The 71,733-nt window shown below is 48.9% G+C and overlaps 1 protein-coding gene across 1 annotated transcript; it reads right to left on the bottom strand.

Annotated features, from left to right (window-relative positions):
* Window positions 1–24,052: 24,052 nt before the first annotated feature.
* Window positions 24,053–50,149, bottom strand: LOC128827324 (NACHT, LRR and PYD domains-containing protein 12-like). Its single transcript, XM_054011183.1, has 10 exons — window positions 50,044–50,149; window positions 46,864–46,923; window positions 43,561–43,727; window positions 40,692–40,869; window positions 37,623–37,688; window positions 34,671–36,399; window positions 32,928–33,014; window positions 30,092–30,262; window positions 27,592–27,759; window positions 24,053–25,726 (listed from the first exon to the last, which is right to left on the bottom strand). The coding sequence occupies exons 1-10, from the start codon at window positions 50,147–50,149 to the stop codon at window positions 25,645–25,647; spliced, it is 2,814 nt and encodes a 937-aa protein (XP_053867158.1). The 3' UTR covers window positions 24,053–25,644.
* Window positions 50,150–71,733: the final 21,584 nt, after the last annotated feature.

Below are 71,733 nucleotides of genomic sequence, written 5' to 3'. Positions count from 1 at the left end.
GAAATCTGCACAACACCTTGAAAAGATGAGCCTCTGAGCCTAAAGTGATAACCGTGCTGGACACTCAAAATCATGGCCTGAATAGAGACACTGGATTTATGACTTATTACAATAATGTACAACCCAGTAACGGTATCCTCCCCCAGCTTTTCCCCCCTCTGCTCTCCTCCCTATGACTGGAGAGCTGTTATCTGGCCAGTTCACTTTGAGAGGTTCCTTGAAATAGATGTTCACTGTTTATTCTAAACAATCTATTCCACCTTCCATTTAGCTGTGACACTCCGAGGACATTTCCCAAACTTGAAGAAGAGCTCTACGTAATCTCGAAAGCTTGTCTCTCTCCCCAGCAGAAGCTGATTCCATAAATGATATATTGCCTCACCCACCTTGTCTCTCTCATATGCTGGGACCAACACGGCTACAATAACATCTCTTCTTAGTGACCTATTTAGAAGCCAAAAATGTGAAGGGTCTAGGAAGGTTTAGGATCAATGGTAAATATGTACCATGTGTTCGCAAGACAACTGGGTTTTATTTGGGACTCTGCAATTTGCCCCCAGTCTGACCTTCACGTTAATGTGCCCTCTGGTTCACTGCATAAAAACCAAGAATCATATCACATGGAGAATGCTCTGCTTCCTCAGGGCTTCAGGTAACAAAGCACATCACAAACACTCATTAAGGTTTTTCATATCCAAAGCAGTGGATTGTTATTGTATTACTGGTTTGATACTGAAATAGGCCCTTCTACTGAGTAACAGACTCACTTTAAAAAAAAAGCATGTCAAGCGGACCATGTAATTCCCTTAATCAGATCACGATTTGTAGCTCAGAATTTGATTTCCATTTGCGTTTCTCTTTATTATATAAAATCCTTTTTCAAATTTAAGGGTAGCATAAGTCAGCACAGCTCTAGAGAATTCAAAGATGTTCAGTGCTTTTCAATCAATATCAGGTTCTTCCCCCTTGCCTGGTGAGGGGAAACATTCTACCTATAGGCTGTCTTGTGCACATCAGACCATATGAGGTTGCAAACAGATGGTAATAATCCTGAAAACAAATTATATGAATTGAAGGAGTGACTTGCACATCTTAATATGCTTTCTAACTAATTAAGACCTTCAGAAAAAGGGTGTCTCTTATTCCCCAGGCAGTCTAAGCAATTATATAAAAGCGCTCGCAACTCCGGGTTCCTTAACAACTTCTCTTGACTTATCCTCCTCAGCGACCGGGGTAAGCCCCATTTGTCTCATTCTCTCTAGAGCTATTGCAGTGTCATGTTATTGACGGTTTAATTTAGGACTGAATGTTGCACATGACTCTGTGATTATTGGCACGGTAAAGGGGTTTCCCCAATAACACAGTAGTTGTTAAGTTGCAGGCACTGATGCATTCATAGTTTAGAAGTAAATGCTTCAATTTTCAGAGGTGCCTAGTGATTTGGGACAGTAGTTCATGGTTACTTTCATTAGGAATTAGGTGTTCGAATCCCATCAGTAGCTTCCAATAATTTCATATTCAGCTTTTGAGTTAGGATAGTTAGGATGAAACTTCCCCAGTTTTTTTCATAATAGGTCACTGTGCTCTTCTTTATTCCATAGCAGCAGGTACTCGGCAAGATTTCAGACAGAATAATCAATTAGAAGGAGCTCTGGTCTGATCCAGTATGGAAATTGCTATTTTCCTACCTGCTCTACTAGCAATGTTAGATGCAAATCCACAGCTAGGTAAGTTAGCCTAGACCCTTGAACTCAGTTGAACAATGCTCTTATCTACCCGCTCAGGATCTGGCTCTGGGAAGAGGCGGGGATTTGGGGAGGGATCCAATGGGGGGAGAAAGGGGCGGAGTCGGGGGGGAGGGGCGCGAGACCCTCCGGGCTCCGCCTGTGCGCAGAAGCGAAGGGCAAAATTGCTTGTTTGTCCTGCGTCCCGACCGAACGTTGGTCTGGACGCGGGACAAACAAGCAAATATCAGGACAATCCTGATAAAATCGGGACGTCTGGTCACCCTAAGTTAGGCACCTAAGGAGCTCTGTGAACTTGGGCCACAGTGGTTGGTAAATAAGGGATGGAGCAGAACGGAAAAGCAGGAGGCTGGTATTATGATGCAGAATGACTTTAATGTGAGTAAGAAGAGGAGTACACAGCAAGAGACAGAAAGAACACAAAGTAGAGAGGATATATTTCAATGGTTTCAAAAACGTCTACAACGAATCATTGGCTCCAAGGTGATGCATTTCAGAGGAGAAGTTTCTCATTCTTTCAACTATGTTAAGGTACTTGTTTCATCCCAGACAGAATCAAACAAGACAAAGCACAACTTAAGCAAAGAAGTAATCTGCTTATCCACTGTACAACTTTTATAGCACTCTTGAAACCAGAAACAAATGGAACATATTTATGAAAGGATTAGAACACACAGGGTTTCATTCTCATTGACAGTAAGACCCTTTTGCACTGCTTTGTAAGGAGCCTTCAAGTGAGTGTAAATGTTTTTTCACCCAAACTTAAGGCATCCGCTTCATTTACTGGGTCAGAGTGACCTAAAGAGGCCTTCATGGAATTGAGATTCACGCCTAAACAGATTAGTCTAGAAGAAGCAGAGACTATAGAAGGCATTAGAGGAAACAGTCAATAAGTGTAACCTGGGAAATAGAGATATGGAGCAGATTTACTGAGGTGCTGAGCATTCACAGCTCCCGTGGGAGTTGAGGACGCTGTGCATTTCTGAAAGCCATTGCCCATAAACTCATCCATGAATCTTGCTTAACGGTTCCTGGTCTTTCCATGTTCCGGATCTATTCCTCCTGGGCGAAACATGGCCAACCCTTGCCATAGCCGTACCCCCAGCCCCAATGGCAAGGATAAGGGTACCAACAACCTTTGGGATAGCCCCAACAACACTTGTATGGCCTTTGGTAGCACCATGGCCTACACCAGCCGTAACCTCTACCACGCCAGCCTCCATAATGGTAGGGCTTATAATACAATTCATCACTAAAGTTTTCGTCGAAAGTCATCTTTCTGTGTTAGAGGTAAACCTGAAACACACAGAAGGGAAAAGAGTCAACATAATGCACTAGGGTAGTAGAGTAAAAGGTTCACTGCTCAGGGAAATGATGACCCAGACCCTCAGTTCCTGGATAAATGTTGCCTCTTATTTCCTCCTCCTAGCCTCCTTCTTCCACTCGCTCTTAACCTCCCTCTTAACCAGCCCCCTTGATTCCCTCTCAGTCCTTCCTCTGAAAAATACTGACAGCAAAATAAATATCTGCTATAGACTATTTCTATCACACACACATGGGATTTTTACTCCCTTTTACAAATGGTTTTTACAAAGGATGGCAGGGACCAGTTTGCTAATGTTAATTTCCTTGAGAGGATTTAACCTCAGCATGAAAACCCCCTTGTCTTCTGAATAACAGACTGACAGTTTGGCTTCTGAGCCAGCAATACTTGCTAATAAATGAATGGAAAACCATGCTCTTAAATGTCCCTAGTCTCTGTTTGCCACATGCTGGAAATGGGTGATGGGATGGATCACTTCATGATTACATGTTCTGTTCTTCCCTCTCAAGCACCTGGCATTGGATACTGTTGGAAAACAGGACACTGGGCTAGGTGGACCATTGATCTGACCCAGTGTGGCCGTTCTTATGTTCTAAAATACTTTTTTCAAAACAAAACGTTAAGAGCCAGATCCTGAGTGGGTAGATAAGGGCACTGTTCAACTGAGTTCAAGGGTCTAGGCTAACTTACCTAGCTTTGCATCTGAATCTAACATGTCTACTAGAGCAGGTAGGAAAATACCAATTTCCATACTGGATCAGACCAGAGCTCCTTCTAATTCATTATTCTGTCTGAAATCTTGCTGACTACCTGCTGCTACAGAATAAAGAATAACACAGAAGTGACCTATTATGAAAAAAACTGGGGAACTTTCATCGTAACTCTTCTAACTTAAAAGCTGAATATGAAATTGTTCAAAGCTACCTATGGGATTTGAACACCTAATTCTTAATGAAAGTAAACAGGAACTTCTGTCCCAAATCCCTAGGCACCTCTGAAAACTGAAGCCTTTACTTGTAAACCATGAATGCATCAGTACCCGCAACTTAACAACTACTGTGTTATTGGCAAAACCCCTTGACCGTGCCAATAACCACAAAGTCATGCACAAGATTCAGTGCTAAATTAAACCATCACTAACGTGACACTGCAATAGCTCTAGAGAGAATAAGACAAATGGGACTTACCCCGGTCGCTGAAGAGGATAAGTCAAGAGAAGTTGTTAAGGAAGCCGGAGTTGCGAGCGCTTTTATACAATTGCTTAGACTGCCTGGGGAATACGAGACACCCTTTTGCTGAAGGTCTTAATTAGTTGGAAAACATATTATGCTATGCAAGTCACTCCTTCAATTGATATAATTTGTTTTCAGGATTATTACCATGTGTTTTCAACCTCACATCATCTGACATGCACAAGACAGCCTATATGTTTCTTTCGTCTGAAAAGTTTTATGGGACACATTCATTCCTGGTATAATTCCAGTGACTTTGCAGGAGGTACAATGGGAATGAATGTAAAAGATTTTCAGAGCTGTAGCAGTTGCAAAATCTGCCATTAGATAGAGGACTCCCGTTTGGTCTTGGTAAGCCATGCTGGCAGGCGTTGGTGGCATTGCACAATTCTTCCTGAAATTCGTAGGAGGGAGGGAGCATTTTGCAGAGGCTGAACACCTACGTTTTTTGATCTAATGCCCAGTGAAGTTAATGGGAGTCATTACTCTGGGTGGGTTTTGTCTCAAGCCCTGTGACTTGAAATTTCGCCCCGGAAAAAGGACAGTATATGGCTTATGAGCCATTTAAGTCCCACTTAAGCTTTCAAAAGAGGTGTTAACAAGGACCTAGGAGCTGAATAGACCTTTGTGCTGGAGCTCTGTTGAGTGGTGAATTTCCTCTTACGGTGATTAGAAATTCAGTTCCTAATCCACCTCCTTTATGTCACCAATGCTGTGAGATCAAGGTGATCATCATGGCAGAAGTTCACTGTGCTGCCTCTGACGGGGTTGCTCTTTGGTTGAGGTGAGGCATGGTGATGGGTGAAAACAAGCCAGGCCATCATTTACAAAAGCTTTGAGATAAACCCTGGAACATAGGTGGCATCGCAAACGTGTCTCCATCCAACAACAGCCAAGAGTATTGTGGTTTTACAAGAATATAAAACTAATAAAACTCCAGATGAAATACAGGAAATAGAGAGATCTGGCTTTCTTGGCCAAAGCTATGGGATAAACTCAGATAAATTGAAAATCTGACCAAATTTAGGGCATGCTGCAAGACCATTAGCTTGCAGAAATCTTGTCCACCATGATGAGAAAGATGTTGAAAGTTTAACATCACTCCATTGAATGTTTCCTCTCACCAGGCAAAGGGGAAGAACCTGTTGTTGACTGAGAAGCACTGAACATCTTTGAATTCTCTAGAGCTGTGCTGACTTATGCTGGTTGATCTCCTGCCCTTAAACCTGAAAAAAGAATTTGTATAATAAAAAGAAACGCAAAGCTGTTTTTTAATGGAAAATTCTGAGCTACAAATCATGATCTGATTAAGGAAATTACACAGATCACCTTGACATGCATTTTTTTAATGTGAGTCTATTACTCAATAGAAGGGCGTCTTCCAGTATCAAACTATTAATATCATAATAATCTACTGCTTTGGATATGAAAAACCTTAATATGTGTTTGTGACACGCTTTGATACCTGAAGCCCTGAGGAAGTAGAGCATTCTCCATGTGTTATGATCCCTGTTTTTTATGCAGTGAGCCAGAGGGCACATTAACGTGAAGGTCAGACAGGGGGCAAATTACAGAGTCCCAAATAAAACCCAGTTGTCTTGAGAACACGTGCTACATTTTTACTATTGATCCTGAACCCTCTTGGACCTTCACATTCTTGGCTTCCAAATAGGTCACTAAGAAGAGATGTTATTGTAGCCATGTTGGTGCCAGGACATTAGAGAGATAAGGCGGGTGAGGCAATACATAGTTTATGGGACCAGGTTCTTCTGGGGATTGAGACACGGTTTTGAACTTACACAGAGCTCTTCTTCAAGTCTGGGAAATGTACTTGGAGTGTCACAGCTAAATAGAAGGTGGAACAGATTGTTCAGCATAAATAGTTAACATCTATTTCAAGGAACCATTCAAAGTGAAGTGGCCAGTTAACAGCTCACCAGTCAGAGGGAGGAGAGGAGAAGGGAAAAAAGCTGGGAGAAGGTGCCATTACTGGGTTATACATTGTTGTAATAAGTCATCAATCCACTGTCTCTAATCAGGCCATGATTAGACTCCTTGTGTGACCTTCAGCACAATGGACCTCTGTTTATTTGCATAGAAAATAAGGATAATAACACTCTTGTCGGATGTTAAGTGGTACCTTAGAACTCAGGATACCAAAGCACTTCATAAACAGCCAAGTTCTATATATGCAAATGTCATATAATTACAATAGTAATATCTTGTTCGTAGAAGATGTCTATGTTTTGAGTAATAGGGTCACTTTAAATATGTATTTCAATTTCTCTCATTTCTAGGCCATAATCAGGTCATGATTTCTAGTTTCAGAATTTGTCACTTTTTGATTTTTATTAAATAGCTGGTACGTGGTTCACTTTTGGATAAAATTCCACTGTATAGATCATGGGCCAGATCTTTAGCTGATATAAATTGTTCCAGCTTTGTTGACTACAAGGACATCTGAAAATCAAAGAAATGCTCTTCCCTTTTCATGGTTGGAGGAATCTTTGTTTGGAGTGGATGTAACACTTTTAGTATTGTAGCTAGAACACTTTCTGCAAGAGAAGGATCAGGAGACATGACCACTAGCTGGTGAGATTCTGCCTTAACCTAAAACTTATTCCACACATGTCTCATATTTGGTCAATGATGCTTTTCTTCATCTCTCCTGTGCTTGACTTGGGCTCTCTCAACCATACTTTCCCATACGCTCTCACTTCTCTTACCTGCTCATGGATGGAGATGTGGTTGCTAAGGCAGTATAGGTTCAAGATTGGAACTCCAAGACTTTATAAAACACTGTGCCACCGACCCTAACCACAAACAGTGAGCAGCCTTGCAATAAATAACGCTGCGTGCTTCTGCCATGATGATCATCCTACTCTTACATCATGAAGGACATAACTAGAGCTCTACTGAGAGCTGTATTTCTAATCCCTATAAATTGAACATCATCCCAGGGTAGAGGGCAAGTGCGAAGTCTCTGGAAAGTACTATTTTTGAAAGCTTAAATGGGTCTTAAGTGGTTTATAGGCCTTGTATTGCCTCTGTCAGGAATGAATGCCAAATGGTAGGGCCTTGTGAACATCTCACTGAAGTTGATTTACAAACTACCATTCACTTCAGTGTGTCTTGGATCAGATGCATTCTGGGTGGATGTGTAGAACATGCAGAATACAGGCCTCCTGAAATGTCAGTCGTTAATGCCAGAATATCCCAAACCAAGACCAGCATGGATTTGAAGGACTAGGCTGGATTCTTGTACAAGCTACTGGTGCTCAGATCCAACTCAATTCCAATGAAGTCAGGAGAATGTTACCAGGAATGTAGCCTGCCCATGAAAATTTTCATATGAAAGAAACCTGCAGGGTGTAGTTCACATGTGAGGTTGAGAATAGACTAATGAACATAAACATTGCGGAAACAATTACATCAGTTGGAAGAGTCACAACAAAGAGTCCAGCAAAATTTGTTTTGTAACTCATGGATAAATGGTGTCTCCGATCCTCCAGGCAGTTAGAGAAACTGTATAAAAGCTCCTGCCACTCAGGGCTCGTCTAACCACTTCTCTTCACTTACTCTCCTCGGTGACCTGGGTAAGTCTGATTTCAATCAATCTCTTGATAACTATTGAAGTGTCACATTAGTAATTTTTTCAGTTCAGGCCTGAATCTTGTATGTTCTATGATTCTCAGCAATTTTGAGGAGTTTTTTCATAACTTTGTGTTGTTGTTAAGTTGCAGGCATTATCGGATTCAAGCTTTAGAAGTTAAGGGTGGGATTTGCAGAGCCACATATGTGTTTCCAACACCGAGTTCCTATGACTCGTCACCGGAGATAGGAAATTGGAATCTCATAATGAATAATCTCATAGTGCAGCTTTCATTGAGCCATTTTGGGAAGAAACTGCCCCACTTTCTTCCATAAAGGGCCATTTCAGTGCTCTACTTCATTTGGAAGTGGCTAGTACTCAGACATAACAATGGATTCAATAGACCTGATCTAGTTTGACAGTTCCTATGTTCTTATGTGTGCAGGTAGCAATTTTAGATGCAGATCTTAGGCTGGGGTAAGTTATCGTAGCTCCATTGATGTCAGTGTAACTGAGCCGGTTTAATCCAGCTCACAATCTGGTCCTTAGTATTTTGTACAGAAAAAAGCATATTCATTTGCCATTCATTCATTCGCAAATATTGCTGTCTCACAAGTTTGACAAACGAAAACACCACTATCTGTTTAAGGAGAGAAGTGGTCAGACTGCTGAGGCAAAATCTGCACAAGAAAACTAACCTTATGAACTTTGTCCCTGACATACTTTGTATAAACATTTTGTAAAAGGGAATAAATATCTCATCATGCAAGGGAGAAATCGTCTGTACCATATGTTTAATCTCCAGACAGTATTCTTCAAAGAAAGGGATTGAGAGGGAATCAGAGGGGTTGATTGAGAGGGAGGTTAAGAGTAAGTGGAAGAAGGGGATTAGGAGGAGGATATGGGAGACAACACATAGCCAGCAACTGAGGGTCTACGTCATCGTTTCCCTGCTCTCTCTCTCTTTCTCCATGGCATCCATTACAATAGTAACTGAGCTTTGACCCATTTATTTCACCAGCCCCCAGGCATTACACAGTAGAACCTCAGAGTTACGGGAATGGAGGTTGTTCGTAATGCTGAAATGTTTGTAATTCTGAACAAGCCATTATGGGATGCTCCTCAGGGCAGACTGCTCGGAGTGGGGGCTCACAGCTCTGCAGTAGTGGCCTGGTGAGTGCGGGTGGAGCAGGCAGCTGGTTCTAGCCAACTAGCAAGGGTCATGAGTGAGGCACCCTGGGGCACCACAGAGTAGCATGCAGGCAGGAGCTTGGCTCTGACTCCAGCAGCTTTCACTCCAGGCCAAGTTTCAGTAGCACCTCGGAAAGTTTCTTTCCCGTGTTCTGAACTTGCAAGCTTGTTCCCCACCCAGCCAGGGGCAGGGAGAGAGGAAAACAGCGTTCATCACCTCCTACCTGTAAGTGGTTACCCCGCACTGTGGTGAGTATGGGGTGGGGTGGGATAGGCAGCCCAGATGTACCTAACTTCAAGATGCAATACAGACATAGTACAGTACAGTATTTGCTGGTTTGTTTGTTTGTTTGTTTGTTTGTTTTTGTCTCCGTTGCTGCCTGATAATTTACGTCCAGTTCCCCATGGTGTCCAGTTGTCCAGTTAGTCTGTAACTCTGGTGTTCGTATCTTTAAGGGTCTACTGTATTGACTCTTTTCTCTTCTGTGTGTTTCAGGTTTACCTCCAACACAGAAAGATGACTTTCGACGAAAACTTTAGTGATGAATTGTATTATAAGCCCTACCATTATGGGGGCTGGGGTGGTAGAGGTTACGGCTACTGTAAGCCATGGTGCTACCAAAGGCCATACAAGTGTTGTTGGGGCTATCCCAAAGGTTGTTGGTACCCTTATCCTTGCCATTGGGGCTGGGGGTACGGCTATGGAAAGGGTTGGCCATGTTTCGCCCAGGAGGAATAGACCTGGAATGTGGAAAGACCAGGAAATGGAATGCAGGATACAGTTTCCCAGCTGAGCTTATGGGCAATGGCTTTCAGAAATGCAGAGCGACGTCGACTCCCAAGGGAGCTGTGAGCGCTCAGCACCTCAGTAAATCTGTCCCGTATCTCTCTTTCCCAGGTTACACTTGATGACTGTTTCCTCTACTGTCTTCCATTCTCTCTGCTTCTTTTAGATTAATCTGTTTAGGCGTGAATCTCAATTCCCTTTAGGCCACTCTGACACAATAAATGAAGCAGGGGCCTAATTGGTGGGTCAAAACAATTAACACTAATTTTAATGTTCGTTAAAGAGACATGTAAAAGGGGTCTTTGTTTCAATGAGAATCAAGCCCTATGTGTTCGAGCCTTTTCATGAATATGTACCATTGGTTTCAACAGTGCTATAAATGTTGTATACTGGAGAAGCAGCTTCATTTTTGGCTTAACTTGTGTTTTGTCTCGTTTGAGTCTGACTGTGATGAAACAAATACCTTTAAATGGTTGCAAACAGGACTGGATTGTCAAACTCTACAGCTATGATGAAGATAGAAAAACATCTGGTGTGAAATGCATCATCTTTGAGCCATTGATTCATTGTAGACCTTCTTGAAACCCCTGAAATACATTATTTCTACTTCGCATTCTTTCTATCTCTTGCGGTGTACTCTTCTTTTTGACATTAAAGTCATTCTGCATCATAATACCAACCTTCTGGCTTCTTTTCTGGTCCATTCCTTATTTACCAACCTCTGTGGCCCAGATTCACAGAGCTCCTTAAGCACCTAACTCCTGTTCAAATCATTGTGAGCATGGCACCTAAATACTTCTGTGAATCTGAGCGTGTGTTTTAAACCTACACTTCTGCACAGGGAGCCAGTGCTAGCTCACACATCTTCAAGTGCCCAGATCATGGAAATACCATGAGACAGTCACACCTTGGCTTCATGAATAGCACTACAGAGCAAAGAGAGCCTGTGGGTACGTCTGCATTGGAGCTGGAGTTGTAATTTGCAGCTCGGACTAAGCTAGCGCACTAAAACTAGAAAATTGTGATTTTCAATCAAATTTCACAATTTTCAGAGCTTGACTCATGATTTTTGAATGATTGGGTTGACTATACTGCAAAGAGTTCAGGCTTTAACACAGTGCGCATTGATAACACTCCATTGACTTCAATACTGCTATGTAGAGCTGTGCAACATTTTTTAACAAAAATATTTATTTTCATCAAAACGTTTTGCAAAACACTTCAATGTTTGATTCCTTTAAACCTTTTAAATTATTTTTTATAATATAAATACAGAAAAAAGAAACATAATAAGCTCTACAGTTTGAAAACCTCTGTTAGATCCAGAAGCGATGCATGGGATGGTCACGTGCACCCCCAGAACCTTTAGATTGTGTCCCCCAACTCTCAACAGTTACATGTTGCCTCTGCTAGTGATCATTTCAGCTGCAACTGTGAAATATAATTAATTGGTTTAATTTTCATAGTGGATATGTTTGTTATTCATAAAACAACAGTCTACTCTGGCAGTTCATGAAGCAGAAAACATCTCAAATAAGACAGAGGAGAAAGAAAGAAGTGAAATTGAACCCCCTTCAAAAAAAAAAACTGAGGGTACTTGGTTTTATGTGCGTATGTATGTGTCGATGGAGAATCAAGACCCTAGTGTATAATTTGTGGAGAAGATCTTTCTAAAGAAGCACTTGAGCTGGCAAAACTTACAAGACATCTGAGGTCTTTGCATGTGGAAAGCATTGACAAGCCAGTGGAATATTTTGAAAGAAAGGGAAATTTCTTACTAAAACAAAAAAAGGACTGTAAACACTGTGTCAACTGTACAAGAGAAGGCTCTCAAAGCATCCTACAATGTTGCAATTAGACTTGCTAAAAACAGAAAGTCACATGCAATTGCTAAAACTTTACTGATGTCAGCTGTAATTGATAAGTGCTATGAAATGTTAGGGGATGAAGCTGCTAATAAATTGAAGAATGCGCTAGTATCAAACGACACCATTAAAAGGCGAATTACAAATGTGGCAGCTGATGTGAAATACCAGTTGTTACACAGGATTCAAGTAAGTGGGAAATAAAGCTTACAGCTGGACGAATCTTGGGATGTATCTGGTGAGGTTCAGCTCTTGGTTTATGTGCAATACATCTGTAATGGGAAAAACAGAAGATCTGATGTTTTGCAGATCACTACCAACAAAAATGACAAGTGATGAGGTTTTTAAGTATCCAGTGTGACGGGGCAAGGCCAGATGGCTATAGGAAAGTAGTGGGAGATAGATATATTAGCCTCAGGCTTAACAAATCCCTGTTACCAGGGTAAGCAAATGGCAGTTGCTCCAGGTCAATTAAGACATCTGGGGCCAGATCCTTCCAGAAAGCAGGGAAGACAGCTAGATTGATTGGGACACCTGAAGCCAATCAGGAGCTGGCTGAAACTAGTTAAAAACCTCCCAGTTAGTCAGTGGGGGGTGTGTGTCAGGAGCTGTAGGAGGAAGCCGAGCTGCTGGAGAAACTGAGCAGTACAACTCCTATCAGGCACAAGGAAGGAAACCCTGAGGTAAGGGTGAAGTAGATATTGAGGAAGTGGGGGGCTGCTGTGGGGAAGTGGCCCAGGGAATCGTACTCGTCCTGTTTCCACACAGTCAGCTACCAATAGCTGCCACTATTAGGGTCCCTGGGCTGGATTCTCAGCCCTCCCCAGAATTAAAAACAAACACCATTCAAGAATGAATGCTGACAATGACCTTCGCACTTTTGCCTAACTGAAATTACTCCTCAACTGGACAAGCTGTGTGCTGCCAAACAAGCCCATGTAAGCTGTCAATCAGGTAAGCTGTCAATATTTTAATTTGCTGTGTTTTTTGTTGATCTATTCAAATAATAATAATTTCTCTACAGGAATATTCATCATAACTATTAAAATAACAGCAAAGAAACAAATTATGAGCAACATAATAATGAGGGTGGAATTGGGGGTTTGCAGGTTTGTCTATTTAAGTTTAGGGGATCCTGGGTAAAAAAAAGTTGAGAACCGCTGAGTAAGACAGCACGATGTGCAAACTTTGTCAAAACCCTGGAGACCAGGGTGAGAATTTGTATACACTTATTTTAACAAAACTGTTCTGTTTGTGTGGCTTTTAATTTTAATAATTTAAATTGTAGCTTTCTCCATCCATTATTGGACAGCTATTATGAATATAAAAAAGCATTTTCTTTTTGGCTGTAAAGTCAAGCATAACTAAGCCCTGGTCTACACTATGAGTTTAGGTCGAATTTAGCAGCGTTAGATCGATTTAACCCTGCACCCGTCCACACAACGAAGCCATTTTTGTCGACTTCAAGGGCTCTTAAAATTGATTTCTGTACTCCTCCCCGATGAGGGGATTAGTGCTGAAATCGACCCTGCTGGGTCGAATTTGGGGTAGTGTGGACGCAATTTAGGGTGACCAGATGTCCCGATTTTATAGGGACAGTCCCGATATTTGGAGCTTTTTCTTATATAGGCACCTATTACCCCCCACCCCCTGTCCCGATTTTTCACACTTGCTATCTTGTCACCCTAACGCAATTTGACGGTATTGGCCTCCGGGAGCTATCTCAGAGTGCTCCATTGTGACTGCTCTGGACAGCACTCTCAACTCAGATGCACTAGCCAGGTAGACAGGAAAAGCCCTGCGAACTTTTGAATTTCATTTCCTGTTTGGCCTTCATGGCGAGCTGTTCAGCACAGGTAACCATGCAGAGCTCATCAGCACAGGTGATCATGGAGTCCCGGAATCGCAAAAGAGCTCCAGCATGGACCAAATGGGAGGTACTGCATCTGATCGTTGTATGGGGAGATGAATCTGTGCTATCCAAACTCCGTTCCAAAAGATGTAATGCCGGAATATTTGAAAAAGGGTATGAAGGACAGAGGTTATAACAGGAACCCACAGCAGTGTGAAGCCTACCAAAGAACCAGAGAGGCAAACAGCATCTCCAGGTCAGAGCCCCAGACATGTCACTTCTATGATGAGTTGCATGCCATTCTAGGGGGTGCCCCTACAACTACCCCACCCCTGTGTTTCCCTCCTCCCCCACCCCTCCCGGGCTACCTTGGCAGTTAGCCCCCCATTTGTGTGACGAATTAATAAAGAATGCATGAATTTGAAACAACAATGACTTTATTGCCTCTGCAAGTGGAGATCAAAGGGGAGGGGAGGGTGGTTGACTTACAGGGAAGTAGAGTGAACCAAGGGGGCGGGTTTTCATCAAGGAGAAACAAACAGAACTGTAACACCATAGCCTGGCCAGTCATGAAACTGGTTTTCAAACCTTCTCTGATGCACAGTGCACTCTGCTGTGCTCTTCTAACCGCCCTGGTATCTGGCTGTGCATAATCAACAGCCAGGCGATTTGCCTCCCACCCCGCCATAAATGTCTCCCCCTTTCTCTCACAGATATTGTGGAGCACACAGCAAGCAGTAATAATGATGGGAATATTGGTTTCGCTGAGGTCTAACCGAGTCAGTAAACTGCGCCAGCAAGCTTTTAAATGTCCAAAGGTACATTCTACCACCATTATGCACTTGCTCAGCCTATAGTTGAACTGCTCCGTACTACTGCCCAGGCTTCATGAGCCATGGGAGCAAGAGGTAGACTGGGGTAGGTGCGACCACATGGTGCTGCTGACTGGGAGAGCAGCCTGAGGCAGAAGCCTCCAGCTGGCATGATATTCCAAGCAGGACTGAATCTCCATTAGACAAAACTTAAAGAAGAGAATGACCTGGAGTCATTCCCATTTTTGTACAGGTGCCCCTGACCGACCTTACCGAGGTCGGCCAGGAGCACCCACAGGACGACGACGATGGCTAGCAGTCATATTGTACCATCTGCCATAGGCAAGGCAAGGGGATGCTGCTGTGTAATACTGCAGTACCGCATCTGCCATCAGCACCCAGGAGACATACAGTGACAGTGAGCTGAGCGGGCTCCATGCTTGCCATGGTATGTCGTCAGCACAGGTAACCCAGGAAAAAAGGCGAGAAATTATTTTTTGCCGTTGCTTTCACAGAGGGAGGGGGCCTGACGACATGTACCCAGAACCATCTGCGACAGTATTTTTGCCCCATCAGGCATTGGGAGCTCAACCCAGAATTCCACTGGGCGGCGGAGACTGTGGGAACTGTGGGATAGCTACCACAGTGCAACGCTCCAAAAGTCAACGCTAGCCTCGGTACTGTGGATGCACACCACCGACTTAATGCGCTTAGTGGGGACACACACAATCGACTGTATCAAATCGATTTCTAAAAAATCAACTTTTATTAAATCGACCTAATTTCATAGTGTAGACATACCCTAAGAAAATTTATGTAAGAGTTATTTCAGGGGACACATTGTGATATACCGGGGTGCAATCCAGACCAGTGGGGGGCTGTGTCACCTCTGCCCTGCAACTTTGGGTGCCTTACAATGCTTTGCTGAAGTAGTTCCCACCTGGGCTGCTCCAGGCCCATTGATGGGGGGGGGCGGCAAAGGGGGCAATTGCCATGGGGCCTGGGAGATTTAAAAGGGCCGGGGCTCCCGGCCACCACCGCTGCTGTGGTAGCGGCGGTAGCAGCTGGGAGTCCCGGGCCCTCTGAAATTGCCCAGGCGAGCCACAGGGCTCATATGGGACCACACAACCACTCTGGGCCCTGTGCTTTGGGGGACCTTGTGCTTTGGGGGGCCCTGCAGGCCGGCATGGTCGGTCCTGGAAGTAACGGTGTCCCAGAAGTGACAAATCATCACTTCTGCCCTGGGCCACCCCCCGCAGGAACTGCCCTGGCCCTGGGGCCCGGAATTGCTGTCGGCGGGCCTGGGATACTCACAAACATCCTTCCAGCATTCAAGTCACACACTGAGTGTCTGTGTGTAACTGCAGCCTGCCAGCTGCACTTGAGTTCCACTCTGGCTCTCACCAGCCTTGGTTATACTGCAGGGTGACCCCAACACACCCCCAGTCTCAGATCTTCCCCCAGAAACGGACAGTTCAAATATATTAAGTCTTGTGACAAAGCTCTGTCCTTGTCTCCATGGATCCCACATTTCCTGGTGGATTTTGCTAGCTTCAGAGGCTCACTGTGATCCTCCATGTAGCCCTTCTCTCTCTAGAGGCAAGGGTCACAGCTCACTGAGCCATTTTCATCATAAGCCAGCAAGGGAGGTGAGGAGACGCAACCCTCCCTCGCACAGTCTCTGTTGTCTCCCAGTCTCAGTGATTAATCGGGGAGGGGGAGCTCCAGCCCAGTAGCAGCTATGGTAGCTGACTTTTTGGAAATAGGACGTGTACAATTCCCTGGGCCACTTCCCCATAGAAGCCCCCATTCAATATCTCCTTCACCATTACCTCAGGTTCATTGTACCCGATATGGATTTGTACTGCTTCGTTCCTCCAACAGTGCAGTTTCCTCCTATAGCTCCTGACACCCGCACCTCACTGACTAACTGGGAGGCTTTTAACTAGTTCCAGCCAGCCCTTGATTGGCTTCAAGTGTCCCAATCAACCTAGCTGTCTCCACTGCCTTCAGGAAGGATCTTAATTGGCCCCAGGTGTCTTGATTAACCTGGAGCAACTGCCACTTGGTTACCATGGTACCAGGGATTTGTTTAGCCTGGGGCTAACATACCTGTTCCTCACTACTTTACTGTAGCCATGTGGCCTTGCCCCGTCACAGTCTGATATTCCTTTAAGGGAATAATACACACCATCTTCTCACCTTAAATGGATTTACTCAGACACTTTTACTTAAACACACTGGATTAGATTTAAAAAACCTAAGTTTATTAACTATAAAGAGATGTATTTTAAGTGAGTACAAGTAATGAAGCATAAAAGTGAAAAAATGGCTACAAGAAAAATAAAGATAAAACCCAGTTTAGTGCCCTACTTAACAAACTATATCAGATTCAAAGCAAAGTTTCTCACCACATGCTTCCAACGGCATTACTGACCAAATTCTTTAGGTCAGGACCCCCCCCCCCCCCCCCCCCCCAGAGTCCAATGGCTGGTTCCTTTGTCTTCTCAGGTGCGGAGAATGAGATGGGCTAGGAGGTGGAGGATCTCTTGGGTTGTTTGCTCCTCCTTTTTATAGTTTCAGTCCTTTTTTGAAATGCATTTCCAGCTGAGACCCAAGAGACCAGGGTCTGGTGGAAGAAGGAGACCTCGTGCTGTTTCTTTGCTAAGATACAGATCTCTTTGTCCCTTCCCCCGTTTCTTGACAAAGAATGCCCACTTGATAGGTGATGGCCCATCACCTTTTTTGACACCTGGCTTGCCCTTTGTCTTTAAGAAAACATTCACCCTCTAACAGACATAAGGTAAATGTAGTAACTCGTCACCTGGCATAGAGGAACAATTCAGCTGTTTAAGGACACGGTAAACTAGCACTTTCACCAGATCAGCATGCCAGGTCTCAGAACTTACCATGCCTCAGCTCTGCTACGTTCATTATTCAAGGCACAAGAGCAAACTAACCCGCTGCATAGGAAAGACTGGAAGTATGGCAAGAGACCACTCTGGCATAACCAAGACCTTCAATGATCTAAAAATCAAAAAAGAGTCCTACAGAAAGTGGAAACTAGGTCAAATTATAAAGGATGACTGTAAACAAATAACACAAGTATGTAGGGACAAAATTAGAAACTCCAAGGCACAAAATGAAATCAAACTAGCTAGAGACATAAAGAGTAACAATAAAACATTCTACAAATACATTAGAAGCAAGAGGAAGACCAAGGACGGGGTAGGTCAATTACTCAGTGGTGGTTGGGGGGAAATAATAACAGAAAATGTGGAAATGGCAGAGGTGCTCAGTGACTTCTTTGTTTTAGTTTTCACCAAGAAGGTTGGTGGCAATTGGAGGTCTAACATAGTGAATGCCAGTGAAAATGAGGTAGGATCAGAGGCTAAAATAGGGAAAGAACAAGTTAAAAATTACTTAGACAAATTAGATGTCTTCAAGTCACCAGGGCCTGATGAAATACATCCTAGAATACTCAAGGAGCTGACTGAGGTGATATCAACATGGTGATAATGATACTTGCCTCCTTGCCTCCTTCATAAACGCTTTGAGATCTATGGAAGAAACATGCTAGATAAGAGCTAGGTGTTCTTCTTATTATCATCCAGCCCTGTCCACCTAGGTGTGCCTCTAAACAGCTCCTCCATTACAGCTCACCCAAAACTGCTCCTGCCAGGAGCTCATGCTAACCCAGGTCCCCTCCAGGTTCCCACCCCAAAACAGTCCCTTGGGTGTTGTGCCTAAACCTCTTCAGTTCAGATGCTCACCTTAAACCACCCGCCCCAATGTGCTGCTCTAAACTTCTTCCCCTCTGTCACTCACCCAAAGCCAATCTCACTTGGGTGCTCATCCTAAACCATTCTCCATGGTCCTCACCCTAAATAGCTCTTCCCAAGGTGTCATCCTAAACCACTCCTCCAGAAGCTCACCCTAAAGTACTGCCCACAGAGGTGTTGAAGGTTATTGTTTTAAATATCTCTTAGACCATTTTGTTTGGGCTTTCATCACAGGGCCTTCGTATGGTACTAATTAGTTAAAATCCAAAGCACGGATACTTGAGGTCTCTCTGATGAGTGTACACTCAACAGCGAACCTTCAGTTCTTTAAATTAAAGAACCGAAGGAAAAATACAATCTTTAAAATGAAATCTCACCACTTTCCTTAACCCAGTAACCCTGGCATTGGGGAGAGCACTTTCCACTCGGCTGGTCCCAGCATCAGTTGCATTTGTGGATTCTGCAACTTATCGGTGGGTTCAGTCAATTTTGCTTCATCCTGTGACCCTACCAGAGGGAGAGTTTTTCCTACACCGAGGGTCAGCAAAACTCTGAGGTCCCCATGTATCCACAGGTTATATCACCATTTCAGGGTCGGTTGGAAGTGGCAATCTCTTATTTCCATTGGCACTTGGACATCAGCTCTTAGTTTTCCTGCTGCTTCCATTGGTATCCAGTAGATGGCCTCAGTGAATGGCAAATTTCTTTGATGCTCCTGTTAGTCAGAAGGTTTAATTCATTCCATGGATTGTATTTCAGTATTAGCCTGAACTATGAACTGGGCTTCGCCCTTTTATAGGCTGCTATCTTTTAACATTCCTGTCTCTTTCTTGTGCTATACAATAGCTGTCACTTCTAAGCGCAGCAACCATTTAGAAAGGAAACAAACAACCTCTTATAGTCCTCTAAATCAATGGACACGGGCCAGACATTCTTTGATTGTATCTAATACCTTTCACTTCACGTCTTCCAGGGCTTTTCATAGGACATGAGACATTACAGTGGGGGAACAAGACAGATTATTCACACAGAGAGCTGTACATCTGATAAATCAGGGAAACAAAGGTACAGTTGGGGGTAAAGGCCAGGTGGTTTGGATTTTTGTGGGTATCAGGCAGTTTGCTCCATTTGACCTTCAGTTGGCTCTCGTTGGTCTAATCCTACAGCTTCCATCCTCCTCCCTGGCCCTTGGTTCACACATAGGAGACATAGGGCACTCTGCATGGGAAAAGGGACACTTATGCCTGTCAGTTGCCTGGCAGGGGTTCTCCTTAGCTAGACTGAGAGAGACGGGAGTCTTAGCCACAAGTGAATGATGGGAGTCTTTGGTTTCCTCCTGGCTCTTGTCCTGGGACATCCCCAGTCAGATGCTCTGTCGCTCCCGGGCTTAGAGGTGTGCCGTAGTGTATTGGAGGTGTAGTGGAGGTATGCTGTTCCACTACATGAGGGCCTGCTCCCTGTAGCCTTCTTGTCTGGAGCTACAGACACACATACACTCTGTCCTCTCCCTCTCTCCATCCTCCTCCCCCTGGAATAACCAGCACTTCCTTGGCCTCAGGATGAGCTTTTAAAAGGGCCGTGCTCTCTAAACCCCAAGGGAATATAGAAGGATCCATGTTTCATCAAGCTTGCACCTTTCCTCAGCAAAATAGACCCTTGGGTAGCGCCAAACCCTACTCCTTTTATTAATTCCATTGTTCGAGCATCATGTCTGTATTGAACCCAGGCACTTCCTCACCTGGAATTTCTTTTAGTCCTCCCTGTAGCTCCTGTAGCAGGAAACTGCCATACCATGAACAGGTTGATACATTAGGATGGTTCATGATTTTTCCTGTTTCATTTATTGCTTTTTTCACTTCCTTAAACAGTTGTCCTGTTATCCTAACATCCTGAACATCCTTTTAATCCTCCCCTGCATCCTCATTCTGTTGTTTATTTAACTTTATTAATAGGTTTTGTAAGTGAATTCTCGTTTTCTGATTTATCTCCCACAATACTGTGAAATCCATATGATTCCATGCTAGGGCTACCATATGTCCGGATTTCCCTGGACATGTCCGGCTTTTCGGTCTATAAATAGCCATCTGGGGGGGATTTTTAAAAATCTAAAAATGTCTGGGATTTCCCCCCGGTCGGCTATTTATGGACAGAAAAGCGGTGGCCAAGCACCGCTCGGCAGCCAAGCCCCTTCCTGGCTCCCCCATCCCCTGCAGCCCCTGCAGTCTTACCACGCTGTCCGGCCCTGCAGCTGTCTTCCCCATCCTCCCCTCCCCTCCCCTGAACGCTCCGCCCGCCTGCTCCTCTCCCTCCCCTGCTTCCCGCAAATCAGATCTTCGCGGAAAGTCTGAAAGTGGCACCGGCCGAGCACCCCCGGCCCCAGCAGCTCCGGCCTGGCTCGGGCCCCAGGGCGGTGGCCCCGGTTTCGGCCGAGCACGCCGGCCCCGGCCCCAGCGGCTCTGGCCCGGCTCGGGCCCCAAGGCAGCAGCCCCGGTTCCGCCCGAGTGCACCTGGCAATGTCCTTGTGGGGAAGCGGCAGTGGCTGTGCAGGGATCTGGTGCAGATGGGCCCCAATGAGAGACACTAACTGAGCCTGTCTTGGAAATCACAAGCTCCTATTTGCTTAAATAGAGACTGGACCCCAGGCACTAGAGCTGAAAAGCCCTGACCGTCAATAGGACTTCCCCAGGGAACCAAACAAGCAATGTTCTTACTCCTTTTGAATTCTAACTGTAGGCCTCTGTACCTAGAGTATTTGCAACCTTTCCCTTTCCTGCGAGCCCTAGTAAAATGCCCTTTCCCTTAGCCATGTGTCTGAGTGGTAACTGGGACCCACCTGTAGTGCTTGCCACTGAATTGTGGTGCACCTCTTTAATCTTACACTTATTCACCTGAGGCTGGAAAAAAGCAATTGACATTTGGAGGCATAAGGAGGCTGCAGGTTCCCCACAAGGACATTGTGATAAGGCCTTCAGTGGCTGGGCGGCCTAGTAGCTGGATCATTGGTCGGGGGGCTGGAGGGGGACCTGACCCTGCCTCTCCACCAGGTCCTGGCCTAGGAGTCCTGTGTCGCTCAACCCCCTAAACAGCGGAGATGGATCTTTCTCCTGGCCAGGGTGTGTGTTCTGGACCTGTTTTCCCAGGCTGCTTCCTATGAAAGCCACCTGCTGATATTGAATTGGGAAGCAGCCCTTAAAACATTATAGCTTTGGGAGATCCTGCTGAGCTTTGTGCTAGAACCACAAGACCCAGCAATGGGACTCTTTTCAGACAGTAAATGTGCTGGAGAAAGAACATTGTCAAAAATGTTCTATGAGTGAAAACAAGGATTTCTTGCTGTAGGTTGCAACCTTATTTACAGCATTTGGTGCTGCAAACATTACAAACGACATTAGAATTTATGGACAGATAACACAATAGGCAAGGCTTAAAACATACAAATTGCCTGCAAGGTACAGCATGTTCTATACCAGATCATTAACCATGTGATCAAAGCAAAAAATAGATCCAGGAATCTCACTGTTTTAAATCACAGAGGGTATGTCTATACTACCCGATGGAGCAGCGGGCAGCGATCGATCCAACGGGGGTCGATTTATCACGTCTAATCTAGACACGATAAATCGACCCCCCGAGCGCTTTCCCGTCGACTCCTGTACTCCACCAGCGCGAGAGGCACAGGCAGAGCCGATGGGGGAGCAGCAGCAATCGACTCACCACAGTGAAGACACCACAGTGAGTAGATCTAAGTATGTCGACTTCAGCTACGTTATTCACATAGCTGAATTGCGTCACTTAGATCGATTTTCTCCCCCTCTCCCCCAACCAATGTAGACCAGGCCTGAGAGATAACAAAGAAAGAGAGGAACGTGATGCCAGACAGCTGGTAGCCCAAATCCCTCCTGCACCAAGTCCAGGTAGCTGGGCCTGGTGCCGGGATTCCATGAGCACTGGGGCTTGGGGTACCCCACGCTGCAATGCTATTGGTAATTATTTTCATTATTAAACAGTTTATAAGCCACCAATTTCAATCTAAGTTATACAAACACAGACCAGGAATAGAATATAAACCACTTAACAGCTAAATTAGACACTTGTATGAACCAAACAGGAAATAAGCATGTCATGTTTCAACCCCTTGAAAGAAAACTGTTGGCAAATGTTGTTTCTTTAATGATTTACACTGCACTTGGCAATTCTGCTAACCAGGACCAACCCCGCAATCCCACCTGCCACGCATCTGTAGACGTGCCCAAACACAACTTGCTAAATAATTTCCCCAGTGTCACCCTGTGACGACGTGGGGGATTTTCATGCAGAGGGGGTGGGACTCAGTGTCCCTGGGTGTTACTGGTTTAACCAGGTGAGGGGAGAGGGGGTTTGTTGTTACAGAGGACCAGCGAGGGGACTTGGGACCCCAGCCGATGGCCTGGAGAATGGACACCCCAGCGACTGGTGACCTGACAACCCGGAGACGCAACTCAGGAGTCGCAGCTGGTTCTGGCCAGTGGGAGGACCATGGGCTGTAAAGAGATGACCCCAGTGACCTAACCAACCAGTTCCAGCCAGAGGGGACCAGAGGACAGAAGCGAGGAGAGGAGGCCCAGGCAACCCGGTTTACGACCCTGTTTTCCTGGAGAGAAGACAATGGACAGAGGCGGGGCTTGGGGCCGGTGATATCAGATGCCCAGCTGGGAAGCAGGGGGGCTCTGGGCTGGAGAGGGAGAGCAGGCAAAGCCCACCTGGATGCAGGGGAGACTTGGATGTGCTGGGCTGAGGGAGGCCAGGCCTGAGGCCCTGAGAGTTTCCTGTGCTGTGTTCACCTCTCAATAAACCCTCCTGTTTTATGCTGGCTGAGAGTCACTCCGGTCTAGAGAACAGGGTTGCAACCACCCCTTCGGGGGGTGGAGGCCCTGGGGATCCAGAGCAAGTAGACTCCCTGAGGGGGCCCATGGCGAGAGACAGACGTGCTAAAGCTCCGAGAGGTGTGGCTCCAGGAGGTGAGGGGGCCTAACCCCGAGAGAGAGTGGACCCCCGAGAAGGGCTGGTTCACTGAAAGGGGCACCCCCGCACGGGGCCAAGAGGGGGCACGATCTGTGAGTCCGTGACACACTCTTCTTTACAGACAGAGTGACAGAAACACATGAAAACTGCTGGCCTCTCATTGCTAGGAAACAGCATCTCAGTACAATGTCCTAGCCAGAGCCGTGTAGGAGCTGTGATGTCCTCTCTGTAAAACAGAGCCATCCCCTGTGCAGGCTTCTAAAGGGCAGAATGGCACTCAGTGTGACTAGGTGCCTGGGATGGACCACACTGAGAATGCTATAGTCAGGACAGACTGCAAGAAATAGGGCAGACAATCCCCAGAACTGGTGGTTTAGTCTATAATTAGAACAGGAGTACTTGTGGCACCTTAGAGACTAACAAATTTATTAGAGCATAAGCTTTCATGGACTACAGCCCACTTCTTCGGATATGCTCTAATAAATTTGTTAGTCTCTTAGGTGCCACAAGTACTCCTGTTCTTTTTGCAGATACAGACTAACACGGCTGCTACTCTGAAATCTATAATTAGATTCACCAAGCCAGTAGCAAAAGAGCCTCTGCAGTACCACACTGGTTAACCAGAAGCCAAACACAGTCCCCTTTAGGCACTCCAGACCTTGGCTCCCATCCAGACACAGAGGTCTAATATAGTGAGGGGTGATTGAAAACCCAATTCACCATATGTGAGGTTCTTACTAATCCCAAAGGATCAGACACTTACTCTTAGATCAACATGTATCTCAGATCTGACCCAAAGATCACACTGTCAGCCAATCCTTAGTAAACTAACTAAAGATTTATTAAGAAAAGAACAGAGTTAAAATAGTTAATAGATCATATACACCTCTACCTCGATATAACGCTGACTTCGGGAGGCAAAAAATCTTACCGCGTTATAGGTGAAACTGCGTTATATCGAATTTGCTTTGATCCACCAGAGTGCACAGCCCTGCCCCCTGGAGCGCTGCTTTACCACGTTATATCCGAATTTGTGTTATATCGGGCCGCGTTATATCGGGGTAGAGGTGTACATATAAATGATTCCAAAGTCCTTAGATCAGGTTTGTAGCAGTGATGTTACAGACAGCTGGCTTGCAAAAGTCTCTCCAGTAACTTCCAAAAGATTGGACAGTTCAAAATACTCCAAGGTCACATGAGCATATTACATGCCCCTACTACATGTTTTGCTGAATCACAGAGAGCAGCCATTATCTCCTTGCTGTCTGAGGCATCCACAGGAAAAACTATCTGGGTGGGATGAGTTTCTCCTATGGCCTGTCTAGAGATGATGTAAATCTATCTGGAGAGCGTCACCCAGAAATACAATACATGTTTAAGATACAAGTGCATAGCCAATATTCATAACTTCAGCTACAAATATTATACAAGCATATAAACAGGATAATCATACTTGGAAATTCATAACTTTTCTATTGATACCTTACATGACATACTTTGTACAAGATTTATGGAAATTGTATCACACTGGTAACAACAGCGATATAAATGGCCACCTTTCTTTATAAACAGCATCACACTCCATTTATGGCCATTCTTTTTGCTGTAGTTGCCATGTCACACAACAATACAGCACCTGAAGTTTCCATCACAGCAATGGGTTTGGAATGAATTCAAAAAGAAATAAACTATGTTGGGAATGACAGCATATTTAGACCTGATTGAAGCCTGCTGTAAATTTTAAGACTCTTTTCTGATAATATTTAACAATGTAAGCATAACTAGCACTGTGCATGTGTAAGAAATTGTAGTGTAATCATGTTTAGTTTGTGTACATGTCAGAAAATGAAGAGTACTCAGATTTGTGAGGAAAAGAAAAGAGAAAGTAACTAAAAAGCTAGAAAAGCCCGTCTTGAACTAACACTAACCCTGTACTGACAGAGGAGGAGAGTTAACATGGAAATGACACACTAATACGTATGCGTCAGACAAGCTAACCGAACATCATAAATAAGTCTGTGTAACAAAGGGAGGTTGAAGGTGTTTTGTCCAGTGCTGAAGGTGACTGCGATGAGATCATCCAGATGAGCTTCCCTCTTGTAAATAATTGATCACTGCTTGCTGAGTGTTTTCCCGTGATAAAGATTGGTTAGTTCCATCTGCCGAGTAAGTGAATCTCAATCCAGCAAACGACGGGTCGACTAATGGCAGTAAGAAATAAATTAGAAGAGCAGCCCATTGCGCCAGTGCTGGGGATGGATGGTTTGGCAGGGTTTCCAGGAAATTATTTCCAGGCGTTTTACATGTAACACAATGTTCCCCCAACTTTGTTACTCCCACAATGAATCATCCCAGTGGTTGTTAAACCAGGCAGTGCATTCAGACAGGTGCAATTCCCCGAGTCAAGTGCTGATTTCACAGGATGGACGAGCATAGCAGCACTGTCAGATTAAAGAGTTCTTTAAATATGAATCTTCAGACCTTCTCTCTGCAGGCTCCTCAGATGCCCTTCCATGTCTGGAGAGAAGTCGTTCAAACTCAATCTAGGAACAAAACAGAAAACACGCAGGGTTATTGTCTGGGAACCCACAACCCAAATGGGCATAACTCTAGTACTGTTACAAAGCAAACTTTGGCCAGTAGTCCTGTGATATTCCTATAGGAATTGGACGTGTTACCAGAGACGTGGAATATCTGTCTTCCGGATCAGTCTGTTTACAGGACTCTATGTTCTCTGTCTTTCTGAGAGGTCACAGTTAACTTCTATGTCATACCTTACAGTTGTTCTGCAAAAACAGCTCCATGACAGACACTAGTGTTTTACTGCAGGATTCATTCAATATTATCTTTATTTGTTAAGCACTGACAGGGTGCTTGGAGTTGTACAAGAGATTAAAGAGACCAAGTCCCTATCCCAATGACCTTTGCAATTTAAAGAAACAGCCAGCAATCAGACATAAAGAACTTTTAATATTTGTGATAGAAGGAGGCAGTGCTGGCTTGATATTGAGGTGGATTTATATCCGTGGGTTTTGCGGAAGCAGTGGGATTAAAATGAAAAGAAGATGAGTGTCTGGCACACTGGGAGAGATCATAGCAGATGGCATGGAAGGAGGCACAAACACAACAGTGGAAGAAAGTAACCGAAGAACAGTGGGGCTGCAACTGCTGGTGACGTGAAAGGGGTGAGGTGGGATCTGATAAGCTACAAGATCAGGGATGTCGGCCAGAGTACAGTCTTGAAGGTGAGGACCATAATCTGAAAGTGACTTGATACTGTAGGTCAGAGGAGTCAGTGGAGAGATCTGAATACAGGAGTGGTAGAGTCCAACTGGTTAGCAAGGAAGGTGACTTTGGCTGTTGCATTGTGGGTGGATTGGAGGGAAGTAAGGTAGGGAAGATGCTAAAAAGAAACCACGCCAGTGGGCATGGTATAAAAATCTAGATACATTTGCTGGGGGGAAAAGGAGCCCGGAAAGGAAGAGACTAGAGTAGTCAAGCGGTCAGATCTTGGCACTCTGATCAATCTTTGTGAATGCAGAAGAGGTCTCTTCAATGGGGTGCCCATGTGGCCCTATTATATAGTCAAACTCCAAGACAAATTCTTTACTATGTTTGGCCATTGACGTCACTGGTCTCCTGCACTGAGCCACCAAGATAGCCTAAAAACTTTCTCAATCCCAACCACCAGACTCCTATTTACCACTGCTCATCTCTCCCCTATAGCCACAGAGTTCCTGTATTGTCAATCAAATGAGAATGCACACAGGAATCCAATAGCAAGTCAGATGGGTTGGGCCAATCCTGAACATCTCCTTCCCAGACTGTTCTCTGATCAGGAAAGAATTCCACTGACAATCATTAGTCTTTTTCATAAATCCACTGGGGAGGGGTATGGAGGGAACAGGAGTTATGACAGTACAAGGTACTGGATTGATGGCCCTGAAGACTTCATCCTTTGATTAATCCCAGAACAGACACACCACAGGGAGCCCTCGCACACTCAGGCCCTGCCACCATGCCCTATCCTTTGCCTGCAGAGATCCCCGCACCTCCAGCAGTGAGTGGGGAGTCCAGGATCTATGGCCCATTTAGTCACTGGCTTTTCTGCTGATTTTACCAGCAAAGGGGACGAATTGATGCCAGTCTGGGTGTTAATTTTTATGGTGTGATATCTGTGCACCAGGGACTGAATCAAATCTGCCAATTTATCTCACCCAGGTCACCCACCGGCCTGGGATCAAGAGGTGATAGGTTTCATAACGCAGTTCTCATCTCAGGCATCCCCTCTTGCATAACCAGATAATTTAATCAACAGATTTGCATATACATGGGAGACATTAAAAAAAAAAGAGCAAAAGCCACTATGAGTCTGAACTGTGGGAGGAGCCGGAAGGTGCCATTTTACCTGATGTCGGTGAGGCTGGGGCTGGTCAGGATAAGGTGATGCATGTCTTCTGCACACCGATCAGTGTAAAGATTCGCACTCAGGTTCAGATGCCGGAGGGTGGAGTTTCTGGAGAGAGCAGAGCAGAGCCTCTCACAGGAGTCATCTGATAAACCATTTTCCTGGAGGCTGCGTCAGAGCATTGGACAAATCCATTAGAGAAAAGCCTCTGGGCTGCATTGACAGTTCTTATCTAATTGCCTATGCCCATCTGATATGATAGCAGATTTCAGGTATCTAAAAGGGTGTCATAAGGAGGTGGGAGAAAACTTGTTCATTTTAGCCTCTAAGGATAGAACAAGAAGCAATGGGCTTAAACTGCAGCAAGGGAGGTTTAGGTTGGACATTAGGGAAAAGTTCCTAACTGTCAGGGTGGTTAAACACTGGAATAAATTGCCTAGGGAGGTTGTGGAATCTCCATCTCTGGAGATATTTAAGAGTAGGTTAGATAAATGTCTATCAGGGATGGTCTAGACAGTATTTGGTCCTGCCATGAGGGCAGGGGACTGGACTCGATGACCTCTCGAGGTCCCTTCCAGTCCTTGAGTCTATGAATCAATGAATCTGAGCATCTCCCCACCATCATCCCTGTATTGTTATTGTTGTTGTTCATATTATGATAACACCTAGGAACGTCAATCAGGGATCAGGGGTTCATTGTGCTCGGCATACAGCCAGGGCGGGTCAAAACAGTTTTTCAGTAAAAAAATGGGTTTTATTAAAAAAATGAGAAAATTTTGCAAAAAAAGTGTACACTTTCCACAGAAATTTGTGGGGGGGATGGGGGCGGCATTTTAACCAAAAGCTGATGCTCTAGAACAGGGGTCGGCAACCTTTCAGAAGTGGTGTGCCGAGTCTTCATTTATTCACTTTAATTTAAGGTTTCACGTGCCGGTAATATGTTTTAATGTTTTTTAGAAGGTCTCTCTCTGTAAGTCTATATATTATATAACTAAACTATTGTTGTGTTGTAAAATAAACAAGGTTTTCAAAATGTTTAAGAAGCTTCATTTAAAATTAAATTAAAATGTTGATCTTAGGCCGCCGGCCTGCTCAGCCCGCTGCTGGTCTGGGGTTCCGTTCACCTAGGCCGGCAGCAGGCTGAGCGGGGCCTGCGGCCAGGACCCCAGCTGGCAAGGGGCTGGCAGCCAGAATCCAAGACTGGCAGCGGGCTGTGCGGGGCCGGCAGCCGGGACCCCAGAAAGGCAGTGGGCTGAGCGGCTCAGCCCGCTGCCACTCAGGGGTTCCATCCGCCGGCTCCTGCCAGCCGGGATCCAGGCTGCCGGATCCGCTCAGCCCACTGGCGGTCTGGAGTCCCGGCTCTTCCCACATACAGTGGGTACCTACCTTCTCCCTGGTTCTGGCCCATTCTCTTCCTCTCTCTCTGCACTGAACTGAGGATGGGAGTGCACTGAGCACAGGGCTCAGGGTGAAGGAGCAGGCTGGGGGTTGGGATGTAGGGTCTGGCCAGGAGCTAGAATGAGGGACGGGGCTCAGGGTTGAGGCAGGAGGTTGGGGTGTGGTGCACTTACCTGGGCAGCTCCCATTTGGTGCGAGGGGTGCAGATGGGAATGTGGAGGGGGTGCAGGAGCTCCCGTTTGGTGCTCCCGTTTGGTGGGGGTGAGTATGTGGGGGGTGCAAGAGTCAGGATGTGGGAGGTGTATGGGGTGTGGGAGAGTATGGGGGGGTGCAAGAGTAGGGGCAGAGGGCTGGGGGCATGTGAGGGGGTGCAGGTGTCAGGGCATGGGGTGTGGGGGGCCTGGGTATGTGTGGGGTGCCAGAGTCAGGGCTGGGTCGTGGGGGGGGGTGAAGGAGTCAAGCAGAGGGTTGGGTGTGTGTGAGGGGGGTACAGGGTTCAGGGCAGGGGCTTGGGAGGGTCTCGGGCTGCAGGGCTCAGGGCAGAGGGCTGGGTGTGTGGGGGGGGGTCAGCGCAGAGGGCTGGGGGTGTGGGCTGGGGTCATGGGTTGCTCGTGGCAGGAGGCTGGAGGGGATATGCCCAGATTCCACCCCCCACTTCCCCAAGGCTCTGCCCCTGCTTCTTCTCTGCCTCCGCTGGGAGCAGCAAGCACGCTGACTCCACTCCTCCCCGACCCCCTCCCTCCATCAGCTGATCGTCTGGCAGGGAGGGAGGGATGGAGAGGAGGAGGGGCAGGAACCCAGCACACTGCGGGAAGAGGCAGGAGAGCCGGCAGGACCAAGCTTCTGCCCCTTGCCCCTTGCCCCCTGCCCCCGCGCGAGGGGCGGGGGGGCGGACGGTGGAGAAGAGTGGGCCGGGCCAGGCCAGGCTGGGCAGGATTTTTAATGGCACGCTGCCGCCTGCTGGGACTCCATCAGGCAGCAGCATGCCATTAAAAATCGGCTCGCATGCCATCTTTGGCACGTGTGCCATAGGTTGCTGACCCCTGCTCTAGAAGACATTAGTGCCCTAAGGCAGAAGTGTCACTGTCAGGTTAATACTTACACTAACTTCTGAATCTTGCATTGTTGGGCCTCAAGCACCTCTAACAGGGCATAAAGGCCATTGTTCCGCACTTTGTTTTTGGTCAGATCAAGACTGAAAAGGGTCTGGTTCTCCTTGAGGGCGGAGGCCAGGTCTGTACAGCATGCTTCTGTGAACATGTTCTGCCCTAGGCTAGAGAGCAGAAAAGAAAAGAGAAAAATGTGAAAGGGAGAGGGAGGAAAAGATAAAGAGGAGATGAGGAAAAAGACAATGACAAGTCAGGAAAAGGAGTGAAAATAAAACAGTAGAAGAAACAGGAGGACAAAGCAAAAAGAGAAAGTACCCAGAATAATAGACAGTGGGGCAGGAGGGTGGGTGAAAGGAGTTGTGGACAATGAATGAAAGAAAGAATAGGAGAGAGGCCCAAGGAATCACCCAGATGTGAAGGAGCAAACAAATCAGAATGAATGAAAAACAAATGAGGATGGAATGCAAGAGCCACAATGCGGAGAAAGGATGGAAGCCGTAGGAGCAGAATGAGGCAGAAACAGGAAAAGGTTACGTTAGCTTTTCACTTACTACATGTTTGACGCTCCAGCACTACACAGTGTTTTTGAGAGTCAAGCTGGTTGCATGTTGGGATGTGATTGTGTCTTTGGGACTCTAGCAGAGGGATCAATACAGTGCAATAAAAGGCAGTCCCAGGAAGAGTAACGTTGAATTATGATCCAGTGTTAAACATGGGCATCTGGTCCATGCCCAGGATGCTAGAGTAGGATTGTTCCCAAACGTCTATTCTCCAGTGCCTTGGCCATACTGATTGCAAAGTCTTTCTCAGCTGTTCCTGCTTGCTAGGTTTCTCCTTCCGATTGGGTATATGTATTTTGAATGATTTATCCTTGGATGTGTTAGCTTTGTTTGTACAAGTAGAACCTGAACTTGTTCCTTCCTGCCCATGGTTTTAATCTTGCTAGGTCCCTTTTGGACAAACAGATTTGCACTGAAATAACTAAATTGATTTTAATTCACATCTTTTGTTATTTTGATACAAGTCTGTCTGAACACTGATATTTCCAAATAAAAGTATCCTATTTTGATTTAACTTAAGTTGTTTTTAAAAGTCTTTGCACACTTTTATTCTGAGATAAGAGTATCCACACATAGATTTGCTTTGAAATAATTTAATGTGAATTCATAGATTCATATATTGTAAGGCCAGAAGGGGCCACATTACCCCTTCTGCGTAACAATCTGTCCCAACTTGTATTTAGCTCAGACACTCTGCTTCCTTCCCCAGACCAGAAGAAGAGCTCTGTGAAGCTCTAAAACTTGTGCCTTCCACCAATAGAAGTTGATCTAATAAAAGATATTACCTCACCTACCGTGTTTTCTGTGTAGGTACTTATAGACGGTGATCAGTCATCCCTTAACCTTCTCTTTGTTAAACTAACAGATTGAGCTCCATCAATTTCTTTTCCAATCCTTTAAGCATTCTCCTGGCTCTTCTCTGCTCCATCAGCTATTCCAGTATTTTGCCCAGAAACAAAGTTAGGCTGACAAACCAAAAACTATCTGAGTCATCCCTCTTTTTAAAAATTGGCACAACATTGGCTTTCTTCCAGTCCTTTGGAACTTCCCTAGTGTTCCAGGATGTATTGAAACTCAACATTAACAGTCCAGTGAGCTGCTCAGCCAGCTTTTTTAAATCTCTCAGAGGCAAGTTATGGATGATTTAAGAATGTCTGACTTTAGTAGCTATTAAAACTGATTCCGTTTTTCCAGTGAGAGTTTGTGTAGACAAGCCCTTTGTATCACTTCTGTTCTCAATGCTGTTTGCAACTCCTCCCAATGTACTGTGATCTCTGAATGTAATTAACATGGTCTTTACTCCCTGTTCCAAGCAATTCATTAAAATATTAAATAAAATGGGCCCTAACTCCAGTCCACAGAGTAAACCACAAAGTGCCTCCTCACAACTTTATAATCGGCCATTTATCATTACCCTTCTGCCCACTTTCATGCTATACACTGTCATATGCAAACCAATTAATTTTTCAAATGAGATTTTGAGATGCACTGTATCAAATACTTTACTAAAATCCTGATTCATTATATCTGCGGCATTCCTTTCATATAGAAATTTGTTCAATCAGTTTGGAGGGTCCAGGGAAAATCCAATATGTTATTGCAAATCTATGAAAAATTATGTTTCTCCAGTGACATGACCCTCAATGTTTTATAAACCAAGAGGAGTTTCTATCTTAACTATTCCCTAATCTGGACATTCAGAATTAACAAATTATAGTATTATTTACAGGAATCATTTCACTCAGTACTGAAATGCAGTCACCTCTGCAGTGGAGTACAGGAGCTGTTTAACAGCGCACAGCAACATCACATTACAGTTTAGAGCAGTTAGTGAAGACTTTTCTAACAAACTGAAACAGCAGAGGGAATTTATGGAAACAGAGTTCAATAAATCCAATTAGAATTTGACCAGGTCATGAGATTTAATACTTCTAATCTTGTGAAGGCTGCCATGGGAACTTTAATGGTCACAGGCACTCAGGAGGGACCTAAATTTTGCCTCTCAGTAGCAAAGCCCTTGCTGGGATATTGGTTGAGTAGTGACTGAAAGGGAAGAGTGCCATGCCACATAGTACGTGATCATCCCCACTTCATGCAGCATGCCAGCTTTACCTGGGAAGTCACTCATCAGGTCCAATGCCACTTAGCTTTTTGAAGATTGGACAAGACCCCAGAACAAGACAGTACAACTGCAGGCATATCACTTGTTTGGAAATTAGAGACACTGAATTACTCTGAGGACACAGACAGAAAACAAGCATGATATTACCTCAGGTCTTTTAGCCTACAGTTTGGATGCTTTAGTACAGAGCAAATATTCTTCATTGCATCATCCTTCAAATCGTTGTCTGAGAGGCTGGGGGGGAAATGAATAGAGAGAATTACAGGCTTGGACACAGAGACACATTGTGTTAGCTTCAAAGCTGAAATCCTGGGCTGAGCTTCCTCTTCAGTCCCTTAGAGGAGTACTGTTTACTAAGACAGCATGGAGCTGTGGATAAGGCATGAGACTGATGAGCAGGACTTCTGGAATCCATCCCCAGCCCTGTTACAAATGAAAAGTGCAATTCACACATGCTCAGCAGGGACTGGTAGAGCGTAACAGCTAAAACCTCCCAATATCCCATCTTCGCTCTGAGCAGGCTCCAGCCTCGCTCCGCTCCTAGTGCTGCCCAGACTGCTCACGAGCCCTCCCCTCAGAGCAAAACTGAGCATGCTTTCAGCTGCTCCGGGCTAGGGTTGAGCCTAAAACCAGAACTCAGAGCAAGGAACCACCCCCTCAATGTCCCCCTTGTCTCCCTGCTGGGGCCCAGGCTGCACAGAGGAGGAAGATGCCTGATTTGAATGCAGAAAAGACAAAAGCCAGACCAGGGTGAAGGAAAGGAGTAGCCTGGGACAAGGAGTATGGTGAGACTGGGACTGGAGTGGGAAGAGAAACTGGGACTGGGAATTGGGGGGGAGACTGGCACTGGCTGAGCAAGGAGACTGGGAGCTGGTGGGGGATAGGGTAGGTTGGGACTGATTGCTGGGCAAAGAAACTGGACAAGGGTCTGGGGCAGAGCAGTAACTGAGTTTGAATGAGGAGCCTATAGAGGGAAACTGGAACTGAAAACCAGTGTAAGCAGAGGGGAGAGACAGCTCAGACAAGGAGCCGGGCAGTGGGAACTGGGACTGGCTGGGCAAGGAGACTGGGCCTGGGCCTAGGGAAAGAGAGACTGGGATTGTGTGGGAGGCTGGGACTTGGACAACAAGCCTTGAGGGATTGACTAGGACTAGGACTGGCTGGGCAAGGTACTGAGACTGGGAGGTGCAGCCTGAGTAGCGGAGCCTGGGAATGGGTAGGCAAAGAGAATGGAATGGAACAAGGACCACAGGTAGAGAAGAGACCTGACCTGACTGTGACAGGTTGGAGGAAAACAGCAGAAGAGTCTGTGCCCACTAGAACCCACTCCCCTCCAAAGTTTGGAATGGACCCCAAGATTCCCAAGTCTAAACATTCCTCGGCTGTCAGCAAATAGCTGTAAAATCCAGTGGTAAAGTGTCTCATCCTTCTTAGAGGCCACCCAGAGGGTAACAACCTACTATTGCTATCAGTTACTCAGTTAGGTCCAGTGGCAGAGGTCTGTGCAATGGATCTAGACCCTGCTAATAGCCTATGTGGCTGTCAATAAGAGGCCACACAATGGAATTTCTGGTGGGGGTGGTCTGTTTGCTTTTTCCAAAACCTAGGAAATTACACACACATAAAACACAGGCCTAAATTAAAAGAACATTATTAAGGTTGCAAAGTCAAGCACTCAAAAGTTAGGAAATGCCAGACTTTAAGGTTGTCTGTGTAATCTTAATTAGCCCTGTATTCATATCAATTATGGTAGGATGGGTTTGGTTGTATGTTACCGAATGGTGTAAACTCTGTATCAGTAACACTGTTGTCTACCTGACAGCACGGCTGAGGCCACTGACACGTCAAGTCCTTGATATTTTAAACTTTACACATGACCTCTTTTCCTACCTCAGTTCTCTGACTTTGTGCAGCCCAGGTCTGAGTCGCTCCAGGCCCTCATTCTGGATGAAGCAGGAATCTAGGGTTAGGCGCTGTATTTCTTCACAACAACTCAGAACATAAGCAAGGACTGTGCAATCCACCGGCATGAGGTATAACTCTGAGAAGTCCAGGTGGGTATCTTTACCCACCACATCACACACAAGTTGTTTGTTCCGGGATTCAAAAAATAAATTGAATACATTCATCAGCTTCCTCTTCCCCTTGGGGTCTTCTGGGCTAAGTAGCTCCTCATAGTTCATCTCACTGAGCCACCCAATAACCTTACGAGTTGCCTCTGCAGAGAACTTCCCCACATATTTCTCCAGGGGCATCCTGGTTACAGGATCAGAGAGCCCAGTCATGAAGCGAGAGAAGATCTCATAGTCACCTTCCTTACAGGACCTGGCTTTAGCCATTGTGTCTCTGAACTTGTCCTCCTTGTAATCTAGGTAATGCACGAGGGCAGCGAAGAACTCCTGGATGGTGAGGTGAAGGAAGGAGTAGGTCACCTGGGAAAAGTCATCGGTTTGAGGGTTCTCCACCAAGAAGCCAGTGAGGAATGAAGAAAACTCCACATTGGCAACCTGTAAGTGGTGCGGCTGAAAGACAAGTATGCGATCTGTGATGCCGTATTCAGCCAACCATCCGACATTTATCAATGTATTTCGCATCCTCTGTGGCTCAGGCTGCTCCTGGGTGTGATTGGCCATAATATGGGTGACGTAGCTCACAAAGAGCTGGGTCACTGTTTTGGGTGCAGGCTGTGATTTCCCTGCCTTGGGTGTGAAGCAGGGTTTCAGGGCCGTGCATGTGATCCAGCAGTAAGACGGGTTGTAGCACAGCGTGTACAGAACCTGACTGTCCCTCACATATGCAAAGGCCTCTCTGGAGACTCGCTCATCTCCAAAGAACATGGAAAAGTATCTTTCCCTTTCCTTGGAGAGGAAGCCCACAATACTGGCCACTCTATGGAAGATTCCAGGCTCCAAACTGGTCAGCTTGCTGGGGCGGCTGGTCAGCAGCACAGAACATCCCTTCAGCAGAGTGTGTTTCAGCAGGCTGGCAACAATCACAGTAACTGGCTTCACATCCCCTGGATTCATACACAGCTCATGGGATCCACTTCTGCTTAATTTCAAATCAGTCTTGCTCTCATCCAAGCCATCAAAGACGAAAAGCAGCTTCTCAGGGTCTTCCAGGACTCTTGGGAGTTTGTCCTGGAGGCGTGGATATTTTTGACAGATCAGAGATTCTAGACTCATTTTTTCCTCATTCACCTCCCGGAACTTGAAGAATAAAACAAAGGCAAATTTCTGGTAATGCTTTCCCGTTGCCCAGTCAAAGATGAATTTCTGCACCAGGGTTGTCTTGCCCACGCCGGCTACTCCGCTCACCATCACAGATAGGGGGATACGGCGGGATCGAAAGCACCAGCGGAAGAGCCGGTCAGGGGCGATTCGCTCCAGCTCACTCTTTATTCTCCTCTGGAGGCGATATTCATTCAGCTCCCCAGCTGCAGCCAGGGCCTCGTGCTCCTGGTGTGTCTGCTTCTTGAAGTGACGGTCTGAGATGACCTTGAGCTCCACATAGCGGTTAGAGATGGGGAAAATCTGCCCTTTAGGTTGCCCTGGGGCCTTGTTTTCCTCCATCATCCCTGTGAGATCACGGAGTTTGGCTTTGTGCTCTATTTGACAAGCTGAAAAGGAGAAATATGGTTATTTCCCCTCTCCCTCGTCTCATCACTGTTTATTTTATGGGGGTTAGTAAATGGAAGTTTGATAGAAAAACTTCTCCTCTAAATTGTACTCTGATCAGACAATGTGGTGAGGGGATTAGGTGGATGGATGCTCTGGACTCAGTTGTTTGTTTCATCTCCTCTCTCCTCTGCTGGGCCTGGTCATTAATAGTTCCACTGGAACTTGCCCTGAGTCTGACAGGACACTGCTGCACTACCTGGTCCGGCTCATGTAATCCAGTAGGGAACAGAAACTTACCGGAATCCCTGCACTTGAGCAGAGGGACAGGGACAGAGGCAAAGCAGAGATCCCCAGAGATAATCTGGATACCCAGAAAAGACTTTTGGGAAACTGGCAGTTTATTACATCGCTGCCACCATTTGGAATTACAAACTGTGACTCACCTGTGTGCACAGTTTACTGGCTTTAACCTTTCAATAACTCTCATTTCCTTTTCTTAGCTAATAAAGCTTTAGTTTACTATAGAACCGGCTACCAATGTTGTCCTTGGCCTAAGATCTAGAGTACCCATTGAACTGGGGTAAGTGACTGGTTTAGTGGGAATGAGAGTAACCTGATGTGGTGTGATTTTTGGTTTGAGTGACCTTTTATCACAAAGTCCAGTTTGTCTGGGTGGCAAGATAGACTGGAGAGTCTGAGCAGACTGTCTGTGACTCAGTGATAAGACTGGGATAGTGATCCAGGAGCTCACATTTGTCACTGGCTTGGTGAAATCTAATCATAGAACACACCGCCAGTGTGGGGTCTCTGCCCTGTTTTCTGACAGTCTGCCCTGAGGTGCGCACTCACAGTCATGAGCCACTTTAGACAGCGTGACAGGGTTTGCTCCCTCCTAGTGCTTCCTGGGATACAAAACCCAGGGGAGCAGGCAGGAGGCAGGGCTATGGTCCTGTCCTCCCTCTATATTGCACACCAGAGCTGGTTGGGCACACGGGTATACACTGCACCCCTTGGAGGGGGAAGAAGAAGACATGCTCCCCCCACAGGCTGCAGAACTCCAAGAGGAACTGTGCCCCATTGAAGCACAATGCCTCTCAGAGTTCTCATTGGGGCCAGCAGCCTCCACACTGCCCCCAGGGCAGACCTGTGATCGAGCCCTTCTTGGCCTGACAAGAGACACAGAGTTGGCAGAGTCAAGTGCAGTTCAGTTTCCTCACAGTACCTTTCAGTTCTTGGTCGAGGTTGTGACCCGATTCATTCAGGAGAATTTCCTGTAACAGATTGTGACCTAAACAGAGAGAGAGATACAGATGGCACCGTTAGCTGGCATGGAAGAGTGTACCCAATGCTTATATGTTAGCAGCTCCAATAGATCCAGTCGATCTCTGAATTCCCCCTGTGGGGCTCCATGTTTTGGATATCGGGACCTGCAGACTAATGAGGTCTCAGCGACATCGCACCCAAAGAACCATTGTGTTGCCCTCACTCCCCTACTACTGGCTGTTCTACCCTGTACCTCACATTCCCCTGTATTCCCGCATCCATCTCCTTCCAGCTCTCCACATTCCCTGCCCCCGTGACAGAGTGCTGCGCAGCAGCAGGTGGACCAGCACTCGGATCACTGGATCGCCAAGTCAGTCGCCCCAGACTAAACCTGGGGGGGCAAAGCTGTGCATAATTGATAGATTGGAGATGGGCTGGATTAGCCCAGAAAGTAGAAAAGGTCCAGGAAGGGAGTGCTCAAGGGGCAAAGGGGAAAGAGGGTAACTAGCCTCGTGGATAGAGGGGAAGCAGTGGATATGGTTTATTTTGACATTACTAAGGCCTTTGATATTGTCTTGCATGACCTCATAAACAAACTAGGGAAATACAACCTAGTTGGTGCTACTATAAGGTGGGTGCATAACTGGTTGGAAAACCATTCCCTGAGAATCGTTATCAGTGGTTCACAGTCATGTGGGAAGGACATAACAAGTGGGGTCCCGCAGGGATTGATTTTGGGTCCGGTTCTGTTCAATATCTTCATCAATGATTTAGACAATGGCATAGAGAGTACACGTATAAAGTTTGTGGACAATATCAAGCTGGGAGGGGTTGCAAGTGCTTTGGAGGATAGGATTAAAATTCAAAATGATCTGGCCAAAGTGGAGAAATGGTCTCAAGTAAATAAGATGAAATTCAATTAGGACAAATGCAAAGTACTCCACTTAGGAAGGAACAATCAGTTGCACACATACAAACTGGGAAATGACTGCCTAGGAAGGAGTACTGTGGAAAGGGATCTGGAGGTCATATTGGACCACAAGCTAAATATGAGTCAACAGTGTAACACTGTTGCAAAAAAAGTAAATGTTGTTCTTGGATGTATTAGCAGGAGTGTTGTAAGCAAGACACGAGAAGTAATTCTTCTGCTCTACTCCGCGCTGATTAGACCTCAGCTGGACTATAGTGTCCAGTTCTGGGTGCCACATTTTAGGAAAAATGTGGACACATTGGAGAAAGTCCAGAGAAGAGCAACAAAAATGATTAAAAATCTAGAAAACATGACCTATGGGGGAAGATTGAAAAAAATTGGGTGTGTTTAGTCTGGAGAAGAGAAGACTGAGGGGGGACATGATAACAGTTTTCAAGTACATAAAAGATTGTTACAAGGTGGAGGGAGAAGAATTGTTCTTCTTAACCTCCGAGGATAGGACAAGAAGCAGTGGACTCAAATTGCAGCAAGGGCGGTTTAGGTTGGACATTAGGAAAAACTTCCTGTCAGGGTGGTTAAGCACTGGAATAAATTACCTAGGGAGGTTGTGGAATCTCCACCATTGGAGATTTTTAAGAGCAGGTTAGAGAAATACCCATCAGAGATGGTATAGATTATACTTAGTCCTGCCTTGAGTGCAGGGGACTGGACTAGAAGATCACAAGGTCCCTTCCAGTCCTACGATTCTATGAGTTGTGAGGTACACTGAAAATACTTCCTAAGTCTGTATCAAGGCAGAGTTGACAAATAGGTTTTCTGTCAGATCAAAGATGTTTATTCATCTGTCCACATGTAAATTAAATATTGTAAGCCAAGACAATAGAAGCTCTATTTACATATTTCAGAGTAGCAGCCGTGTTAGTCTGTATCCGCAAAAAGAACAGGAGTACTTGTGGCACCTTAGAGACTAACAAATTTATTAGAGCATAAGCTTTCGTGGGCTACTGCATCCGAAGAAGTGGGCAGTAGCCCATGAAAGCTTATGCTCTAATGAATTTGTTAGTCTCTAAGGTGCCACAAGTACTCCTGTTCTATTTACATATTAAGTCAACAGGGAGGCAGCTCACCAAAGAATAAATTGTGGGGGTTGTCCTGACTCTGGGGACAAACAATAAACTTTGAAGAACAATAAACTATAAGAAGAAGGCAAGGAAGACCCCCCCCTTTATCCTGCACTTAGGAAGTAATTGGGCAGTGTGATTATTGTGATGTGTCATTCCATATTCTTTATGAAAATATGCTTATGATATGAATATGACATAACTGAGATATACTTTATGCTGTCCCCAAGGGGTATCACTGAGAGTACTCAGTGGAGGACGGGCTGGACACTCCAGGGGGATGCTTCAAAGGGGGTCAGGGACTGGGGTGCACCTAGTCTTAGCCTGCAAGGCGATATAAGGGCTGGCATAGCCTGGAGGAGATTGCTCGGGTGGCAACAGGCTGGTGGTGTCAGGGAGCTGACACACAGTTAAACACAAGCAAGACTCCCTCATGCTGGAGGCAGGGGAGTGACTTACAGTACTGGGTACCCCAAGAACCATCACATATGGATCTTGGCATACATGCCCAGGTAGCTGTGTCACAGCCAGCTATGGCACCAGTGCAGACGCAGGGCATGACAGCACCGTAATGTGGTCACACTATGGCAGTGATTCTCAAACTTCTGTACTGGTGACCCCTTTCAAATAGCAAATCTCTGAGTCCGACCCCCCCTTATAAATTAAAAACACTTTTTAATATTTAACACCATTATAAATGCTGGATACAAAGCAGGGTTTGGGGTGGAGGTTGACAGCTTGGGGGTCCCGACCCCCAGTTTGAGAACCCCTGCACTATGGTGAGTTAGGCTACCACAGGTTAAATTTCCCCATGCTTAGCATGCAGTGAAGACATAAATTAAGATTAATTAATTAACCCCACAGAACACAGCCCTGATCTGAGGGCTTGACAAGGAAGAGCCTGTTGTGAAGAACATCGATTCCCATGGATTCCCCCAGTTGACTTGTTCCCCACTCAGTGCGATGGGTACGTTACCGTTCTGAATTATTTCATCTATCATCCCATTGAGATTAGGGTGAGCCCATCTGCTCTGCAGAGCAAACAGACACATCCAGAGTCCCAGCCTCGCAGCATAGCTCACAGCGAAAATATCACACACTAGCTTCTCTGCGGTGCCGGTTGAGTCGTGGTTCTTCTCCCAGTCATTGTAATCCTAAAACACAGAGGGATACAAGAGGCTGAAGACTCAGAAGCAGCCTGCAATGGTGGGGGGGAGCTTCTATAAAGTAATCAGAAGAGTGACATAGAATCATGGATATGAAGGACCGGAAGGGACCTAGTTAGATCATCTACTCCAGTCTCTGACGCAAGGCTCAGTATTATTTAAAACTTCCCTGACAGGTGTTTGTCTAACCTGTTCTTAAACACCTCCAATGATGAAGATTCCACAACCTCCCTAGGTAATTTGTTCCAGTGCTTAACCACTCTGACAGTTAGGAAGTTTTCCTAATATCCAATCTAAACCTCCGCTGCTGCAATTTAAGCCCGTTGCTTCTTGTCCTATCCTCAGTGGTTAAGGAGAACAGTTTATCACCCTGCTCTTTACAACAACCTTTTACATACTTGAAGACTGTTATCATGTCCCCCCTCAGTCTTCTCTTCTCCAGACTAAACAAACCCTTTTTAAAAATCTTTCTGAGTAGGTCATGATTTCTAGACCTTCAATTATTTTTGTTGCTCTCCTCTTAACTGTCTCCAATTTGTCCACATATTTCCCAATGTGTCGTACCCGGAACTGGACCCAGTACTCCACTTGAGGCCTTATCAGTGGCCCATAACATCCTATGGCCAAGGGCTTCCTAAAAGTGACCATCTGGGCAGTTGGGCCATGACTATAAGGGCAACAAAAGGCTCTGTCATAGCTGAGTGACCTGGTGGTGCAGTAAAGGCTGCATGTGACATTGACAGACCACCCCCAGCTCTCACTCCTCAAATCAACTGAGATTGGGGACACTGAAGCATTTCCATTGCTAGGAGAGGTGTGGGGTAGGGGTCCTACTCTTACAGAGCCTTCTAGTGGCCTCCTCAGGAATTATAATTAATAGAATGGAATTAATGGATTGTTTCTCTTTCAGAAAACACTCTTGCATGCAGAGACAGAGCCGACCCGTGCCTGCTGTAGCTGAAAGGGAGCCTGAGACACAAGGTCTTGTATCAGAGCCCAGTATGGGGCCTGAGGCCTGAACTAAAGTAGTGGTCAGGCCTTCCTAATATAAAGCAAAGTTAGCAAGAGACAGGCTGTGAGCAGAAGTCAGGCTCTGCCTGCGTGCAGGCTCACTGAACCTGGCAAGAACAGGGCTGGTTTTACAAAAACACACACATTCCTGAGAAGTGCTAGGCACAGGACACTCACGCGAACACATTCCAGAAGGGTGGCACCAGAACACCCCGATACGAAGGATGATAAAAACACTCCTCAAAGCTGATACAAGGACACACTGATCCCCAGTGTGATGGACAGAGATGTTTTGATCAAACCAACAAGTACAAGGTAATGGGTGGTAACAAACCACCTTAGGGGGCAGTAACTAACTTAGTCAGAGAGGCAATACATAGCTTGTTTGTATTGGGGTATAAAGAGGTATCTCAGAGGGAGTGTCTTTGGCTGGCCTGGGGGCAGTGGAAAATCCCACCACTGACTGAGCTGCGTCCATTGTCACAGGCATACATGTCATAAGTGTACTCGTAGCAAGTATAGGGCACCAGTACTGTGCTTTGTTGACAATAAACCTGGCCGGGTGCCTTCGCTTCCAACGGGTCTGTGGTTATTGGGCAGTTCGATCGGAGCCTGCTGTATGGGCTAGCTGGCCAGAGTCAGTGCAGCACACACAGAGAGAGCACATACACAGCCAACATTTGACCACACCTGCCGATAGTTGGGGGACGGGGGAGGGAGCAGAGTGAGGGCAGCTGGCTTCAGTAGTGTTACTGAGCATGCTTAGTCCGTGTGAGCATGCTGAGAATAAGCCAAGCAGAAGTTCCTGGAGCCTGTTATTATCATAGAATATCAGGGTTCAAAAGGACCACAGGAGGTCCAACCCCCTGCTCAAAGCAGGACCAATCCCCAACTAAATCATCCCAGCCAGGGCTTTGTCAAGTCTGACCTTAAAAACCTCGAAGGAAGGAGATTCCATCACCTCCCTAGGTAACCATTCCAGTGCTTCACACCCTCCTAGTGAAAAAGTTTTTCCTAATATCCAACCTAAACCTCCCCCACTGCAACTTGAGGCCATTACTCCTTGTTCTGTCATCTGCTACCACTGAGAACAGTCTAGATCCATCCTCTTTGGAACCCCACTTCAGGTAGTTGAAAGCAGCTATCAAATCCCCCCTCGTTCTTCTCTTCTGCAGACTAAATAATCCCAGTTCCCTCAGCCTCTCCTCATAAATCATGTGCTCCAGCCCCCTAATCATTTTTGTTGCCCTCCTCTGGACTCTTTCCAATTTTTCCACATCCTTCTTGTAGTGTGGGGCCCAAAACTGGACACAGTACTCCAGATGAGGCCTCACCAATGTCAAATAGAGGGGAATGATCACGTCCCTTGATCTGCTGGCAATGCCTCTACTTATACAGCCCAAAATGCCGTTAGCCTTCTTGGCAACAAGGGAACACTGTTGACTCATATCCAGCTTCTCATCCAGTTTAACCACTAGGTCCTTTTCTGCAGAAGGCATATGTGGCTAGCAGCAGCCCTAGACTCTCTCCTGCCCTGGAAAAAGACAACCCTGTGTTCGCAAACGCTATCTGCCCTGATATCCAAGGACAAGGTTTCTCTAGGGAAATTGGAATGTCAGCTCGGACAGCTTTAGCTGGGGGTCCGTTGTTATATGCAGGACGCTGTACCTGGGCCTGCTGAGCAGTGATGACGCGTCGGCTGGTGAGTTCCTGCAGCACAATGGGAATGTCGTTCTCTATGACATAGACCATGTCGGGGCGGAAGTGCTCGCTCAGCCTCTTCAGCTCCCAAGGGCTATAATTATCCATGTGTTTGCTGAAGGCTATAACGTCACCTGTGGAGAAGACCAGCACTTAGACACCATGGCACTTACTGACTGGCATGGACCCGTGCCTGTTCTGTGATCTCTAATCCCAGAGCTCAGGTCCTCTGGCTGTGGGGGCTGAGTTCTACTGCGGGCAGAGTGCTGCTTGGTCCATAATGAGAGGCGCCCGTCAGCCACACTCCTCTGTGGTCACAGCAGGTGATGCAGTAGGGAGTGGGGCAGGAGCACGAGCTGTGGGGAGCTCACAGATACTCTCCTCCCAGCCTTTGCCCAGATGAGACTATTTGTTGTATTAAAAAGCTTAGAAGTGGCTCATAGCTAAGGCTGTAGTTTGTACAGCACCTAGCACAATGGGTTGGGGATCCATGACCAGGGCTCTTAGGTGCCGCAGTAATACAGATAATAAATAAGGCTACAATTTTGTCACAGAGGTTGCAGAAGCCACAGAATCCATGACTTCCAAAGACCTCTGTAACTTCAGCCCCAGCGGCTGGGAGCTGCACGGTCCCACTGCCTGGAGCTGTGAGGTACCCCCGCCGCCTGAGGCAGCAGTGCCCCCAAGCTCCCATCCGCCATGGGCAACAGGGGTATGCCACAGCTCACCGCCAACTGCAGCAGCAAGGGGACTCTGGCAGCTCCTGGCCGCCACCATGGGGCAGTGGGATCCCAGCAGCTCCCCACCACTGCCGCGGGGCACGGTGATCCCCACAGCTCCAATATATGGTGGTGGCAGGGGGATTCCCACAGCTCCCCACCACTGGGGAGCAGGCAGGGGGACCCTGCAGCTCCCTACTGTGGTGGAGGCAGGGAGATTCCCGCAGCTCCCGGGGAAGGAGCAGGGGGACCCTGAAGCTCCTCTCCACCACAGAGGGCAGGGGAACCCTGGAGCTCTGAGCCCCCATGGGTGGTGGGGGCCCCAGAGCTTCCAGCCACGCCACAGCTGCCCAGTCCCTTCCCATTTTATCATGGATATTGTTAGTAAAAGTCTGTGAATTCTCCTTTATTGCCCACGACTTTTACTAAAAACACCCATGACAAAATCTTAGCCTTAATAATAAATAATACTCATAGTTGCCCCAACCAGATATTCTGAAATCAACATAAGATCACCTACCTTCTATGATTCTACTGAGCACCAAACTCCCTTCTGCCCCCTGGTTTTTCACAAAGACGTCCCTCCCCCATGGCCCATGTAAATAGATGTTTCTTGCAGTGGAGGGCCCCTCACAGGGAGTGCTCAGCTGTCAGCCCCCTCTCTTTTAAACCAAGGGGGGCCAGCTCAGGCGCCTCTGCCTATAACCACTGTGCCAATCTGGTACAAGGAGAAAGGGGGTCACTCCCCACCTAGGAGTTCACACGTCAGATCCAGCACCTTACATTATTCAACCACAAACCAATCAGTAGCCAGAACAGATCAGAGCAGAAGTAAAACATGCTGCCACCAAGGAGCATCACCTAAGAGATGGGCTGCTGCATTCTGCACCCTTAGGCATAGTCCCTTAGGAGGAAGCGCTGTAAGGAATGGGACAGGGGCTATGGCAGTGGGGCCGAGCTCTATTGCAGGAGCAGCACCGCTTTGTTCATGATTCGTAGATTCCAAGGCCAGCACTGTGATGCTCCAATCTGCCCTCTGGTACGATGCAGGCCACAGAATTCCCCCAAATAATTCTTAGAGCAGAAAAACATCCAGTCTTCATTTACAAACTGTCAGTGATGGAGAATCCACCACAGCCCATGGTAAGTTGTTCCAGTGGTTAATGACTCTCACTGTTAAAATGCACGCCTTATTTCCAGTCTGAATTGATCTAGCTTCAACTTCCAGCCATTGGATCGTGTGAGACCTTTCTCTGCTAGACTAAAGAGCCCATTATTAAATATCTGCTCCCCATGTAAATACTTATAGACCGTGATGAAGTCACCCCTTCACTTTCTTTTTGTTAAACTAAATGGATTGAGCTCCTTGAGTAAATCACTATCGGACCTACAAAAGCAATTTTCCCTCTCTTGGTATTGACACCTCTCATCAATTATTGGGAGTGGACCACATCCAGCCTGATTGAATTGGCCTTCAACACTGATTCTCCACTTGTAAGGTAACTCCCTTCTCTTCATATGCCAATATATATTTATGCCTCTATTTGTAATTTTCACTCCATGCATCTGAAGAAGTGGGTTTTTTACCCACGAAAGCTTATGCCCAAATAAATCTGTTAGTCTTTAAGGGGCCACTGGACTCCTCGTTGTTTTTGTGGATACAGACTAACACGGCTACTCCTCTGATACTTTACTATCAGGCCTGTTTTCTAATCCTGTAATCATTCTCATGACTCTTCTCTGAATCCTCTCAAATTTATCAACATACTTTCTGAATTGTGGACTCCAGACCAATGCCAACTATAGAGATAAAATAACTTCTCTACTCCTACTCGAGATTCTCCTGTTTATGCATCCCAGGATCTCATTAGCCCTTTGTGCCACACCATCCCACTGGGAGCTCGTGTTCAGCTGACTATCCACCATAATCCCCCAAATCATTTTCAGAGTCACTGCTTCCCAGGGAATAGTCCCTCATCCTGTAAGTACAACCTACATTCTTTGTTCCTATATATATATACATTTAGCCATGTTAAAATGAATATTGTTTGCTTGCACCAAACTTACCATGCTCTGTGTCCTCTTCATTATTTACCACTCCCCCAATTTTTGTGTCATCTGCAAACTTTATCAATGATGATTTTATATTTTCTTCCAGGTCATTGATAAAACTGTCAGCGTAGGGCCAAGAACTGATCCCTGCAAGACCCCATTAGAAACACAGCAGCTCGATGATTCCCCACTTACAACCACATGTTGAGACCTATCAGTTAGCCAGGTTTTAAGCCATTAACTGTGTGCCATGTTAATTTTATATCTTTCTAGTTTTTTAATCAAAATATCATGAGGTAGCAAGTCAAACGCCTTACAGAAGTCTAATTATATTAGATCACCACTATTATCTTTATCAACCAAACTTGTAATCTCATCAAAAAAGATATCAGGTTAGGTTGACAGGATCTCTTTTGCATAAATCCATGTTGATTGATATTAATTATATTACTTTCCTTTAATTCTTGATTGATGAGATATGCCCATCAGTCACACTCACCTTCAGTCACCATAGGTCTTTGTTTGGAAGCCATTTTATTCCCTCTGTGCCGTTGTCTCTCTGGAAAGTTTACGGAGAGGAAAATGTACATGAGACAGAGGCAGGGAGATCATATCACTCTACAGCTGAGACAGTCTCACACTTGTTCTTAGTGTTTTCCGTGTTCGGAGAAATCTATGATGACGGTTGATGCCCTCCATAAAGGGCTCCTGTCTCTGAGTTAATAACACTCAGCATCTATCCTGCGATTCTCATTCACAAACCTCAGAGAGCTCTACGAAGCTCTACGAATCGCAGTATTGCTAACCCCAAAAGTTCAAAACCTATAAGATTGGCTCAGACATGATGGAATAAAAAAAAGATGACATCACGGGGTTTGGTCTGTCTGCGGATTGCTGACCGTCTCCCACCAGCCCCACTGGGTGTGACACCTAGTGCAGGCAACTCTCACACTTAGGCAGTTTCAGCCGCAGGGGTGATGAAGCCGGAATGTGCCAGAACGGCATTCCAGCACTTTTGCTGCATGGAGGCTGCCATTTTGCTCACACAACATGTCCTTGCACTCAACATACATGTGAGGTCATGCTGCATGGAGGGTGCCATTTTGTGGAGCAAAATAGCACCTTCCACACAGCGTGATTTCACATCTGTGTCTGAGGTCACCCCGGCGGGGGCATTCTGGTGCTGTACAGTCCATTCAGGATACAGCACTAGCTTTCAGCTGCTGCTGCAGGAGCTCTCATTAAAGGACCCACCTGCGATTGGGACCCCATTGTGCTGGGCACTGTACAAACACATAGGAAGATATAGGGTACATCTGCACTGCAGCAGGAGGTGTAATGTCCAGCTTGGGTAGACCTACATGTGTGTAAGCAGAGTCCGGATAAGCTCTACCCTGACATCTGGTGGTGAATTATGGCGAGAGTGGAAAAGAACTTCAGGGGCTGATCTTGTTTGCATAGGCACACCCACCTGCCTAGCCTGGGACAACAACAACAACTGAAAGTGGTAACTTTGGCTGATGTGGGATCCCCAGTTTCTCTGTTATTGGGGCAGGAAGAATAAAGTGTTGTTACCCTGATTCTGTGACTCAAGGCCAGTGGAACTATTATATGACAGAGGGACTCACCAAAAACTAAGTAGCACTCACTAGACAAGGGGCATGGGTTACAAAACCCAGTGAATTGAGAGAGGTTGGGGACAGGTATGTGTACTTGATGGTATGGGCCCCTTTTGAGGCCCTGGAACACCAATTGCGCTCTCCTCCTCCACCACTACTGTTGAATAGCAGAGCTAAGTTTGCTTCTATTAGGAGTGTAGCTAAAAGTTGCTGAACTGAATTCAGTTTGGGCCACTGGTGCACCAACACTGGGGTTCCTCCTACTACAGGCTGAAATCACTAAAAGAGCTAAAATTGCTGAGCTGAGATCACTGAGTGCTGTGTTAACCAGTGGGGGAGCCTGAAGATATATTGCTAAGCAGCTGGCAGAACCGAGCAGTTTGTGGGATGGATGGAGCAGCGCAGAGCAGAGCTGAGCCATTTGCGGGGGCAGCTGGAGTGGTTCATGGGACAGCAGGTGGAGTGGAGCAGCTGGCAGAGCTGAGCAGTTTGTGGGACGGTTGGAGCAGCCCACGGAACAAGGAGCAGAGCAGCGCGGCTGGTAGAGCGGAGCCATTCATGGTAACGGCTGCAGCAGAACTCCCCTGCCATAGCTGTGTACATGTGTATAGTGGGTGCTGCTCCAGGTGTATGTGTCATAAGACAACTCTGAGTTGATAGGATTTGCACTCATTGCGCACGGGTGTAATCGGAACAAGGCAAAGAATCAGGCTTATTTGGCCCAGTTCATGGGCTGTTGCCCTGCAGCCCAGGAGCAGGAGGCCCCAGCACAAGGGATGCTCCAGGGCAGGCCGGGGCAGAATGGCAGTATGTGGAGAAGAAAGCACACCGGGGCCATTGCAACCATGGTGCAATTTAAAGCAGCACCTCAGGGCTACCTTCACCTATCCTGGGGGCCAAATCAGCCTGAAAACCACCTCCACTCTGTCCTGGTGCCAGCGCTGGCAGCAGCCCTGGGCTAAATGCTCCTTGTTATCCAAAATTCCTTGCTAGCCCACTTGGCTGGTGTCATCTCTCACCCTGGTTTTGCCCCAGTTTAACTCTGTTCCCTCCAGTGATGTTACTCCTGATTTACATCGGTGGGGAAGCAAGCCCAGCAGGTTGGTTTTTTCCCACTATTTCTGCTTTTCCTGCAGTTTCTCACTCTGCACTTGGACCTTGTGCAGCCCCTTTGCCGTCTCCTCCTGCAGTGCACCTCCACAGTTCTAGGGGTAGCAAAGAGTCCTGTGGCACCTTATAGTCTATAAGGTGCCACAGGACTCTTTGCTGCTTTTACAGATCCAGACCCACACGGCTACCCCTTTGATACTTGAGTTCTAGGGGTGAATCTCTCTGTCTTTGAGAAAACTTCCAGAGCTCAGGACTTTGGGAGGCATCGTGTTTTGTTTTCCAAATAGTAGAGAAAAACCCCAGGAGCTAGATCATCCCAGTTTGTGCCATAGGGCCTGGAAAGATGATTTGCACGGGGGGTTCCCCGTTGTAACCTGCTCTCCCCACATAGATTTTCTCTGCGCTTCAGGAGCCAGGCCCAGCACAGTCCCCGTGTGAATCTGAACTGGCTCAGCAGATGACAGCCCGCTCTGGGGGGACAACTCAGAGCAACCAAAATGAAAAACACTCTCAGGGTTGTTCAGACAGCTCCTCAGACTCTTCAGACTTCATGGGACAAGGGCAAAGTGAGCCCTGGCATCAACAGGTGCAATTCACCTGGATTTCAATGCAGCTCCACCTGTGTGCATCAGGGCTGGGTGTAGTCCTGGTCCCCTGTCCCCTTCAGAGAGCCCTCAGGGGCTGACTCAGGCCTGTTTTCTGACCTCCTTCGCTGAGTTCATGGAAATGTCTCAGACTCCTTGGCAGAGGATGAAAAAGCCCGGCTGCAGCGTCACAGACTGCACTGCCTCCTCCCGCCCAGCCCCTCACATTCACTTTCAATCTGCCTCCCACCCGGAAAGCTGCACTTCAGGGAGATTCTCCCCCCACCTTGCCCCCGATGTCAGCTCCCCAGCTCTCCTCTGTGGGGGAGGGAGATGGAAAAAGCCCAGGGAAAGCCTGTCACTTACCTTGCAGGCTGTGGGAAGAAGCACCATCTGCAGCCCCCTCCCAGATGTGTCCTCTGGTTCTGCGTGTGTCAGGGCAGCTCAGTGCGGAAGTGAAGCCGCTTCTCATTTCTTATCTGCATGCCGCTCCCTGGGTCCAAGGTTCACTGTACACTAGTCATGGTTTTAAATATGGTTCAGGTTCCAAGTATATAGACCTCAGCCTGCTTAGCCCCCCGGCAAACCCACCATTAAAAATCTTAATAACCTTTTATTAAGGCTATAGAACAAGAGGGAAAACAATTAGCATTAGCAATGTAAAGTATTAAATAAGGTTGTCATTTTAACACTAACCCTTGATCCCTTAGCTGGAGAAGTCTTTAAAAGGAACCCTTCCGTCCCACCCACCCACCCCCTATGTGGCAGTCTCTTAGGGTACGTCCAGACTATCGATATAATCGATCTATGGGGATCGATATATCGCGTCTCATCTAGACGCGATATATCGATCCCCGAATGCGCTCCCGTCGACTCCGGAACTCCACCAGGGTGAGCGGCGGTAGCGGAGTCGACGGGGGAGCCGTGGCCGTCGATCCCACGCTGTGAGGATGGGAGGTAAGTCGAAATAAGATACGTTGACTTCAGCTATGCTATTCCCGTAGCTGAAGTTGCGTATCTTACATCAACCCCCCACCCCCACCCCAGTGTAGACCAGCCCTTAGTATGAAAAATTGTATTTACTGTCCTTTGGGGGGAAATTAGTTGAGATGGGCTGCAGCTGTCAGTGTTGCTGCTGTTGTTACAGTCTAATCTCATGCTCAGAATACAAGACAAACACACACAAGCACACACAGGGGATGGATCACTTGATGATTTCCTGTTCTGTTCATTCCTCTGGGGCACCTGGCATTGGCCACTGTCGGAAGACAGGATACTGGGCTAGATGGACCTGTGGTCTGACACAGTATGGCCGTTCTTATGTTCTATGTTCTAAAAGAGGAAAGAAGAGAACAGCAAAGATAGAAAGGGTAGCGTCTGTCTCTGGAGTTGACTGTCACTTGCAGCCTCACTGTTGGAGAAACACAGGCCCAGCCCATGGTCCAATCAGCCACCCTGAGACCTGCCAAACTTGTACCAGAATCAGGCTGTTTAGGGCAGTGCTTTTAGTTGCCTCTCTAGTCATGGACTTACACCATAGTTGCAAAATATAGTCTTGGAGAGCTAAGCCAGACTCTCATTAGATTGACGGCAATAGGAAAGTATGATGCAGTGTTTACCCCACACTGGCATAAAAGGGGTTAATAGAGCCCTAGGGAGGCTGTGTGGGAAGTAACCAATAGAAGAGAGGCTGCGAGGAGCAGCCAATCGGGGTCCAGCAGGCTCACATAAAAAGAGCTGCAGGGCCAGAGGTAGTCAGTTGCTGCTGGGAGTGAAAACCGTGTCTCTGGAGGGCTGAGAGACCTGTAACTACCTTGGACAGAGCAGCTGCTAGCAGGGACCAGGAGAGTGGGAGGGAGGCTGGCTGCTGGGACTGAGCAGCTGAGGGCACTAAGATGAGTGCAAAGAAGGTGCTGGGGCAGTGGGGAAGTGGCCCAGGGAAATAGAAAAGTTAAAGTGGTGCAGCAGGAGGCTATTTACAGGGTCCCTGGGCTGGAACTTGGAGTAGTGGTCCCCCTGGTCCTCACCACTGGGGAAGTGGCTGGACAGTAGGACTGTGATATGCACACCTCCCCTGGAAGGGAGAAACATGGAGGGTGACCTAATGGGAGGGCTGAGTCATGAAGAGGGTGCTGCGATTCCAGAAGCCAAGAGAGAGGCCATAGGTGGAAGCAGAGACAGAGTGATGGTGTGCAGACCGCGGAGGGCAGCATTGGCTTTGAGCTAATCCCCAGAGCGGCCAGGCGGAGGCGCCAGTCCAGCAGTGAGGGCTGCACCCCTGACAGAGAGTGGTGAAAAAAATAAGGTGGGAAAGACACATGGAGAAGAGTGGGCAGGTGTCTGAATGTAAGAGACAAAAATCTCACCTCCCAAGGGGTATTTGGGATTTAGCCAAGCTGATGAAAGTGGCAATGTCATTTGGGTCCCTCTCTCTGGCCTGATCCAACCAGAACATCTCTCAGGGTCAGGATGACAAAGGCCCAATGGTGTCACAGTGGATCCCAAGAAGGGTTAGTGTGGCAGCAATAATGATGACGCTCGCTCCTTCTAGTCCACCCATCTCCTGGTCAGCAGTTGCAGTGAGAGCGCCTGCAGCCATTTTCCCACACACACACCATGGTTTTGTCTTTTAAAGACCCCAGAAGAAAGCTTTGGGTGAAACAACCCATCCCTTCATTATTTTATCCACCAATTAGACCTAATTTATTACAACACATCAATTTTGGTCCATTGATTTGCATTCCCCCTCATCTCTTGTTTACCAAGCATGATCTTAACACAGGCCTTGAGTTATAACAGGAGGCCTTTTTGTTTGGACTAATTCAGTCCTTCTGTCTCCCTTTTTTACTTTTTTCTATCAACCTTCATTGTTACAGGTTTCTGTGACCATTCTATGAACTTTCACTCACTTCTCACAATTTGGGTAAAGGTGTAGGCCCAGTTATTACAACACCACTCCCCCAATCTTTGTGTCACCCACAAATTTCATCAGCGATGGTTTTCTATTTTCTTCCTGGTCATAGATAAAATTGTTAAGTAGCTAGGGCCAGGAACCAAGCCCTGGGAGAGCCCACTAGAAACACATCCGCTTGATTATGATTCCCCATGTAAAATTAAATGTTGAGATCTGTCAGTTAGCCAGTTTTTAATCCCTATAATGTGTCCCATATTAATTTTGTGTCTTTCTAGTTTCTTAATCAAAATGTGCTGGTCTCCTAGTGCCATTTCAGAGCTCTGAAATAAACTTGGCTTGCTTTCTCCCCTCGGTGTCTTTATTGGTGCCAAGCACACCGGGCGACGAACCCCTGTTTGCCATCTCGGGGCCTTTTTAGGCAGGCAACAGCGGGACAAGTGGCACACAGCTGAGGAGAAGGATCGATCCCAGGAGCTGGGAAGCCAGACACTGAGCAGCCAGTGGGAATCTCTGGGGACCGCAAGAGGGACATGGAATGCAGGGGGCAGCAGCCCAGTTTGGGCCTCATTGGGCGCCGGGAGAACCCCAGGGTTTCTCCTGCCAGCGCTGGCTCAGAGGACCCGTGCGATGGGATGAGCAGGGGGGTGGAGGGGGCACTGCCCGTACTGAGGTTCTGCAGCACCCGGTCCCTCTCCAGCTGGGTGTCACGGATCTTGTTCTGCAGCAGGATTAGCTTCTCCTCGTACTGGTGCTTGAGGGTCTGCAGGCGCCGCTGGCTGTTCTCCAGCTCGTCAGTCAGCTTCTGCTCGATCTCGATCTCGCAGGTCAGGTCGGCCAGATCAGCCTGGAAATTCACCACTAGAGGTGGGGGGAGAGTCAGGCAGCCAGGCAGCCCCGGGGAGGTCAGGAGGAGAGAGCCAGGCAGTCCTGGGCCGGCCTGGAGAGGGGAGGGGCAGTGCCTGGCTCACGGGTCCCCTATGGACTCTGGCATTGCAGAGGAAAGGAGGCAGATGAGGCAGGACTCAGAGGGGATGGCATCTCGCTCCTGCGGTCTTAGCCTTGCCTGGGTACCCGAAGGTGAATGCGGGGGGCTGAGGAGGAAGTTGACAGAGCTTGGCAGCCAGGCCTGTGCCACTGAGCACCAGCTGAGCCGGACCACCTTAGCACCCTGACTGGCACCTTGTGCACCTCCAGCCAAGACCTGCCCAGCTCACCCTACAGGCCCACTGCAGCCGCCTACCGCCTCCCCAAAAGGGGCACAGCCCTGAGTCACTGCAGATATCCCCGGCCCCAGCCTGAGCACAGAGCTGGGCGCCGTGCCCTCCGAGTTACCCTTCTCCTCCGCATCAGAGTCCGAGTCCACCAGGCTCTCGTCGCTGCCCGAATCCTCGTCCTCATCCTCACAGCCACTCTCTTCCCGCTCCTCCTCCTCCTGGGAAACAAGCACAGGGTTAGGGCAGAGATCAGGAGCCTTCGGCCCCTCTCCTATCGTCGCAGGGGCTCAGGCCTCTCCCCATCCGCCACCCCCAGATGTGGGTGAATTAAAGCGATTGCCTCGGAAACCAGTGCCAGGCAGAGGCAGGAGAGAGGACGTTTGACCCGGGGCCAGGGGCAGGGCTGATCCCTGTGTGCAAAGGGAGTGGGCCATGTCTGGGGATTTCCCTCCACCCTCCCCACTGAGATGGCAGTTGAAAATGAAGGACCTGATGAGAACCTCCGGGACGGCTGGGGCAGAGGGGACACGGTTCACGGGACAAAGCCCAGCTGCACAGAAAGGCCTGTGGCTAGTTGCCCTGCCCCACCTGTTGCCAGGGTGTCAGATGGCACAGGGCACTGCCAGGGGGCAGAGGGGACTGTCTTACCCGCCATCCTCGGCCATGCCCTGTCCCCATTCTCCACACCTAGGCGGGGCCAAACAGCAGCAGACTGGCTGCCCTATGGGGGGGTGGTCATGGACCCTGCTCCTGCCCCCCGGATTCCCTGCGACTCCCACAGACAGGCTGGGCTTTGCCCCACCTCCCAGGGTGCGGCAGGACACAGCTGCCCCAAGCGCCGGCGAGGCACAGAGAAGGCCGCTGGCATTCTGGCTAGCAATCGGGCTCCCACCCCCCACTCCACGGGGGAAGCCTCCCTCACCTCCTCGTTCTCGTCCGTCTCCTCCCAGTTCTCCTGCTGCAGCTTTGGCCTCTTCTTAAAGGCCTCCTTCTCCAGGCTGCCAGGAAGAGACGGGATGAACCCCGGTGACAGGGGAGCCCTGGCACACGGTCCCCTTAGACCATACATCCCCAACACCCTCTATCTCAGAGCCCTTCAGGAACCCAGCTTCACTGCCCTCCAGAGGGACGGGCCAGGCAGTGTTACCAGATGGGGAGACTGAGGCACAAGGACGGGAAGGGACTCACCCAAGGTCATGTGGCACGTCAGAGGCAGAGCTGAGAAAAGAACCCAGGAGTCCTGATTCTCTGCTGTATGGCTTTAGCTTCCCAATCATGGGGCAGGACAATGTCTGGACCAGCAGGGCTGATGGGGGCTGGAGGGTGCCAGGGCTGGAAGCCAAGGGAGAAGTGGGCATCCCAATAACTATGGTCCTGCCATAATAATGAAGAGCCAGGGGTGGGAGCACCCAGAACAGCCCCCGCCCTCTGTTCCCAGCAAGGAGTTGGCCATCACCTCTTCCTCTGCTGCCTGGTCTCCTTCTTCAGCCGCTCCAGGTCCTGCTTGGCCCGCCGGAGGACTTCGGTGGCCTCTGCCTCCATGGAGACCACGGGGCTGCTGAGCGCCCCCAGGCCTGGGCCTGGAGATGAGCCCAGGGAGTACGGGGGCCTGGAGGAGACCCGTGACAGACTCCGGCGGAGCGACTTGTTCATGGCTTCGCTCTCCAAGAGCTTTGTCCTGGGGATCGGAGGGGCTTTTGGTTACGGAGATCTGCTGCCCTGGGCAGATGTCCAAACACCCCAGGAGAAAAGACACCCCCTCCCCCCAACCTCTAAGGAGGGATGACCGGGAAAGTGTGTGTCTGGAACCTAAACTGCCCTCGCTCAGCTCGGACAAAGGGGCTCAGGGCTCTGCTCCCGGGGAGGGGTGCTGCAGAAGGACATCGCAGGGAAGGAAAGCTGACATGGCCACCACTAACCATCTGCATGCCTCTCGTGGGAGCAAAGAGTCACAGCAGATGCCACTGCATGGATTTAGTGCCTTCACTTAGATGGCAATGCAGCCCAGGCCACATCACAAAGGCCCCAGGGCTTCCCACCAGGTCTGAACGCTAACGGGAGAGAAGCAACCCTATGGCCGACAGCCAGTTCTCAACAGCCACGGTGATACGCTGACATGGCAGCCTAAGGGTTAATCTTCAGCAGCGGTTGCGCTAGAGGTGGGGCACCTCTGTTTTCTAGCATTACAGACAGGGGTCTGGATCCTCAGCGGGAGGGGCGTAAATCGGCATTGCTCCAGGGACCCCAGTGTGACAACGCTGATTTTACACCAGCTGAGAATCTGGCCCAGAACGAGCGAGGGGATTCCTGTCTCCGGGGTTGTCAGTTTCTCCAGCACGAAATCCACATTTATGAGCAGCACTAGCTCTCAGACTGCATTTCAATGTACCCCTGGGAGGCATTTAAGTCCGGATCAGCCAAGGCTCCAGAGAAAGCTTGGGAGCACAAGGGCCGGACAGGACGCCCTACAGGATGGAGACATTTCCATCTCGAATGTGGGGCTTTTATTTATATTTCAGCAGCACCGAGAGAGACAGGATCAAGGCCCTGTTGTGCCAGGTGCTGCACACACCCATGAGACGGGCGCTGCCCCAAAGCGCCAACAATCTAAATGGTCGCATCAGACCAAAGGCAAGAGAGAGGGGAAGTGACTTGCCCAAGGTCATTGGCAGAGCTGCGATGCCAGCCTACTATTTGAACCCAGTGCCCGCGGCACCAGTCACCCAGCCGGGAGCGGCAGAGCCAGAGAGGGAATCTGGGCCTCCAGAGCCCCAGGTCAGCAGCCCCCCCGCTAGCCCACACTGCCTCTTTGCAGGTCCTCTCAAGCTGCATGCGATATGCGGCCCCCCCAGACGGGCGGAAGGAGAGAACGTGACCCACGCCCACCTGAGCTCCTCGATCTCCCGGATGTAGTTCGGGATCAGGGCGCCGATGGCCTCATTGCCGTCACCTGGAGGGACAGAATTAGGATCACGGACTAGATCAGAAACACCTAGCAGCTGGGCTGCCACTCAGCTGCCCTTGGACCTGAGCTCTGGGGTGGCTGTAATTTTCGTGGGACCGATCCTCATGCCCCACCTCGCAGATACGTTCTCCGGAGGTGCACATCCTCACCTGCCTTGGCCAGTATCAAATTGGCCTCCTGGCTCATCAGGTGGGTGACCTGGCTGTTGATGACATCAATGGCCTCCTGCATGGCCTTCACCCTCATGCACAAGGTGGCGTTCTCCTTCTGGAGCATGGTGTTCTCCTGGAACAAGTCACTGTAGCCATCGGCGCCGTCCTCCCCGATCACACGCTTGCCCTGCGGGGAGAGGAGAAAGGGAGATGCAGAGAGGGCAAAGCCACAGCGTCGGTCAGCCCTGGCCAAACCCAGCCGGCCACGTGCTCAATGACGCCGCACTGAGGAAGATGGGTAGGGTAACCCTACGTCCCATTTTGGCTGGGACAAGTCCCTTTTTTAAGCCATGTCCCGGGCGTCCTGACTTTTTTTTTTGCAAAAGTGGGCATTTGTATCCAAGGGCAAACAGGACAAACACCCAGTTTTGTCAAGAAAGTGGGGTGCAGAGGAACGTGGGGGGGAGGCCGGGATCCAGCGGGGGGCAGGCAGGGCTCGGGTGAGCAGCAACGCTGGCCCCAGCCTTTGGGAAATAGTCGGCTTATCCCGTATGTGCTTTGCTGCTCGCCCCAGCCCTGCCTACCCTCTGCACAGGAAGGGGGGCTCGCGTGAGCGGCTCAGGCCAGCCCCACATGGGGGGAGGGACTCAGGCGAGTGGCTCGAGGCAGCCCCGTGGGGGGGGGGAGGAGGAGGGGCTCAGGCCAGCCCCACGGGTTGTTCTGTTTTCCCTTTGGGAAATATGGTCACCTTAAAGATGGGTCACAGCAAGAGGAGCAGGGAAAAGGCAGAGACTCAAAAAATGGCAGGCGTGCCTGTGGGAAGGCCGTGCTCGGGGGACAGCAGAAACAGGGAGCAGCTGACATGCTGTAAGTGCCTTTTACTCAGGTAAGGTACTGATCTGAGCCCCATGATGGCAGGAGCTGAGCACCTCCCAGTTTAATGCATTTACCCTCATGCACCCCCAGGGGGCAGGGCAGTGCTCTCACCCCGGCTGGGCAGATGGGGATTGAGGCCCTGAGGCTAAGGAAGTTGCCCAAGGTCACACGGGGAGTCTGTGGCAGAGCAAGGACTTGACCACAGGGCTCCCAAGTCCCAGGCCAGTGCCATGACCACTGGGACATCCTTCCTCTCAGGCTGGGGAGATACATGACTCAGCTCAATAGCAACCTCTGGCTGCCTAAGGGCTGGTGCTGATGGGAAACCAGTCCAGACAAGCTCAGCATGAAGCAGGATGTCTGATATGCCGCACAGGACAGGAATAGAAAGCAGGAGGTGCCTTCCCAGCTCCGAAAGATACCCTGAAGCCTTCTCCCTGTTCAGACATGACCTACAGCCCTTTAACAGCCTACCTCGCCATAGTTCCTTGCATCCTACCCACAAACTACAGCACCACTGAAACACAGCCATCTCTGGGGTGGAGCCCAGTGCCACAGCATACACCGCACCCAGGAGGGCATGGTGCTGGCCAAGGCTTAACTAGGGTTACCATATTTAAAAAATAAAAAAAGAGGACACTCCACGGGGCCCCGGCCCCGCTCCAACTCCGCCCCTTCCCCAAAGTCCCCGCCCTAACTCCCCCTCCTCCCTCCCAGCCACGCGAAAAGGGCTGCCCCAGCACTACCGGCTTCACGGTTTGCCAGGCAGCCCCCAGACCCTGTGCCCCTGGCCACCGCAGCTGGAGCCCGGGAGGGGAAATGCCCGGCCGGCGGCTCAGGGTCCGGAGGCAAGGGGGCTGCCCGAAGCCGGTAGCGCTCAGGCAGCTTGGCTTTAAACAGAGCCGAAGAGTCAGGGGAGGAGCACAGCAGCCGCGGGAGGGGAAGTGCCCGGCCGGTATTTTTCCCGGACATGTTCGGCTTTTTGGCAATTCCCCCCGGACGGGGGTTTGATTACCAAAAAGCCGAACATATCCGGGAAAAACTGGACGTATGGTAACCCTAGCTTAACCATAAAAGTTATTTATTGCCAGGTAGTAACAATACAAGGGGAGCCAAACAAAGAAAACAGTGATATTATTGAATCTAGCTTAAATTTGATTACAAAAGTCAGGTTTAGAAAACTATAAGTGATCACACAAGTCAGGGTCAGAAGGCTACACCTAGAGAGAGAGCTGGGTTCTCGCCACTCTGTGAAGCTTGAACCAGTCAGGGGTCCCAGGTGGTGGTGGTAGGGGAGGGTCCAGAGTGCTGGAGACAGGCAGAGCCCCCAGCACGATCAGTCAGGAGAAGAAGTCTCAATGGAACTGCTGCAGATGTTGGATCCAGGCATCAGAACACTTACTTGAGCTTACTTACCCTTACTTACCCTCACTCCTGCAACAGAAGTGGACTCATCTGCACAGATTATCTCAGACCTATATCCCTGAGATTGTGTATACACAGCACTGAGATTCAGCCACATCTGGGGTGGGACAGATGGGGAACAGCTGCACATAATGGCACACAAGGACGGCTTGCCTGGGACTGGGATGCAGCTGCTTCTGGAGTGGGGCAGCCGGGGAACAGCTGCACATAACGGCACACAAGGACGGCTCGCCGGGCACTGGGATGCAGCTGCCTCGGGGGCACAAATGGAACTGTTGTTTGTCAGCACCCTGAAGACACTTAGCGGCTGCCAAAAGAACAGCAGGGACTACCCCCGAACAGGTTACCCAGGGAACCGTGTCACTGGAGGGTTTTAAGACCAGGCTGGACACACCCTGTCAGGGCCACTCAGGGGTCCCGCGGCTCTGACTTGGCACTGGGCACCCTGAGGCCCCCTTGAGGTCCCCTCCAGCCACTCGTCTAGGAAACTTCCACGCACGACATGGCTGCCCCGGGAGCTCGGGGGCCTGGCCTGCCATCAAACCACGTCGCCAGGAAGCTTGAGGCAGCGGCCGGAGAGTTCCTTTCGGTAGCTCACCCTGGCACCAGCTCGTCCCCAGCCCGCTGCTGGGCCGGGCATTTCTTCCATCCTGGCCTAGAGTACCAGGATCATGACTGCCCCTGCCCCACCCTAGTGCCAGAGACCTGGGCCTCTCCTGCTTCCTCTCCTTCCCCTGGCTGGGCGCCAGGCCCAGCCACTTCCTGCCCAGGCAGACAGCCCGAGCTGCGGGGACTCGCAGGAGCGGCCAGGGATGCTAGGAGCCCAGGGCAAGTAGAGCCGGTCAGAGCAGGGGCACTGGGCAGCGGCGGCGCTCTCTGAGGTGCATCAGCCACAGAGCGGCTGGGGGGCTGCGAGCTCCAGGATGCGGCTAGGGTGACCAGATATCCCGATTTTATAGGGACAGTCCCGATTCTTGGGTCTTTTTCTTATATAGGCACCTATTACCCCCCACCCCCATCCCGATTTTTCATATTTGCTGTCTGGTCACCCTAGCTGCGGCAGACGGAGGCTGGGAGGGTCACCATCTCTGATGCCCTCCCACCATAGGCCTGGGAGAGATCCGCTAGCAAGGGGGGAGGCGGAGATGGGAGGGGAAAGGTCTCCTGTGAAAAACTGGCTCTGTGCATATCCCTCCCCCATGCTCTAACCATAGACCCCCATTTCCCTCCCAGAGCCAGGAGAGAACCCAGGAGTCCTGGCTCCGAGTGCCCCTGCTCTAACCCACTAGACTCCACTCCCCTCCCAGAGCCATAGAGAGAACCCAGGAGTACTGGCTCCCAGTCTCCCTCTCCTCTAACCACTATACCCCATACCCCACTCCCCTCCCAGAGCCAGGGAGAGAACCCAGGAGTCCTGAATCCCAGTTGTTCTCATCCTAAATGTGAGACTCTTTGTTCTTTTCCCCTCCTTCTCTCTCTTTTCCTCTCCCTCCTTTAGTTGCTGTGACGGCTCCTGTCCGCACTGCGCAGGCCGGGAATAGGCACCCGCTGCCCTGATGGAGGCAGGGCCTTCCGGAGTCGTCCTGCTGACGCAGATCATACCCCAGCCCCACTCGTCAGACTCCTCTGCCCCACCGCGGCCCCTGCAGAAGTTCTACCAGGGGGAGCCGCTGGCTCTGGGCGGAAACTTTCTCCAAAAGTTTGTCTTTGGGAAAGAGCTGTTTGTCTATGCAAAAAAGCAGTTTGTCTGTGAATGACGTTTCTGAATGTCTAATGTCTCAGAAGTGACTCTGAAATGAGATCAAGCACAGAAAGATCTCATTGGTCAGGAAAATGTTTCTCAGGAGCAGATTAAAGTGGATGGTCAGATTAAAGCCCTGTCTGAGGAAGGAAAGGGGGGATTTCTGATGGGCGATGGATTGTTGGCTAGTATAGCTTGTAGAACTAAACCTGGGGAAGGGAACAGTGATTCGCTGGAAGTAGCTCAGTACAGTGTGAAGAGCAGCAGTTTCTCTGTTGGGAGTGGCAATGTGCCTGAGAAGGAAGCTGCCCCACTCGCCCAGTATTTGTCTGTAACCAGCCCCGTGTGCTGGCACAAGGGAGAGGAAGGAGGGAAAGTCTGGATGAGCCTAGGCTGCCTTGTGAGCGGATGGCTTTGTCTAGTCAGCAGTTTGGGAAGGCCGGGAGAGTGGAAGATGAATGTCCCTGTACCTTACCTGTTACCAGGGCCGGCTTTAGGCCAATTCAGCCGATTCCGCGCCTAAGAGGCCCCACAGCTGTCCACCCCGCCCCCAGCTCACTTCCTCCTCCTCCCCTCCCCTGAATGCTCTGCCCCCTGCTCCTCCCTCTCCCCTGCTTCCCGCGAATCAGATGTTTGCGGGAAGTCTGAAAAGAAGCAGAGGCAGACGGGCAGCAGCAGGTAAACTGGGGCAGGGGGGGCGCGAGGAGGACTCTGGGGAGGCGTGGCCCAGTCCAGCCCCGGCAGCTCTGGCTCCAGCCTGGCTCGGGTGCTGGGGCACCGGCACCGGTTTCGGCCAAGCGCGCCGCCCTGAGCGGCCCCGGCCCCAGCCCACCGGCCCAGCCCTAGCCGAGCAGCTCTGGCTCCGGCCCCGGCGGCTCTGGCTTGGGGGGGGCCGTCCCCGGCCCCGGCCGACCATGCCGGCCCGTCCCCATCCCCGGCCGAGCGACTCCAGCCCGGCCCTGGCCGAGCGGGGCTGGCCGAGCACCCCCAGACCTGACCCCAGGGGCTCCGGCACAGCCTGATTCCTGGGGGCGGGGCTTGCCCGGCAAACCGTGAAGCCGGTAGCGCTTGGGCTTCGGGCAGCCCCCTTGCCTCCGGACCCTGCACCACCAGCCGGGCACTTCCCCTCCTGGGCTCCAGTGGCGCAGGGTCTGGAGGCATGGGGGCTGCCGGAGGCTCTGCTCCTCCTCTGACTCTTCGGCTCTGTTTAAGAGCCGAGCTGCCCGAGCGCTACCGGCTTCGGGCAGCCCCCATGCCTCCAGACCCTGCGCCCCTGGCCGGGCACTTCCCCTCCCAGGCTCCGGAGGTATGGGGCCTGCCCAAAGCCCGTAGCGCTCGGCTCCGACGAGTCGGGGAGGAGCAGAGCCGCCGCGGTTGGAGGCTCTGCTCCGCCCCTGACTCTTCGGCTCTGTTTAAGAGCCGAGCTGCCCCAGCGCTACCGGCTTCGGGCAGCCCCCATGCCTCCGGACTCTGCGCCGCTGGAGCCCGGGAGGGGAAGTGCCCGGCCGGCGGCTGGGGTCCGGAGGCAAGGGGGCTGCCTGAAGCCCATAGCGCTCGGGCAGCTCGGCTCTTAAACAGAGCCGAAGAGTCAAGGGAGGAGCAGAGCCGCCGTTTTCCCGGACATGTTCGGCTTTTTGGCAATTCCCCCCGCTCGGGGGTTTGAGTGCCGAAAAGCCAGACATGTCCGGGAAAAAGAGGACGTATGGTAACCCTACTGTACCAGGGGAAAGAATTGTGCCCAGGCCTGGAAGGTGTCCAGTCTGAGAAAAACTTACTGAAGCATCTCTGAGGGTGAGATTATCTATATTTAGTTTGATTAGATATAGATTTGTGCATTTTATTTTATTTTGCTTGGTTACTTACTTTGTTGTTACTACTAGGAACCACTTAAATCCTACTGTCTGTATTTAATAAAATCACTTTTTATTTAATAATTTACTCAGAGTACGTATTAATACCTGGGGGAGCAAACAACTGTGCATATCTCTCTATCAGTGTTATAGAGGGCAAACAATTTATGAGTTTACTCTGCATAAGCTTTATGCAGGGTAAAACGGATTTATCTGGGTTTAGACCCCATCGGGAGTTGGGCATCTGAGTGCTAAAGACAAGCACACTTCTGTGAGCTGTTTTCGGGTAAACTTGCAGCTCTGGGACAAGTGATTCAGACCCTGGGTCTGTGTTGGAGCCAGACGGGAGTGACTGGCTCAGCAAGACAGGGTGCTGGAGTCCTGAGCTGGCAGGGAAAACAGGAACTGAGGTAGTCTTTGCACATCGGGTGGCAGCTCCCAAGGGGGTTTCTGTGATCCAACCCGTCACAGGCTGGAAGTGTGCTAATGTTTTGTCAACTGGTAAATTGTTCCAATGGTTAATTCCTCGCACTGTTAAAAATGGACGCCTTATTTCCAGTCTGAATTTGTCTAGTTTCAACTTCCAGCCATTGGACATGTTAGACCTTTTTCTGCTAGACTGACGAGCCCATTTGTAATGATTTGTTCCCCATGTAGATATTTATAGACTTTTCATCAAACCACCCTTAACCTCTTTAAGCGACATTGACTGAGCTCCTAGAGGCTATCACTACAAGGCAGGTTTTCTAATCCTTTAATCATTCTTATGGCTCTTCTCTGAACCTTCTGCAATTTATCAACGTCCTTCCTGAATGTTAGACACTAGAACTGGACACAGGATTCCAGCAGTGGTTGCACCAGTGCCAAATAAAGAGGTAAAATAACCTCTCTCCTCCAACTTGAGATTCCCTGTTTATGCATTCAAGGACCGCAGGACATTTGGATTAAAAAATTAGCACTATACAATATCAATGGAGCACAGGTTACACGGCTTGAGACCAGGCTAATGGCTAATTGACAGATCTCAAAAAGTAATTGTCAAAGGGCTCATCGAATGTGGGTGTTTCTAATGGGGCTATGCAGGGATCAGTACTAGGTCTGATGCTATTCAATATTTTTATCAATGACTTGGACGTAAATATAAAATTGCTGCTGATAAAAATGTGCTGATGACACAAAGATTGGCAGAATGGGAAATAATGAAGAGGACAGGGCAGTCATACAGAGAGCTCTGGAGAGTTTGTTTGGCAAATGGGGCCCATTCAAACAAAATATGTTTTCATACAGCCCAACACAGAGTTATACATCTAGGAACAAGGAGGGAATATTCAGCTTTGGATTGAACGATCTTTAGTTTTGTATCATCTGCAAAACTGGTCACTTCACTGTTTCCCCCCTTTTCTAGATCATTTATGAATATGTTGAACAACTCTGGTCCCAGTGCAGATCCTTGGGGGACCTTGCTATTTATCTCTCTTCCAAAAACTCACCATTTATTCCTACCTTTTGTTTCCTATCTTTAAAACCAGTTACTGGTCCATGAGAAGACCTTCCCTCTTATCCCCTGACAACTTACTTTGCTTAAGAATCTTTGGGGAGGGATCTTCTTAAAGGCTTTCTGAAAGTTCAGGTACACTATATCCACTGGATCGCCCTTGTCCACATGCTTCTTCACCCCTGTGACATTACGCCCTATATTCTTCATAGAGATATTGTTCTATGAATATGGCATAAGTATGTTTTATGCAAGATGGGTCATGTGAGATATCATTGGAAAGGTTCTGATTTACTGAATGTGATTATCCTATTTGTATGGATGTATCATTTCTGTATCTGAAGTTAGGAATATGGGCTCTGTATCAATTACAAAAGTGATTGCACCAGGGGAATGCCCACCAAACAGTAGGCAATCAGCCTGGATGGGCCATTAGGACTTTGAAGATACTAAACTTCCTCCTTCCTGAGAAGTTTCCTGGGATGCTGCTTTGACACTGCAGGGTCATGTGATCATGTCACCTGGTACTGGACATCATTTTGGATTGGTGGTATTTTTCCACTAAGAGGGAGCTAAGAGGTCAAACTGGGAGACAAAGGATTCCTGTCATATCCAAATCCTATTGAAGGCTTGGAAGTGAGTTAATCTAGGTTCTTCTCCACCACCTGCATGCCCAAAAAGGAAGACTGCTGAAAACACCTGGAGAAACAAAGGAACTAAACTGTGGGGGAGGAGGGCAGGGGCTGAACCCAGGCAAGAAAGCTCTAGCCCGTGGTAGGAATACCTGGATATTTAAGCTGCAAGCAGTGCAGTTTACCTTCAAGAAATTTTGCAACCTGCACAAAACAACATTTAGGGTGAGAATGTGCTACTATTAAACAGTTAATTTAGTGTATTAAGCTTAGGTTGCATGTTTTGTTTTATTTGCTCAGTAATCTGCTTTCATCTGTTTGCTATAATCTCTTAACATTTACCTTTTGTAGTTAATAAACTTGGTTTTGGTTTATTCTAAAAACAAGTTTGTGCAATTCGTAACTGCTGGGGGGGTGGGGGGGGAGCTATGCATATCTTCCTCCACATTGAGGGAGGGAGAGAATGTCATGAGCTTACGTTGTATAGATCTCTGTACAGTGCAAGACAATATAATTTTGGGTTTACACTCCAGAGGGTGTGTGCCCCTGAGTGCTGGGCAATCCCCGAGCTAAGTCTTCTGAAACAGAGCTGACTGCAGACTCTGTGTGATTGTGCAGCTGGGTGTGTCCCTGCCAGTGTGTGTGTGCAGGAGGACGGGGTGAGGGAGCCCAGGCTGGTGGAACAGATGTGCTCAGTGGGACCCCAGTACATCAAGCGGCACCCCGGAATGGGGGTCCAACCCCTCCCAACCCCCTCCAAGAATTCTAGTAGATTGGTGAGGCATGAGTTCCCTTTTCAAAAGCCGTGTTGACTCTTCCCCAACAAATTGTGTTCATCGATGTATCTGATCATTCTGTTCTTTACTAGAGTTTCAACCAATTTGCCTTGTACTGAAATTAGGCTCACTGGCCTGTAATTGCCAGGATCGCCTCTGGAACCTTTTTTAAAAATCAGCATTACATTAGCTACCTGCCAGAGATCTGATACAGAGGCTGATTTAAGCAATAGGTTAAATACCGCAGTTAGTAGTTCTGCAATTTCATATTCGAGTTCCTGCAGTACTCTAGGGTGAATAGGGAGTGCCTTCTCTAAACCATTCATTTAGTCAAACACAAGTTATCGGACTCAATACAGGATGAAATGTTCTGGCCTGTGTTATACAGTAGGTCAGACTAGATGATCCAATGGTCCCTTCTAGCCTTAACTGCTATGAATCTATGATTGATTTTGTACCTCTAGCATGTTCCCTCTTGAAATAGTCCCAGTCTTTTCAGTCTATCTCTGGATACAGGAGTTTTTCCAGGCCTTTAATCCTTTTGGACCCTCCTATTTCAGCTCATGACAGGGTGCCCCACCCTTCCCCACTGCCCCGGAAGGGGAGGTTAAAGTGCTTTGGAATGCAGGAAAAGTACCTTCCACACCCCAAAGGGATGGGCCCTGATGACAGCTGGGTCTGCGTAAGAAGCTCCTTCAAAGGAAGATTTTGAGCCACGGGAGAAGTCCTTGCTCCCAGAAAGAAGCACACTCAGTCTGGGCCTGGGTTGAGAATACTTGTCCTACCGAAAGGACCCAGAGCTGAACAGAGTGATGCACTCTGAACTCAGGGTGCTTGGTACTCTTAGGACTGTCAGAACAGTCCCCAGTCAACCAGGGACACTTTGTTGTGAGTTAATGCCTCAAGAAGGTGAAATAAGACCTGCAGTGGGTATGTAGCTAAGTGTTTGAACCCTGAAGTTGGCAGACCTTCATCAGCCCTATTGGGATCTACAAGGCACCATATCCCAGTGACTGCTGCTGGGCTGGGCAGAGAACCAGACCCAGCAACAGCACTTCTATTCTCTCCTGTAATGCTTATAAACTCTGCAGGCTCCTAGTACCAGCCATCCCTGTTTCTCCAACCCCTGGATTATTCCAGTGACCCCTGTTATGGGTTGTGCTGTGTGCCGTATATTGGCTGCATCATAGGAAAGCACAATGCCTCCCCATGATGCCTCATAGTGCAATACTCTCCCACAAGGAAAAACTGCCCTCTGGCCCCACATGGCAATCACCTCTGGCTCATTGTTATCCCCATTTTATTGAGGAGTTCTCTTATAACCCTGCTGCTTTCTCTGGGTGTGGCAGGCTTCTGCGAGGAAGACGAGAGACAGACACAAAAGGAAGAAACCGAAAGGTAAGCAGCCCCTGACCCCCCAGCTGCGGTGGCAGACTCAGGCTCCACGCAAAGCAGAGAAATAGGGTCTATTCCCCCACCTGCCTCCCCTCTTCCTGCGAAGGCACAGTCATGTCCACAGTCATGCAGAGGTGCTGGCTGGGGCCCCTGAAATCTGGGGCTCTGGGGCGCTAGGAAGCAGAGGGTGCCCAAGCAGCTCAATGTCTCCTTTATGTCTCACTTCTGGCAGGTTTTGGACGCTGTGAGGAGGATTTGGAGGAGACTTGTGCACCCCTAGAGACATGGTAAGCAATGCCCCCCTCCATAAGTCTGCAGTGGGTCAGTCCCCTCCTCTCACGTCATGCAGCTCATCCCCCACCAGGGACAGTAGCCCTAGTAATCCCTCCCCTGCCCCGACCTATAGACCAGGCAAGCAACTATTCTCCTTAGAATCATGCAATTCATCCCCACCCAGCAGAAGTTGCCATCTCTAATCCACCCCCATGCATCGTACAGAGGGTCATTCCCTTCCTCGAGCATCATGTGGCTCATTTAACCTGGGGGGGGGCGGGGCCGGCGGTAGATTGTGTCGACTGGACTGGACCATCCTCCCCTCCCAAGAGGGGGAGAACATGTTTCCTGGGAGCAGCCCCGTGCACACCAGGGAGGTGAGGTGGAGAGTTCAGGGAGGAAGGCTGGCCTTTCTGGTACGGTGAGTAGGGTGAAAGGGATCCGGCAGCACCTGCGTAATGGCCCCTCCTCCAGTCCCCCAGCATGGGTTCCCAGCGGGATTTGAACCCTGGACCTTCAGCTCTGGAGCATAAAGCACTCCTTAGAGCTAAAGAGGGAGCTGCATTAGTTGGTAGCTGTAGTAGGCCGTTATCCTATATGTTGATTAGCTTCTGCAGAAGGGACATGACACACACGCTGCCAGCAGGATACACTCTCCCCTTCTCTGCACTAGACAGGGGTCACCTAACAATCCAGCTAACCCAAAACCAGAACATCCAAGGCCCGGGTATTGCTGGGGAGGAGGCTGCCTTAGTGAAGAATGGGACAGGGAGCCTTTCAGTGCCGCACCTCTGGGTAAAAGAGGGCCTGAGGGCAGGGCCTGCACTCAGCTATCTGCTCTCTCTGTTCCACAGCTCCCACGTGCCCCTGAAGAAGCACACCGTGGCTCACAACCTCAGGATCGTTGAGAGGAGGATAAAGTAGATGGCCAGATACCGGGATGAAGTTCTGATACCGTAAGGCAACTGACCGGGGGGCACCACACTGGGGGCTGGGTGGGAGGGGATAGTGAATGGAGAGAGGAGGGAGCAGGGAAAACCAGACACTCCAGGATCCTAAAATAAGAGGGAAAAAGCCACTAAGAGGCTTTAGCTTCCAAGGAGAGATACCAGTGAAAGTGAGGTGAGGGATTATTAGAAATTAAATGCAGAGACCACAAGCTGGGGTTGTGAGTAGGATCAAATCCTTCTGTCCGACAATATCTCCCAGCAGGCGACTGTCTAGAACCTGCCCCTGCTCCCTGCTGTGTTTGAAAGAAACAGCAATCAGATGACACCCTGTGATGGGGTGTCCATCCCACAGAGGACTGGAAGGGGCTAAGGTGGCCAGGCAGACCCATTAACTCTACATGGTGTCCCTGGAGGAAGAGCCAGGGAGCAGGGAATTGATTGCAAGCAGGCTCAGCTGGGCAGGAATAGGCGGGGCCTATAAAGCCAGGAAGCTGGCAACAGACAGGGGCTGCTGCTGGGAAAGGGCAGCCCCTCCCTGGGAAGAGGGGGACGTGTTTGGAGCTGGTGCACCCAGAGCAAGGAGGGGAACCAGGAGCAGTAGGAAGCAGTCCAGGGAAGTAGCAGGGAAGGCTGGGAGAGGAAAGCCCAGAACTGCTGGGTTGAGGGTCCCTGGCCTGGAATCTGCTGTAAAGTTCTTTTTTGAACCCTGTTTATGGTCTTGGCCTTCACAACATGCTCTGGAAAGGGTTACACACACATGCTCACATCTTCCTCACCCAGACCAATTTTTGTTAGCTAATCTTTCTATTAAAATAGCACTAGGTCCCCAGTCATGCTCAAGGCCCCATTGTGCTAGGTGCTGCACATGTGCATGTGACGAAGGGGTTATCGTTATAGATAAAATGAGTGCCAGCTCCCCCTCTCAGTCCACTGTTAGCCAGTTGATGTCCTTGTGTCAGAGTGTGGTGTGCCATGCATGCCTAGGCACTGCCCCATTGCACTACTGTTGGAAGGCTGTGCCCAAGCCCCGCCTTAGCTCAGCAGGGCCATGTCCCATCTGTCCCTGTCTGCTCTCTCCCACAGGCCGAGTGTGACGACATCTGCGGCGAGCCAGTTCTCCTATTCCTCTATGGAATCCATCCCCTCTTCCCTCTGGAGTCCCAGCTCCTTTTCCCTGGGAGAAGCCTCCGTGACTCGGTCAGAGCCCCTCTGCCACACAAGGGAGATCATGCCTGGCGCAGGCTGGGAAGGATCCACTCATCCCATCCAAGCCCAGCCTCTCCCCAGGCCTCCCGCCCACAGCAGACAAGACCGGCGAGAGCAGACCACGGGTCTGGACCAGACGTCAGCCCATGGCTCAGACTTCAACATCCGACAGAAGCATCTGCAGAGCCAACTGGGGACACCTACCCTATCCACTGAGTCGCTGGCCAAGGTGATCCCTAACGCCCCTGCTCTGCGCCCACCGGACAGAGACCCCAGGGGGAAGCTCAACATGAGCAGGGGCCCTTTCCTAAGCAATGAAGTCCGGGAGGAGCTGGACTGTCACGTGCACTCAAAGAGACTCCAGCACGAGCAGGGCTTACCCCTCACCCCCCAGAAACCCCACACAGCTCTTCTGCCTCCAGCTCCACAAACCCCCATCCCGGGGAAGCCATTGCTGGGGGAGCGGGACACCAAGCAGCAATGGAAATTCAACACAGATTGGCCCAAATGTGGATTTACAGCAAAGGTCCCAATGCCCCTGAGACCTGATGACAGCCCTCAGCGTGCACAGGAGATCCAGGAACCATGTGTGTGCCCCTCGGGATCCCTGCCCCAAAAGGCCCACAGGATCATGGCATCCCCTGATGCCACCCTGGCCAGGCTTGTGCCCACGGCGGTGGTCAAGCTGCAGGATAACGTGGCTCAGAAATGCTCGGAGATCCAAATGAAGGCGTTTCCTAAGATGGTGAGAGAGTCACACAGAGATGCTCCCCTCCTGAGAGAGACTGCCCTGCCTGGCCACTCCACCCCCTAAGGAGCCAGGCAAGCCCAGGACAGCGGCATTGCCAATGATGGGACAACAGCCTGCCCACCCTATCGAATGCCACATAAGGCATAAGCATCTCGTCATGCAGCGGGGGCTGCTCACCCTGGACCCAGAGCCCCCGGCAAAGCTGCCTCACGCCGACCCAGCCAGGGGAGCTGGTGTGGAGTTCAGTGAGATGGAGACCGATTTCCTGCTCAGTGGGGTCAGGGAGAACTTGGACTGGCACATGCAGCGGAAGAAGCTGCAGCAGGAGTGGGGTTTGCCGGATGCCCAGTGGAAATCCCTGCAGGCTTTCCTACCCCCAGTTCCCAAGCTGTCCTCCCTGAAGGCAAAGCCCGAGGTTGAGGTGGTTCCCATCCTTGGGGAGCTGCTCTTCCTTGGGAGGGATGTTAAAAAGCGGCTGGAGTTCCACATTACAAAGATGCAAGTGCAGCAAAGATGGGAACTGTCCATGAGGATCCAGGATTCCCTGAGGAGGTTCATGTCTCCTTCCCCAGAGGAGAGAGGCCGGCTCTCTCATCCTACGTGCGGAGGCATCGTAACTCCGTACTGGTCACCGTTTCAGCTGCGTTCCAAGAAGGCTCAGTCTAGTCAGTTGCCTCTAAGGGCCCCCAGTCAGAGGTGGCTGGAGGATGTACATGTCCTACCCACCGACAGAAGGCAGCAAATGGCCAGGTCTTACTCCTGGAAGCATCCTGGGGCAGCAGCATCGAAAGGGAAAGAAACCCCAGACCATGGCAGCGCATCGCAGACAGGGAAGCAAAGCACAAGCTCCTCTTGTTCCACACGTCCTCCAACACCAGTGGAAGATACCACCATGGAGACGGGCAGGAGTGATGGCGCAGCAGGAAACCAGATTAACCCAGATCGCTGCACTCTGCGAGCAGGAGTGGATCTGACATTGCCACCTCCAGGAACCGCAGTAACAGAGAAGACGCTCGCAGTGACACTCGACATTTATAAGAGCAAGCTGAGAAAACCCCTTACCAATGTGAGTGGCACCAAAGGGACTGAAGAGAAGCTAGAACTGCACATGGAGAGGAAGGTTAACTTGGGAGAAGGCTCCTGCCTGAGGCCAGGGGCACAGGCAGGTGAGGGCAGGGCAGATCTTCTCAGGACCCAATGCCACCAGATTGCCCCAGAGGCACCAGGCTCTGGGCAACTGACAAGATCCATCCTTGACTCTCTCGTTGCTGGGCACGCTGCGCACGACCTGCAGATCAAGCAGCTGATGGAAATGTTAAGCAGCTCCCGCCCCTTGGCGGGCCAGGTCTCAGTCTGCCAGCTGTGCCGCAAGGCACATCCAGGAAAGATGAAGGGTCAGAAAACTCAGGAGGAGACACAAGTATCTGCTGAGCTGCATGGT

Source organism: Malaclemys terrapin, chromosome 21 (genome assembly GCF_027887155.1).
Source record: "Malaclemys terrapin pileata isolate rMalTer1 chromosome 21, rMalTer1.hap1, whole genome shotgun sequence".
NCBI lineage: Eukaryota > Metazoa > Chordata > Testudines > Emydidae > Malaclemys > Malaclemys terrapin.
Note: the sequence above shows the minus strand (reverse complement) of the source record. Positions and strands in the feature narration are given on the sequence as shown.

Coding starts and splice junctions, on each gene's coding strand:
- LOC128827324 (XM_054011183.1), bottom strand. CDS start 50,149: ATGAGAAGCGGCTTCACTTCCGCACTGAGCTGCCCTGACACACGCAGA. Junction 43,728..46,863: donor AAGACCTATGGTGACTGAAG/GTGAGTGTGACT, acceptor TCTTCTCCACAG/GTGACGTTATAGCCTTCAGC. Junction 36,400..37,622: donor CCTCGACCAAGAACTGAAAG/GTACTGTGAGGA, acceptor TCTCCTTTTCAG/CTTGTCAAATAGAGCACAAA.